General features: G+C 42.4%; 1 protein-coding gene and 1 pseudogene across 2 annotated transcripts in view; one reads left to right on the top strand and one right to left on the bottom strand.

Annotated features, from left to right (window-relative positions):
* The window catches only part of LOC109869421 (fibulin-2), a 46,642-nt gene extending 43,448 nt beyond the window's left edge, over positions 1-3,194 (bottom strand). The window contains exon 1 of one of the 2 annotated variants that reach the window (XM_020459558.2): positions 3,062-3,194. The gene's annotated coding sequence lies outside the window, so the exon portion shown is untranslated. The remainder of the gene's footprint in view (positions 1-3,061) is intronic. The other variant, XM_031803741.1, reaches the window with a different exon arrangement.
* A 17,050-nt stretch (positions 3,195-20,244) lies between these two features.
* On the top strand, positions 20,245-69,985 carry LOC109869767 (nuclear pore membrane glycoprotein 210-like; annotated as a pseudogene).
* The last annotated feature ends 2,104 nt before the right edge of the window (positions 69,986-72,089 follow it).

Genomic DNA, 72,089 nt, shown 5'->3' with positions numbered 1-72,089 from the left:
CGATATAGCGAAGCACCTGAGTGAGTTGGGTGCGCAATTACGCAGGTACTTTCCCGAAACGGATGACACAAACAACTGGATTCGCTATCTCTTTCATGCCCTGCCTCCAGTCGACTTACCAATATCTGAACAAGAGAGCCTCATCGAAATTGTAACAAGCGGTTCTGTGAAAATGTCATTTAAATCAGAAACCTCTGCCAGATTTCTGGATTGGGCTGCGCTGTTAAGACACTGATGCCCTTTGCAACCACATACCTATGTGAGAGTGGATTCTCCGCCCTCACTAGAATGAAAATATTAAAAAAATACAGGCACAGACTGTGTGTGGAAAATGATTTAAGACAACCCAATACAAGCTAACATTGCAGTTGCTGTACATGCATCCTTTCAAGCACACCCTTATCATTAACCTGTGGTGAGTTATTCACAATTTTCAATTAACAAATAAGGTTTTATATGTAAGATGGTTAAATAAAGAGAAAAATGATTGATTATTATATTATTATTTGTGCCCTGGTCCTATAAGAGCTCTTTGTCACTTCCCACGAGCCAGGTTGGACAAAAACTCACACTCATTCTTACGTTTAATAAATGTATCATATAGTGTGTGTGTGGCAGGCTTACAACGATGGCAAAAAAACTACATTTAAGAGTGCGCTGACCCTGGTGCTAAAGGGAGTACACAGCTGGAGGTTGAATGTTTGAAGGGGTATGGGACTATAAAAAGTTTGGGAACCACTGGTCTAGCACAATTCAGTAGTAGGCTTGTAATGTGGTTGATAGTGCCCGATCGCTTCCAAATCTGCAATTCAGAATGTGGGAAGTGTGTAAGTTCTTGATAAGATGAATTTCTTACACTATTGTACTGAACAAACTTTGCAGTGATCCATATTCAGACTGGTTATTCAGACAATTCTATACTCGTGTGTCATCCAAGTCAGTGATGTGGCTTCAAATCAGAGAACATATTATTGAAAACTAAGTGTTTTCTATTTCACTTTTCCTGTTTTCCTCCACTGCTCGTGTGCTTGGTCCAGTTATAAGAGACACTGCGACATTTCAAGCAAAGAAATCTGTTTTATGATTCCACAAGTTATTTTCCAAAATACATTCCTGTTGTAAGTGAAACATTCTGTGCATAAAAGACGATATTCGATCTACTCCTGACATTTTAGTCACCTTTAACACTGAGCTTAACACTCAGTTGAGGAATATTAACAGTGTTAGTTAGACTCAAAAGACACACATAGTGCCCCCTTAGTGCTAAGAAACAGCTTGCTGGTGCATGGATTCCAACATATGGTGGAGCAGTTTGGGAGGGCAAAAATCACCCCGTGTTGACATGGTATATTTTACTCAATAGACACCCTCCACGCTCGTGTGTACATTGGTTGTATGGAGAAACCTGCACTGACACATCTTTAAACTCTCAAAGCAACTCATAACTGCATAAAGTCAATGTTTTCTATATCAACATATTCTAAAATACTATGCTCCTGACATGTTATCTTACTATGTTTAAATATATTTTAATAAGAATGTTGATGTTTATCAACCTATATAGTGACTGTAAGTATGTCAAAGTGTGCTGCTCTGTGTTGAGGCATCCTATTATCTAGGAGCAAATTCCTCCTTCATTGCTGATTATATAAGGGACCATGCACGGCCTTCCCTTCAGTGAGGATTCTATCATCATACACTAACACAGCCCCTCAGTGTCAAACTCAACCAAGCGCACAGTTAACAGGTCATAGCAGTCACAGCCAAGTGCAGAGGTTTTCAAAATGAAATATTACAATCTCCTTTTCCAAATTCAACGTTTTTTCAAATTCAAACCTTTTGAGAGCCATCAGACATCCAATTGAAAGTAAAACATTGGTTCTGGCTACCTCTCTCACATCTGGGTCTACGTTTCTCTCTTCATCATACCAGACCACAGAATGAGAAGGACTGCAGCACAGACTAATGCACCACTTAGACAATCAATGATGGCTTTGCATGCAGCGGGTAAGGAATCATTTCAGGTCTGTTTTAATTGTGTTGAATTCAGCACATTGCATGTGAAGACAATTGGCATGATTGTTCCTATGTCTGCCACATCTTAGAGTGAGATTCAAAAAAGAAATGGAAAGTCTGTCTGGGAAAATAAAACTGATTGTATAAATATGTGTCACGCACAACCACTATCAGAATCTGTGTTAAGAAGCTAAAGTGAATGGAAGATACATCTGGCCACTGTATCTTTGCTTACATAGATAATACTCATTTGTTTCAATGAAAGAAAGTACATTGTACGTTTTTCAGTCTGTTAACACAATGTCCAAAGCTTCTGAAAACAATGGTTGCGGGCTTGGCTTGCTCATCCCACTCTCCACCTTTGTCAACCACAGCTCTTGCCAGGACACAGAAAACATTTAACATGATAATGAACATCAGGAAAAGTTCTCAATAGTACTGTTTGTGGTTAGTCTTAAGGTTTTGAAATACTGTATTTTCTGACTGTTGTAAAGATTTAAAGATAGACTGAAGTTATCTGGCATACTTTGCATAAGAATGTCTTGAATGTGATTAAGTCAGTAGCCTGAGGGGTGATAAGGTGCACAAATTCACATAAATCCAAATCACTGTTAACAAATATTACTGTTTACACGTTGTCATTACATACACGTTGATATAAGCATTAGGGATAACTTCAGGGATAATTGAAGAGAATACTGCATATTTTTATATTGGAAACATGATTTAATTAAACCCATTTTCTCTGTGTTTTAACAAAGAAGTGTGAAATAGGCATAATTTAACATATTATTAAAATGCTGATATCTTAGTTATTTGGAGAAAGGAACGAAAATATAGCCTGACAAATCTGTTCAAGTCAGTGACATGCTGCCATACCAAGCCATGCACACAACTGATGGGTAGAAGTTTAGGAAAACACCATACTTCTTACATGTTTTACATCATGGAAAGAATCTCAAGCAGTCTCTTATATAAGGTTAGCACATAAACACATTTTCACAATGATGTGTACAAAGGCAGTGATTGAAAAGTTTATATTTACCTTTCGTCTTAGTTCTGTCACTGTGCGACGGGTAGACTATCCTGTATTATCTACTGGCCAACGGTTGTGCCCAAAGTTAGTTGTGTGCGTTCTAAAGAGAAGGGGGATGTGCAAGCTCTCTCTGCGAAGGGAGAGAGGAAAGGGCGGATCAAAAACGTTCTTTGCTCTCCTAATACTTTGGAAAAGTAGAAGTCTGGAATAATTTCGCGCCTCTATTTTATTACGCTGCTGATTCACGCTTGAACGAATTCCAATCCCCTACTCCTTGCATCTCGTTGCTCTTTTACTTTACTGAAATAGGCTGCTTGCTGTCACATTCCAATATTAGCCATTGCACTTGTGTTTACTGCTGAATGCAGTCATTTTCCCTGGCGCAATTTACATTTTAATTATTGAGACATGTTTGTGTAGATCTTATAACTCTAGCTGAATCAACCAAAAATAGATTGTGCAGCTTAAGAACTATTATGCCCATTCGATCACCTTGAAAATGACAACGGACAGGCTAAAAAGGCTACAAGTCACACACAATAATCAAAATCTCCTGCAAATCTTCTCACTCAATAAGAAAATATCACATGATCCATGCGGTGTTTCATGTTTTAGGCCCAGAGATTAAGAAACCCGTCTGTGTGTATCTGTTTAAAGACAATCAAGTACTGTAATTCAATGGAGTGGGTAAACTGCTCTCCCGCTAAAAGGCAGACATGTGACTGAAGCGTTGATTAGATTTTGCCCAATCTCTGTCTACCTGAGAGGACAGCCTGGTCTCATAGACTAGACCTAATCATGAACATAAATCCGGGACACTCAAAATAGTATAAATATTAGACTTGGTATAGTTACATAAAATACAGAATAATACTTAAAGGGATACTTTGGGATTTTGGCAAAAAAGCCCTTAATCTACTTCCCCAAAGTGAGATGAACTTGTGGAGACCATTTTTATCTATCTGTGTGCAGTTTGAAGGAAGTTGATAACTAGCGTTAGTGTAGTTGCTAAACGCTAGTAGATACCATAAACTTCCACTCTAGGCAAGTACATGGTATCCACAAAAATCCACAAGTTTCCCTTTATGGCAAAAACTAAAGTAGGGTGGTTGGTCAGGTTGGATGGGTAGGTGCATAACGTTAACGTCTAGCAGCCCAAAGGTTGCGCATTCAAATATCATCATGGACAACTACTATTTAGCTACTTTGTTACCAAACCCTTTCCTTAACCTAACTTTAACCCTTTAACCTAACTCCTAACCTTAACCACTAGCCTAGCTAACGTTAGCCACCTAGCTAACAGTAGCATTAGCAATCTAGTCACCTGGCTAACGTTAGTCTAAACAGATTGAAATTCAAATTGGGAACATATCATACTAATCGAAAGTCACGGATTTACTTTTACTATGTTACGTCTAGGTTGCAGCAGAGAGGAAACCCCTGTGATGTTGACTAACCTCTGAAACCTCTGGAGTTTTTCCTAGCCACCGTGCTTCTACATCTGCATTGCTTGCTGTTTGGGGTTTTAGGCTGGATTTCTGTACAGCACTTTGTGACATCTGCAGATGTAAAAAGGACTTTATAAATAAATACATTTTATTGATTGATTTATTGATTGAAATAACCCTCAAGTAGAGGTCAGGAACCACCAACTCCACCACTGTCTGACACACACCTCGAGCCAGTCTGTTTTATCTTATTTAGGGGTCATGGGGGCCATCAGTGAGAATGATCCTAGAGACAAAAGTCCCCTTAGTGAATGGATAGATTGATCAGACAAACACAAGGGGATATCTGGTGCCATTGGTGGCTTTATTTTAGGGACACCCCCACTATAAATCAATGACATGGATGAGTCAATGGTTCCAGCATTTGTTTTTGTGTGCACATTGTTGAAAAGGGAAAACAATATGGAGATCATATGTCTTCTTCTGAACTATTGATCTGATGTAGTAGGGAAAGGGAAACAATGTACCTAGTCAGTTGCACAACTGAAGTGTCTTCTTCATTTAACCCGACCCCTCTGAATCAGAGAGGTGCTGCCTTAATCAACGATATCAGCGCTCGGGTAGCAGTTGTTGTGGAGGTTAACTGCCTTGCTCAAGGGCAGAATGGCAGATTGTTCCACCTTGCCGGCTTGGGAATTAAAACAAGCAACCTTTCGGATACTGTTCCAATGCTCTAATCGCTAGGCTACCTGCCACGAGTATAGTGCTAGTATTGTACTAGTATAGTACAAAGTATAGTATAGTGCTAGTATTGTACAGAAAATCTCAGCAGATTGCCCTTGTATAGAGACAATGAAGATGGCAAGCTTTTTCATTTTGAGAAATCACCTGTCAGTCTTCACTGGTTTAACAAACTCGTTATAAACAAATTCGTACAAGTGTAATCCATGACCCAAAGTGTTGTTCAGTGCTATCCTGTAATTGGGTAAAACATTTGCCCCATAGTCTATCTTGCCAGCATCCACTGATGTTGTCCAGTACAGGTTAAGTCCATCCACCCACATTGTGTCCACTTGTATTGTGACTGACTACATACCATTGTCGTGACTGCCCAGGGAACAAACACAGATTTTCTTCTGGTCCAGAGCTCAGAGCTGGACTGTGATCTCAGCCTGGGGTGTGCCTGGCAGCCATGCCGTCTCTGGTGTTTTAATGACCTGAGCCCATGAGCTAACTGGCTGTGGAGCTCAGCTCACTAATGCTGGGGGAGCCTGCACGGTGTCACTCTACTCCTTGCTCCAGACCCCTAGCCGCAATTAAAACCAACACCAAATGCCTCTCAACTACCCTGCTACTTCCTAAATAGTGCACTACTTTTGACCAGGGCCCCAAATGTGGCTGTGGTCAAAAGCAGTGCACTACTGTATGGAGAACAGAGTCCGTTGTGATTTGAGACACAACGGGAGGGATTTGAGAAGTAGGAACTGTTTAGCCGCATAATGACACAAATGAAAAGGCACACCAGGGGAGGAAATTGAGTTTAAGTCTGCTTTTGCTCTGCAGCCATGGTACATTCGATACAGATTGTATAACACAACGACCACCTACTATTTGTGTAATGAAGTCTAACTTAACTTTTGTAGTGCAAACAGACTTCAAGCAATATGTAGCCTAACCCCCTAAAGACTTCATGCTTGATCATGTTGTCTTTTCATCATGATTATTAATGCTAGGAGTGAACGTGGACGGAAATGCGATTTTATGAGAAACTCCTTCTCCGCTTGCGCTTCATCGGTCAAATTACGTTTTCAGTGGTGGATCCCTAAATAAATGTGTAAAGTTATAAAAACGAATTTAGATAGTTGTGCAAGACATTTTATAGATAAAAGGATAAGTAGCATATGGATTTTAAACATGTGCATGCTTTTCTCCTCCGACAATACAACAGCTGATTTAAAGGGGTGTGTCAGATATCAAAACTCTTCCGAGGTAGGATACACTTGTGCTTCCTTGCTAAATGGAGGATATCGAGAAGAACGGAGAAGAAAGGACAAAGGAGAGACTTTTCTCCAAAAAAAAGGCCAAATGTCTTTGTTGTAAATGTTTTGGTGCCAAACTGGTGGCAGCTGTGAAAAAAGTAAAAAGTTGGAAGACTTAATTGAAAATAATACCATTGTTGATTAGATGCTTTTTTCATGAATTAGGCTATTTTCTCTTGAACCATATGGTATATCCAGCAGAAACTCATGGACAAAATCGACACAGATATACAAAATGTATACTATATACTATATATATCACATTTTTAAAAGTTACTTGAGTATAAATAACTAAAGTTTTTTTTTATTTTTTTATTTTATTTTACCTTTATTTAACCAGGTAGGTTACCAGGTAAGTTACCATAGATTGATTACCTGTTAATTACCAAAATGACTGAAGATTCCGGACGTTTAACCAAATTCTCAAAATAACCTTGACATCATCATAATTCAGATTTATCTAAGCAAGTTTGCGACCTTTGGCACATGTGACTTATGAAAGACGTCATCATGTAACAAGCCTTGGCAAGAGAGGCAGGATGCTCCACTGTAGTTGACCTTTGAATGCTCGTCTGAGGCTCCCAGTGGGCGACCTGGCTGCCGTAAAGCCTCTCAGCGCAGGGTAACCTGATCTGACACAGGGCTGATTTGGGAAAGGTAATTGCACCCCGCTCTGTTGTTATTACCCAGTCATGCATGTCTGAATGGTGACTTCTGCCAATACTAATTCACCCACCCTACCGCCTTCAGTCCCTGCCTCTTAATAATCCACCTAATTGGGCCAGTTTACTCAGGAATCCCTCCGGAAACTCTCCAGCACTTTCCACCATTACACATTTTCTCAAAGAACTTTGGGAGTGGTTTATCACCTGTTTATAACAACTTTCTTCTGACCCGAATTAGGTCATTCTCACCAGGGAAGAACTGAGCTGTGTTGTGTAGTATCTGTATATTTACATTATTTTAATTGAAGTAGACATCATTGACTGTGACATCATTGTCTGCTAGGGGCCCCCTGAGTGCAGCAGGTGTTAATGTTATCTGCCCGTTGCGACACAATGTGCTGACCTCTCATCTCTGTTTGAACAGGTGGAGAGGGGATCCCCAGCTGCAAGTCCACAATAGTCACATATACTGTTGGGTTGTAAGATGTCTATTGCCTCATCCTTTTAGTGTTGTCTATTATCACCTGATTGCATGTCTAACGTCACTAGGCCCTATTGAGTGTGCAGAATCTGACTCATGCATACACATTGTTTCCACTGTACTATTTTTGAAAAACACCCACGAAACAGTACAAATCATGAATATTAACATAAGTAAATGAGATAGGTACATAACAATCCTAATACCAGAGGGTAACTTTACAGTCGCATTCAGGTCTGGCACATTGCCACACACAGCTGTAGGCTATTGGTCAATAAAATGTCCCTCATTCTATTCTAACAGTGAGCCCCCTTGCCTTTCAGAGAGAGAGCAGTACTGTAGGTCAATGATGAAGTGAGGGGAGGAAGTCTTCAAAGCAGCCCAGTAAAGACAGCGTAATGTGGCACTGCAGGGGGCTACACAAAGGGAAATTAAGAGTGAATATAATTTACAGGATGTTACAGTTTTACAAAATGTTAATTTTTTTTACTTTGCCCATATTAGTCCATTTATTTCTATCGAAAGTGACAGAAATAAAAAGGGTGATATTTCATCCAGTCTTAATAGTAACAATGAATATATTTTACTGAATGGGATGAACAGAATGAAAACAGATAGAGGCATAGGCCTGTATTCTACACCGCATATAACATGAACCACAATAGTTTTCCAGTGTTTACCACTGATACGCCTATGTGAACTCCTATATCGATGAAGATGAAGAAATACATCTCCTGGGTTTTTACATTTGTTAAATAAACAAAAGTCTGAATATATCACACCGGGAACACATGGAAATGTTTTAGTGAGATTATCCGTTATTGTCTATGATTACGAGTGCAAGGAGCTGCAAAATACAAACGCTTTTCAGCTATTTCCACTTAATGCCTGCACCATGGAAATAGCAAGGGAATTCAAAGCACGGAACTAAGTACATGTAAAGGGTTTTAACACCTTGAATACAGCTCTCTAAATCTATTTATACACCATGAATGTAGCTCTCTAAATCCACCTTTCTGTCCCAGAGAATACAGCTACACATTACAACAGCGTGTTCACGGTTTTGAGCCTTGCAGTATTTGGTTTGAAGTGTATGTGACAATCAAGATGTAAACTCTTTGTTGTCACAATCAGCATTTTGATGGATGTGAAATCATCTTTTATTGGCTAAAATCTATGGCATATCTCAAATCAAATCAAATGTAATTATTCTCGTATTTATTTACTTATTTTTTAAACTTATTTTTCAGATGTTATCGCAGGTGTAGCAAAATGCTTATGTTTCTAGCTCCAACAGTGTAGTAATACCTAACAATACAAACAAATTCCAAAAATAAAACTAAAGAAATGAAGCAATATCAGAACCTCTTCATTGACCATTGCCATTGGTTTATTGGTGATCACCTATGCTACTGTAGTCCCACCTCTTTACCTTGTTTAGCTTTTCTTGGAACACATATAATGTCTCCCTGAGGCAACACCTGATTTCACAGCATTTTAACACCTTTAATGAGGTCAACCTACAGCACACTCTTTATTGCGCCTCACAGTGAGATGACACCAAAACGAGACTCCACAAAACTATTCGTTTTTGCAACCAATCTAAAGCTTTTTTTTTGGGGGGGGGGGACCTCTCATAACCTGGGAGCTCCTTCTGAAAGTAAACAAAGCATGGTAACCAATGACAACTACCTGTTAACACCAAGAAGGTGGGTGGCCTTTGGTTTGAGGCTGTATTAGAGAACATTTGATTTCTGCGGTGCATTGAAACAAATCAAAATACTTCTCCAAAATATAGACTACCTGTTAACACCAAGAAGTGCAAGGCAGCTGTTGTGATGGGGGACGCATTTCTTTTAATCATCAATTGCACACAAGATCCAACCAAAACTTGACTCTCACTTTTAACCCAACCCCTCTGAAGAGGAGAGGTGCAGGTGGCTGCCATATTGGGCACCCAGGGGGTTTAACTGCTTTGCTCAAGTGCAGAACAACAGAGTGTTCACGTGTAAGCTCAGGAATTCAAACGGGCACCTTTTCCATTACTATCCCAAAGCTCTAACCACTAGGACACCTGCCCTCCCTAGACTAACACTCTCCACAGTGCCCGGTTGATATTTTCTCTCATGGACTGACAAAGTCCTATAGGCACTCATGTAATAATCATGTAGTTACAGTATCAGAAGGTCCCGTATGGGGGTGGGTGGCCTGTGGTTTGAGGCTGTATTAGACACATCTACCAAGATGGCATAGAAGTTCAGACGTCTTTTGTCCTCGTCTTGTCGTGTCCTGTATATATATATATATATTTACAACTTTTTTCACATACATTTTATTTTTATTTTCCATCAACTCATCTTCAAAACACTCTCCTGCAACCCGCCTCACCAACTTATATTTATAAAAAAGTATTATTTACCTCAAATCTGTAACCCTCCAAGAAGCTAGCCAGAAACTCCAAGAAGCTAGCCTGAAACTAGCCAGAAGCTAGCCAGAAGCTAGCCTGAAACTAGCCAGAAGCTAGCCTGAAACTAGCCAGAACTAGCCAGAAGCTAGCCCAGAAGCTAATCCAGAAGCTAGTTCAGAAGCTAGTTAGCTTCTTTACTGGCAAATCGTTAGTATTCAGCTAACCACGGTGCGTGGTCATCAGCTATCCTTTAGCTCGAAAATCTATCGCCAGTTTTGTACGGCGCAGCGCGGCTCGGAACGGAACATACCGGATCAATTTTTCTCTCCATGTCCCTGGATTTCAACTGCTCTCTGGACATTCATACCCGGATCTCACAGCTAGCTAGCTGCTATCCGTGTGACTATCGGCTTTCGTCGATTCCGGAGCAAACATCAATTATTCCGGAGCTAGCCAGCTCCGTCAATCACTCCTGAGTTCCATCAATCACTCCTGGGCTGCAGTCACCTATCCGGACCTGTTTTACTGCCTACGCGGAGCACCACCGGGCCTTCACAACTGGACTGCCGACGTTATCTACCCGAAGGAGTTATCCGGCTGGCTCCTCCGTCGCGACGTTACCTGAACACCCATCTGCGGCCTGCTAACCGTTAGCTGTCTTACCGGCTGCTATCTGAATAGACAATCGGACAATTTATTTATTTTTATTATTATTATGTTTTCTTCTTGGGCCTCTATAACTATATCTATTGTTTTTATTTTGTTGTTGTTGTGTGATTTGGATTAATCCCCTCTACCACACGGAACCCCACTAATCTACTGACGGAACGCAAGAGGTGGCTAACAACAGACCTCCATCCTATGCTAGCTTGCTACCGATGGCCTGGCTAGCTGTCTAAATCGCCATGACCCCCAACCAACCTCTCCACTCACTGGACCCTTTTGATCACTCGACTAAGCATGCCTCTCCTTAATGTCAATATGTCTTGTCCATTGCTGTTCTGGTTAGTGTTTATTGGCTTATTTCACTGTAGAGCCTCTAGTCCTGCTCACTATACCTTATCCAACCTATTAGTTCCACCACCCACACATGCAATGACATCTCCTGGTTTCAATGATGTTTCTAGAGACAATATCTCTCTCTTCATCACTCAATACCTAGGTTTACCTCCACTGTATTCACATCCTACCGTACCGTTGTCTGTACATTATACCTTGATGCTATTTTATCGCCCCCAGAAACCTCATTTTACTCTCTGTTCCAGACGTTCTAGACGACCAATTCTTATTGCTTTTAGCCGCACCCTTATTCTACTCCTCCTATGTCCCTCTGGCGATGTAGAGGTGAATCCAGGCCCTGCAGTGCCTAGCTCCACTCCTATTCCCCAGGCGCTCTCTTTTGACGACTTCTGTAACCGTAATAGCCTTGGTTTCATGCATGTTAACATTAGAAGCCTCCTCCCTAAGTTTATTCTATTCACTGCTTTAGCACACTCTGCCAACCCGGATGTTCTAGCTGTGTCTGAATCCTGGCTTAGGAAGACCACCAAAAATTCAGAAATTTGAATTCCAAACTACAACATTTTCAGACAAGATAGAACTGCCAAAGGGGGCGGTGTTGCAATCTACTGCAAATATAGCCTGCAGAGTTCTGTCCTACTATCCAGGTCTGTACCCAAACAATTTGAACTTCTACTTTTAAAAATCCACCTCTCTAAAAACAAGTCTCTCACCGTTTCCGCCTGCTATAGACCACCCTCTGCCCCAGCTGTGCTCTGGACACCATATGGGAACTGATTGCCCCCCATCTATCTTCAGAGCTCGTGCTGCTAGGCGACCTAAACTGGAACATGCTTAACACCCCAGCCATCCTACAATCTAAACTTGATGCCCTCAATCTCACACAAATTATCAATGAACCTACCAGGTACCTCCCCAAAGCCTTAAACACGGGCACCCTCATAGATATCATCCTAACCAACTTCCCCTCTAAATACACCTCTGCTGTCTTCAACCAAGATCTCAGCGATCACTGCCTCATTGCCTGCATCCGTAATGGGTCAGCGGTCAAACGACCTCCACTCATCACTGTAAAACGCTCCCTGAAACACTTCAGCGAGCAGGCCTTTCTAATCGACCTGGCCGGGGTATCCTGGAAGGATATTGATCTCATCCCGTCAGTAGAGGATGCCTGGATATTTTTTTTTATGCCTTCCTTCCCCTAAACATGCCCCATTCAAGAAATTTAGAACCAGGAACAGATATAGCCCCTGGTTCTCCCCAGACCTGACTGCCCTTAACCAACACAAAAACATCCTATGGCGTTCTGCATTAGCATCGAACAGCCCCCGTGATATGCAGCTGTTCAGGGAAGCTAGAAACCATTATACACAGGCAGTTAGAAAAGCCAAGGCTAGCTTTTTCAAGCAGAAATTTGCTTCCTGCAACACTAACTCAAAAAAGTTCTGGGACACTGTAAAGTCCATGGAGAACAAGAACACCTCCTCCCAGCTGCCCACTGCACTGAAGATAGGAAACACTGTCACCACTGATAAATCCACCATAATTGAGAATTTCAATAAGCATTTTTCTACGGCTGGCCATGCTTTCCACCTGGCTACTCCTACCCCGGTCAACAGCACTGCACCCCCAACAGCAACTCGCCCAAGCCTTCCCCATTTCTCCTTCTCCCAAATCCATTCAGCTGATGTTCTGAAAGAGCTGCAAAATCTGGACCCCTACAAATCAGCCGGGCTAGACAATCTGGACCCTTTCTTTCTAAATGATCTGCCGAAATTGTTGAGACCCCTATTACTAGCCTGTTCAACCTCTCTTTCGTGTCGTCTGAGATTCCCAAAGATTGGAAAGCAGCTGCGGTCATCCCCCTCTTCAAAGGGGGGGACACTCTTGACCCAAACTGCTACAGACCTATATCTATCCTACCATGCCTTTCTAAGGTCTTCGAAAGCCAAGTCAACAAACAGATTACCGACCATTTCGAATCTCACCATACCTTCTCTGCTATGCAATCTGGTTTCAGAGCTGGTCATGGGTGCACCTCAGCCACGCTCAAGGTCCTAAACGATATCTTAACCGCCATCGATAAGAAACATTACTGTGCAGCCGTATTCATTGATCTGGCCAAGGCTTTCGACTCTGTCAATCACCACATCCTCATCGGCAGACTCAACAGCCTTGGTTTCTCAAATGATTGCCTCGTCTGGTTCACCAACTACTTCTCTGATAGAGTTCAGTGTGTCAAATCGGAGGGTCTGCTGTCCGGACCTCTGGCAGTCTCTATGGGGGTGCCACAGGGTTCAATTCTTGGACCGACTCTTCTCTGTATACATCAATGATGCTCTTGCTGCTGGTGAGTCTCTGATCCACCTCTACGCAGACGACACCATTCTGTATACTTCCGGCCCTTCTTTGGACACTGTGTTAACAACCCTCCAGACAAGCTTCAATGCCATACAACTCTCCTTCCGTGGCCTCCAATTGCTCTTAAATACAAGTAAAACTAAATGCATGCTCTTCAACCGATCGCTACCTGCACCTAACCGCCTGTCCAACATCACTACTCTGGATGGCTCTGACTTAGAATACGTGGACGACTACAAATACTTAGGTGTCTGGTTAGACTGTAAACTCTCCTTCCAGACCCATATCAAACATCTCCAATCGAAAGTTAAATCTAGAATTGGCTTCCTATTTCGCAACAAAGCATCCTTCACTCATGCTGCCAAACATACCCTTGTAAAACTGACCATCCTACCAATCCTCGACTTTGGCGATGTCATTTACAAAATAGCCTCCAATACCCTACTCAACAAATTGGATGCAGTCTATCACAGTGCAATTCGTTTTGTCACCAAAGCCCCATATACTACCCACCATTGCGACCTGTACGCTCTCGTTGGCTGGCCCTCGCTTCATACTCGTCGCCAAACCCACTGGCTCCATGTCATCTACAAGACCCTGCTAGGTAAAGTCCCCCCTTATCTCAGCTCGCTGGTCACCATAGCATCTCCCACCTGTAGCACACGCTCCAGCAGGTATATCTCTCTAGTCACCCCCAAAACCAACTCTTTCTTTGGCCGCCTCTCCTTCCAGTTCTCTGCTGCCAATGACTGGAATGAACTACAAAAATCTCTGAAACTGGAAACACTTATCTCCCTCACTAGCTTTAAGCACCAACTGTCAGAGCAGCTCAGAGATTACTGCACCTGTACACAGCCCACCTATAATTTAGCCCAAACAACTACCTCTTTCCCGACTGTATTTAATTAATTTATTTATTTTGCTCCTTTGCACCCCATTATTTTTATTTCTACTTCTTCCATTGCAAAACTACCATTCCAGTGTTTTACTTGCTATATTGTATTTACTTTGCCACCATAGCCTTTTTTTGCCTTTACCTCCCTTCTCACCTCATTTGCTCACATTGTATATAGACTTGTTTATACTGTATTATTGACTGTATGTTTGTTTTACTCCATGTGTAACTCTCTGTCGTTGTATGTGTCGAACTGCTTTGCTTTATCTTGGCCAGGTCGCAATTGTAAATGAGAACCTGTTCTCAACTTGCCTACCTGGTTAAATAAAGGTGTTCTCAACTTGCCTACCTGGTTAAATAAAGGTGTTCTCAACTTGCCTACCTGGTTAAATAAAGGTGAAATAAAAAATACATAAAAAAGAGAACATGTGATTTCTGCGGTGCATGTAATTGAAACAAATACAAATATTTGTCCAAAATATATTATTTCAATCACAGTGCTCCCAACCAAATCCACATTTGCCTCTGTGACAGACAACCTCTTACAGTTTAAAACCAGCCTACATATATTTTCAGAAACTTTGTTGAAGTTATACCCCCAATTCCCCTCCGAAAACATGATCAAAAACACAGGAAACTCATTGCTAAAAAGGTTTTAGTGTTTTTTTCTCCTGCCATTTGAGACCTCACCCTTTTTTTGTCCTTGGATCTTGTTCATGGCAGCTTGGTTGCAAACACTGCGAAGCAGAATGGGACTGAGGAGATCACAGGCCAATCTCTCCAAGGCAAAGAACCAGCCCCACATCACAGGCCCTATGAGTTTTTTCATGAGGTCAGTCTGGTACTCAGCTCTATTGTTGTCTAGACGTAGGGGCAGTCCCGCTGAGGAATTGCTTACAGATACACTGCATGACTTTTAGATATTGTTTTCCTGTTGCTAAGATGTTACATCACACTGTACCAGACCTCTGCACCAACACTGCCCACACACACCCCTCGGAATTACATCTTCACAAAGATGCTAAGTCAAACAAGTAAAAGACGTTTCACCATCTTCTAAGGTGTCACCATACCTCGATCAAATCTTGTCATGCTGTCTAGAGACCATTCAAACCCATTCCAACCCCAATATGTTTTCCCTTTTCAGTCAGACTATACAAATATTTAGAAGCAATAAAGTCTGGTCATGATCAAAGTTATGTGCCCAAGGATACAGTACCACAACTGTGTTGTAAATTGTTTACAGTAAACACTGTATAGCATGAAAACATAGTTAAAACTAAAAATGTTATATCTTAGTCAGTCCTTGTATCCATACCTCTATGAGTTTGAGAGTGGTTAGATTTCTCCAGCCCTATGCCTCAGCTGTTCACCAAATCAATGGCGGGGTTACACTTTGATTAAGTCCGAACTGCAGATGGCCCCTTTAAGCATGTATTGGACTGGAGGATTGCAATCTCACCAACCATTTTGACTGGAACTCAACGATGCCAGCAGTCAGCGATGTGATCTCATTGTTAATGTTCTCTGACTAATACAATATGTCATCTCTGGCACGGCACGGCATTATGTAAAACACATCAAGTCAACTGTTGCTGTTAATCACGCGGTGCATCTGTCAGTGTCCAAGAAACCAGCACACAATCTGGGCTGAACGTTGTGGTAACAGGATGAAAGAGAAAGAGGATACACTGTGGAATTAGAGGAGACATAGAGAGATGAATTCAGACTGTATGATAAAAATCTGGTATCAGTCCATGAGCATTAACTCATGAAGTCATAAGCTGCAATGCCAACAAATGAGTTCACATACAATGAACACATGTAGTATTGTGACCTTGTGATTAAGGTTAAAGACAAGAACAGTGGTCTCATCTTGGTGTATTGAGGTAACATCTGGCTCATTGTTCATTCCCTGAGTCAAGACAGTGTCTAACATGATGTCATTTTACTAAACCAGTTCTGTTTTCATACTCAAGGGTTAATTGATGTGATACGATACAGTCCCCTCATTTGAATTGTGCCATCATCTCTTCCAGTGTCTTGTCATGTGACTGATATTCCTTGGAGAGAGCACGTGCTGTGCATGTATGATGGACCTTTCTTGTAAAATAACTCTGACTTGAATATAGCTCTCACTGCTTGACTGCAAATTCTTGTCTCCCTCTTTGGCACAGGTGGCAATTAGACACTGTGATCATGTGTCTGTTTTGGACCGTACCGCATTGCATTATCCACCACTGCTTATCGTTAGTATTGTTTCTATTATTTCTCTTTCTTTCTCTCTGAATTGTTGGGAAGGGTCAATAAGTAAGCAATTCACTGTTAGTCTACACCTGTTGTTTACGAAGCATGTGACAAATACATGTTTTATTCCTAGAATTGCTAATCTCTTGCCTCTCCTCCGATGTATAGCCCTTGGCCAGATTTGCATAAAAAATTAGATCCCTTAATTGCAACCCTCTAGTAAAATATAAATAAGTAAACAAACACATAATTACTGCTGCCATACAGATGAATGTTCCCCATGATTAGTGAGTCTGTTTTTCTCCTGAGAATTAGTATTTTCTCCTTTAGGGGCTGTGGAAATTAACTATCTATTAGATATATAGAATATAATTGAATAGAATAGAATAGAATTGAATGGAATAGAAGAACAACAATGTTTCAAAGCACCCAACTTCAGACAAAATAGTTTATAATATAATGGTGTATCTCTAGATAGTATATCGACATAAAAATGTTACTCCCAGAGAGTGCTGAATGACCCATTCCTGCACATTTGGAGGCTCTGAAGAACACAATTAAAATAACTGTCAGTGACATCTAGGGGTGGTAAGGGTTGCACTGCATGTAGTTGAATACATCACCTGGTAAATACATGGCAAGGTTAGTGATAATAGTCTACACAACAGTGGAGGCTGCTGAGGGGAGGACGGCTCATAATAATGGCTGGAATGGAGTTAATGGAATGGCATCAACCACATGGAAACACATCCTTCTTGTGCTCCTGAGTGATGCAGTGTTCTAAGGCACTGCATCTTGGTGCTAGAGCCATCACTACAGACCCTGGTTCTGTTCCCTGGGCGCCAATGTGGATGTTGATTATGGCAGCCCCCGGCACCTCTCTGATTCAGAGGGCCATGTGGAAGAACATTTCAGTTGTACAACTGACTAGGTATCCCCCTTTTGTCTGGGTAAGGATTTGGTCAGGGTAGGCTGTCATTGTAAATAAGAATTTGTTCTTGACTGACTTGCCTAGTTAAATAAAGGATAAATAAAAAAATTAACTGACTCCATTCAAGCCATTATTATGAGCCGTCCTCCACTCAGCAGCCTCCACTGATGTGTAAGCAACTATCCCTAACCTTGCCATGTATCTCACCAGGTGGTGTCCAACTGCATGCAGTGCACATGTTTTCACCCCTAGATGTCACTGACAGCTATTTTAATTGTGTTTAATTCCATTATTATACCCCTCAGCAGCATCCAATGGTACACAAGGTACTTTGACTTGAAACATTTGCTTCACCTTTGCCTAGTAATGAAAGGAAAATAATGACTTTTTGCAATACCTTTATCCTATAATAATGACCATGCAGAGCCAAAAGTTGATTCAGATAGTTCAGTGACTGTACAAAAGGACATTTTTGTACTGTGTTTATCAGATCGCCTTGTCATGTTGCATTATTAAGAGTGTGGACACATTCTCTTAGTAGAGGATCTAAGAAGATCAAATTTGACTTCCCTATGGGGCCATCAATGGGAATTATCTTTCTTGGCCGTGATTCAGTTAAATCAAATCAAATGTTATTTGTCACATGCTCCGAATACAACAGGTGTAGACCTTACAGTGCAATGCTTTCTTACAAGGCCTTAACCAAAAACGCAGTTTTAAGAATGAAAAAATAAAAATAGATCAGTTTAAAAAATAATTTAGGTAAAATGTACACTACCGTTCCAAAGTTTGGGGTCACTTAGAAATGTCAATGTTTTTGAAAGAAAAGCAAATTTTTTGTCCATTAAAATAACATCAAATTGATCAGTAATACAGTGTAGATATTGTTATTGTTGTAAATGACTATTGTACCTGGAAACAGCAGATTTTTTATGGAATATCAAATCAAATCGTATTAGTCACATGCGCCGGATACAACAGGCAGTGAAATGCTGAATACAACAGGTGTAGTAGACCTTACAGTGAAATGCTTATTTTCCAGCCCCTAACCGACAGCGCAGTTTTAAAAAATACGGATAAGAATAAGAGACAAAAGTAACAAGTAATTAAAAGGAGCACTAAAAAAATAACAATACATACAGGGGGGTGCCGAGTCAATGTGCTGGGGCACCAGTTAGTTTAGGTAGTATGTACATGTAGGTAGAGTTAATTAAAGTGACTATGCATAGATGACAACAGAGAGTGGCAGTGGTGTGGAGAGGGGAGCGGGGTGGGGGGGAGCAATGTGAATAGTCTGGGTAGCCATTTGACTAGATGTTCAGGAGTCTCATGGCTTGGGTGTAGAAGCTGTTTAGAGCCTCTTGGACCTAGACTTGGCCCTCCGGTACCGCTTGCCGTGTGGTAGCAGAGAGAACAGTCTTCTTCCACTAGGGTGGCTGGAGTCTTTGACAGTTTGCAGGGCCTTCCTCTGACACCGCCTGGTCTAGAGGTCCTGGATGGCAGGAATCTTGGCCCCAGTGATGTACTGGGCCATTCGCACTACCCTCTGTAGTGCCTTGCAGTCGGAGGCCGAGCAGTTGCCATACCAGGCAGTGATGTAGCCAGTCAGGATTCTCTCGATGGTGCATCTGTAGAACCTTTTGAGGATCTGAGGACCCATGCCAAATCTTTTCATTCTCCTGAGGGGGAATAGGTTTTGTCGTGCTCTCTTCACGACTGTCATGGTGTGCTTGGACCATGTTAGTTTGTTGGTGATGTGGACACCAAGGAACTTGAAGCTCTCACCCTGCTCTACTGCAGCCCTGTCGATGAGAATGGGGGTGTGCTCGGTCCTCTTTTTCCTGTAGTCCACAATCATCTCCTTTGTCTTGACCACGTTGATAGAGAGGTTGTTGTCCTGGCACCACAAGGCCAGGTATCTGACCTCCTCCCTATAGGCTGTCCCTATAGGCTGTCTCGTTGTTATCGGTGATCAGGACTACCACTGTTGTGTCATCAGCTAATTTAATGATGGTTTGGAGTCGTGCCTGGCCGTGCAGTCATGAGTGAAGAGGTAATACAGGAGGGGGCTGAGCACGCACCCCTAAGGGGCCCCCGTGTTGAGGATCAGCGTGGCGGATGTGTTGTTACCTACCCTTACCACCTGGGGGGCGGCCCGTCAGGAAGTCCAAGATCCAGTTGCAGAGGGAGGTGTTGAGTCCCCGGGTCCTTAGCTTATTGATTAGCTTTGAGGGCACTGTGGTGTTGAACGCTGTAGTCAATGAACAGCATTCTCACATAGGTGTTCCTTTTGTCCAGGTGTGAAAGGGCAGTGTGGAGTGCAATAGAGACTGCATCATCGGTGGATCTGTTGGGGCGGTATGCAAATTGGAGTGGGTCTAGGGTTTCTTAGATGATGGTATTGATGTGAGCCATGACCAGCCTTTCAAAGCACTTAATGGTTACAGATGTGAGTGCTAAGAGTCAATACCGTAGGGGCAGTCAAAAGCATGCTTCCAGACCGGAACCCTGTCCCGGAATTGATGGACGGTCAGCTGACTGACTAGGGAGATGGAGTTAAGTCGGCATGCCACAGGGCCGCTAGCAAATATGGAAGAAGAGGAATATTGGGACAGTAACAAGGAAAGATGGATTTTGGAGGAGGAATGGAAGAGGAAGAAGAGAATTGAAGAAGAGACGTAATCTTAATTTGATGAAGATGGCGATTAAAAGTGGAGATGGTGTGTCGAAGAAGACTGGGATCAAGTACAAACAGAGTGAGATGTCCACCAGACCGAGCTCTGGAGGTGAAATGGAAGTGAATGAGGGAGATTTAAGTGAGGTGGAAGGTGTAGCGAGGAGCTCAAAGCACGAGCCTTGCATCAATGGACATGGAAGGTAACCCTAAGGTAACCTGAAGTGGACTTGTGATGTTTGTTTCCATGCCACGCAACTCGGTCAAGATCTGTTTCTTACCTTGCTCTTAGGAATAAGGCACCATTGAAAGGAGTGATTTCTCAGGTTGCGTTAAGTGTGAAGGTCGAGCAATTGAAACGAAAGATTCCTGGTGTTTGTGACTCCCATCGTTTGGTGTGACACAGGCCAGGTGGGGAGTGTGGTGAAACAGAGGTGTCACAGTCTGTCCTTTTAAGTGCTGTATCAGTCTTTACCCAACAAAGTCATGTTAGGATACATCAGTTATCCTGTTAGAGCTTTTGTGCCGAATCTACTGCTGTGTTTTTGGTGCCAAGTTTATGGTCATGTCACGGAAGTGTGTTTGGAGGGAGATTCCAAGATGTAGAAAGTGTGCAGTAGGGCATGGGACAGAGGATTGTGTAGTTTCGGTGGGAAAAGTTGTGTGTGTCAACTGTAGGGGTGCCCATGTTGCTGGAGACTGGAAGTGTCCGGTGCGAGAGAGGCAGGCTGATGTGGCAAACCAACAGGTAACTGCAGAGCTGCGTTCATTGATAATGATTAACATATGAATGCAGTGTGGCGGCCAAGGCAAAGTTATCCTTTTCTATCGTTTCTCCTTACCTCCTGACTTAATAGTGCTAATTTAACCTTTATACCTTGATGTTAAGTGATTGTTTCTTCTGTTTGTTCCTAGACAAACCATCATTCATCAGCGGTGACATTTCTCATCATTTCAAGCCTACAAAAGACCAACAAACCTGTTTCAATAAAAGGTCAAAAGACTACACTCTCCTTGTATTCTTGCAGACATAGAGTGCCTTGCGAAAGTATTCGGCCCCCTTGAACTTTGCGACCTTTTGCCACATTTCAGGCTTCAAACATAAAGATATAAAACTGTATTTTTTTGTGAAGAATCAACAACAAGTGGGACACAATCATGAAGTGGAACGACATTTATTGGATATTTCAAACTTTTTTAACAAAACAAAAACTGAAAAATTGGGCGTGCAAAATTATTCAGCCCCTTTACTTTCAGTGCAGCAAACTCTCTCCAGAAGTTCAGTGAGGATCTCTGAATGATCCAATGTTGACCTAAATGACTAATGATGATAAATACAATCCACCTGTGTGTAATCAAGTCTCCGTATAAATGCACCTGCGCTGTGATAGTCTCAGAGGTCCGTTAAAAGCGCAGAGAGCATCATGAAGAACAAGGAACACACCAGGCAGGTCCGAGATACTGTTGTGAAGAAGTTTAAAGCCGTATTTGGATACAAATAAACAAATAAACATCCCAAGGAGCACTGTGCAAGCGATAATATTGAAATGGAAGGAGTATCAGACCTCTGCAAATCTACCAAGACCTGGCCGTCCCTCTAAACTTTCAGCTCATACAAGGAGAAGACTGATCAGAGATGCAGCCAAGAGGCCCATGATCACTCTGGATGAACTGCAGAGATCTACAGCTGAGGTGGGAGATTCTGTCCATAGGACAACAATCAGTCGTATATTGCACAAATCTGGCCTTTATGGAAGAGTGGCAAGAAGAAAGCCATTTCTTAAAGATATCCATAAAAAGTGTCGTTTAAAGTTTGCCACAAGCCACCTGGGAGACACACCAAACATGTGGAAGAAGGTGCTCTGGTCAGATGAAACCAAAATTGAACTTTTTGGCAACAATGCAAAACGTTATGTTTGGCGTAAAAGCAGCACAGCTCATCACCCTGAACACACCATCCCCACTGTCAAACATGGTGGTGGCAGCATCATGGTTTGGGCCTGCTTTTCTTCAGCAGGGACAGGGAAGATGGTTAAAATTGATGGGAAGATGGATGGAGCCAAATACAGGACCATTCTGGAAGAAAACCTGATGGAGTCTGCAAAAGATCTGAGACTGGGACGGAGATTTGTCTTCCAACAAGACAATGATCCAAAACATAAAGCAAAATCTACAATGGAATGGTTCAAAAATAAACATATCCAGGTGTTAGAATAGCCAAGTCAAAGTCCAGACCTGAATCCAATCGAGAATCTGTGGAAAGAACTGAAAACTGCTGTTCACAAATGCTCTCCATCCAACCTCACTGAGCTCGAGCTGTTTTGCAAGGAGGAATGGGAAAAAAATTCAGTCTCTCGATGTGCAAAACTGATAGAGACATACCCCAAGCGACTTACAGCTGTAATCGCAGCAAAAGGTGGCGCTACAAAGTATTAACTTAAGGGGGCTGAATAATTTTGCACGCCCAATTTTTCAGTTTTTGTTTTGTTAAAAAAGTTTGAAATATCCAATAAATGTCGTTCCACTTCATGATTGTGTCCCACTTGTTGTTGATTCTTCACAAAAAAATACAGTTTTATATCTTTATGTTTGAAGCCTGAAATGTGGCAAAAGGTCGCAAAGTTCAAGGGGGCCGAATACTTTCGCAGGGCACTGTACCTATTGTGTTACCTCCCACCCATCCTACCCGGACTTTAAGCTATTTTACAAATGTTTAGTGTGCCCGAACAGCCGAAAAAACGCTTACCGAAGTCCAAAACGAACAAAATGTCATTGTAATATATGCACAAACTGTTCTGTTCTGAAATGTTTTGGCTGGGAAGCATGGCGGAGGTCACATGATCTTCCTGAAGTATTTGCTCCAGTGGTGGCTGGTGGCACCTTAATTGGGGAGTATGGGCTCATACTAATGGCTGGAACGGTCTCCAGTCCATTCACTTCCCTCTCCCGTCCTGCCTCTCCGTCATCAACTCAAGCTTCATCCATAAGCTCCAAATGGATCAAAACTCTGCAGTCTGACTCCTCACCCACACTAAGTCCTGGTAGCACATCACCCCTGTCCTCTGTGAACTCCACTGGCTACCTGTCTTCCAACACATTGATTACAAGATCCTCCTTCTGACCTACAAAGCTGGCCCCTACCTGTCAGACCTTCTTCTCCCCTACCAATCCACATGCCCACTCTGTTCCACCCCAGCAGGCCACCTTAAATCAGGTTTGTATTCTGAACCCAATCTGCCCCTTATCCTAAACCGGGTTCGCATCCAAACCCTCCCCATACACCTTCCTTGAGCCCACCCCTCTCTTTATTCAGTCTGTTTTGGGTCCTTGAAAAGTGCTATTTTAGTCCTTGTTTTTTAAATCTTTATTTAACTAGGCAAGTCAGTTAAGAACAAATTCTTATTTTAAATGGCAGCCTAGGAACAGTGGGTTAACTGCCTGTTCAGGGGCAGAACAACAGATTTGTACTTCATCAGCTCGGGGATTTGAACTTGCAACGTTTCAGTTACTAGTCCAACGCTCTAACCAGTAGGCTACCCTGCCACCCCAATTAAGGTGCCACCAGCCACCACTGGAGCAAATACTTCAGGAAGATCAAACACAGACCTCTTAAAGGCCTCCGCATGCTTCCCAGCCGAAACAGTTCGTCTTATGTATTATTATTATTGTGAGCCGTCCTCTCTTGCTCCCAGCTAATTTACTTAACTCGTCTAGTCGTAAGTGGTTGGGGCCAGCTATATTATGTTCCCATTTCAGTGTCAACTAACGCCATGGTTTAGATTGGCACTAATTAATATAAATGGGTAATCCATAGGACATGCATGTACTTAACTCTGCTGGTGGTGACTGGTGAGAAATAGAGACAGAGAGGCTGGTAGTTAGAGGAAGAATTGGGTTACTGAAAGTCGTTTAGACCTGCGGACCTCATGAACAACATATACAATGAATGATTCACTACTCACTAACTAATGCTGTACGTTGATCCTCAGAAGTCTGGGGTCAAAGAGAAACAGACATGAGTACAATCTGTGTTTTGAAACCACACTATAATTGCTTGTATCAGTAGAACTCTATGTATCAGACTACCAGTAGTTGAATATCTTGAGATTGGCTACACTAGGGATATGGTAACCCATCCCAGTCACACCTGTACATAATAGCCCTGCTGTTATAACAAACATTCATAATTCACCTGATGATCAAACTGATTGAGCTCTCCCTCAATAGGTGGCTCAGCTGTATAGTCAAATCCAATTTTATTTGACACTTGCTTCCTGGATAACAGGTGTAGACTAACAGGAAAATGCTTACTTACAGGTCAATTTCCAACAATGCTGAGTTAAAGATAAGGTCAATAATAAAACATGTACTAAAACAATTGTGACACGAGGAATAAATATACAGTGAATAACGAATTAAAAGAACGAGTGAAAATAACATGGCTATATATAGGGAGTAGGAAATTACAAAATATATGAAGTATGTGTCAGTTGTGGTGGTAATGATACATACTGTAGGTCGCTGCATGTTGCTGGTGGGCTAAAAGCTGAGCACTACTGCATCTTTAACAAAGCGTCATCCTCGCATCACATCCACTACTTTACTTTGTAAATGACGTCAACTGACACCCAGCCAGCATGCACGCTGCAGCTCTAATTATTTGTAATGGCGGGTATTTCTACATAATTTTTGTTGAAATTACTTTTTATCCTAAACTTAGATAGTAGGGGAAGGTCTGCTGTATACTCTATCCATGAGATTTGAAGGGTATTTGAATTGAAGGCGGACACTTTTAGGAACCGGCGAAAGTATCAAAGTTATGAGGCTGCCGCTCTCCGTTATTGTCAGAAATTGAATCTAAGGTAACTATCAATGGTTCGAATGTTTGATGAAGGAAATGGTTACAGTAGTCATGTTAGTTCATTGTAACGATTAGGTTACCCGGTGTTGATCACTGTGTCGGAAACGTTAGGATAATTGAGGATGGAAGAAATATTCAATTATTGCACTGTAGGCTAGTTGGCTATAACCTCTAACATATTTTATTTGGTATTTTTTTAAATATTGATAATAGCAGTACCTGCAATCTATCTGGCTGTCGGAAATCGCGATTTCTGCGCTAAGTACGCTATCAGTTTTTTTGTTAATATCAAGTTCAATTCACACCACAAGTGCCTCGTCAAAGTTGAATATCCCCAAAGTGTTATTACCACTTGCCCGAAGCACCAGAATAAACTTCACATTGGAAGCAACTGAAGGCTGTTACAGATGGTAAGTGAATATCTTTAAAAAAAGAAAAGATTATCGCCAGGAAACAGACAACTGTATTGCTTGGTCCACGCAGGTATCGTCTTTCATATCTTACTCATAGGTCGTGTGGGACGCGTTGCAACATGAACTGTTACACTGTGGCGTATAGTCAAGTAAATCTGAAATCAGAAAGATTTAGTTTCATGGAAAGTGAAGTTCTCTATTAACGCTATAACCTGTCCGGTATCCGCTAGAGCAGGGGTTCCCAAACCTTTTCACTCAGGCCCCCCTTCCTACATTGGAGAACACCACTTCTATTTTTATGAGCACAAGCACTGTACCACTCTTGTTTGCTGAGAGAATTTTGCAGGTTTAAAGCTTATTTCCTGCAATTCTACACATTTTGCTATGTGGTGCAGAGAACATTTTGCGGGTTAAAGCTAATGTTCTTTAAATTCTATTCTTTTTTTCCATATCTAATGTTTATTTGTGTAATATTTGAGTGACTTAAATCTGACGGTACAAGAGCTGATGGTACAAGTTTATAAATAATCAATCAACTTTATGCCTTTCATTTTAGAATCTGTGCCTAATCAATCATATACATTTCCTGTCAAAACAGATTTTTATTCTTTCCTGTCATTAGATAACAGCTTCCAACATGTCCTTGGGCAAAATCTGATTTATTAGACCGATTTACGCTCACCAGGTTTTGCTGAAGAGGACAGAAATTTTGTCCCCAGAGTGTCTGAATACAGTACCTTTCGTACCTCCAGGTCTTCCACCAGACCAGAGGTGGCCAGCATCGAGGCTGTAGAGGCTGACCTCAGTAGACAGTGTTCCCAGAGAGCTGTTCTCCAGGCCTGCTCCACACATTCCTCCAGACTCACCAGCATCATACTGTCTGAGGATGTCGGTGAGTAGAGCAGGGGTTTCTAACCAGGTGTAGTAGGACCCCTGGGGGTACTTGGCCTATCCACAGGGGATACTTGAAGACTCATGAAACCACAGACTTACTGGTAAAATTCACATGAGGGGGTACATCAGGGGTACTCTGTGCAGAGCAACAAAAAAAAGTTGGGAACCACTGGAGTAGAGTACCTGCTTGGATGAAGAGAGAACATCTGCTTACTTGGTGTCAATGCAAATGTCAGTTTATTTGTGGCCTTTTTGAAGCAGCATGATATGAGGCTAACATGAAAGGGTAAAGTGCCACTACTTGCTCATCAACTAGTTCATGATGGTTGAGATAAGAGCTGTATAGATTCTCTAAACTCTTAATGATAAGGACTTGTTATGCTTCGGTCAATGGAAGTTGAGGTGATTTAGCCTAAAGGCTTCAGCAGACAATCTACTCAGTGTAGTGCACAAGTCAGCCCTATTAACTATATGTTGAAACATTTCCCTTGATTAGCTGAATCAGGATTGGTAGTGCTGGGTTAGAACAAAAAAGTACATCCCTGTGGGCCCAGTAAAATGAATGAAGAACACTGGTATACAGCATTGTGTAATAGTGTAAATCAGCGGTTTACTCCAATGCTATAGACGGGTTGGGTGTTTAGCAACAAAACAGACACATACGCAACTATGGGGCAAAACAGACAGGGTTGGCTTAGATTGTTGACAACGTGAATTATATTTAATCTCCAATGTTTACTGAGAACATTAATACATTTGCTCGTCGAACATCTCATTCCAAAATCATGGGCATTAATATGGAGTTGGTCATCCCTTTGCATTAAATTACAGCCTTCACTTTTCTGGGAAGGCTTTCCACTAGATATTGGAACATTGCTGCGGGGACTTGCTTCCATTCAGCCACGAGCATTACTGAGGTCTGGCACTGATGTTGGGCGATTAGGCCTTGCTCGCAGTCAGTGTTCCAATTCATCCAAAAGGGGTTCGATGGAGTTTAGGTCAGGGCTCTGTGAAGGCCAGTCAAGTTCTTCCACACCAATCTCGATAAACCATTTCTGTATGGACCTCGCGTTGTGCAGCATTGTCATGCTGAAACAGGAAAGAGCCTTCCCCAAACTGTTGCCACAAAGTTGGAAGCACACAATCGTCTAGAATGTCATTGTATGCTGTAGTGTTAAGATTTCCCTTCACTGGAACTAAGGGGCCTAGCCCGAACCATGAAAAATAGCCCCAGACCATTATTCCTCTAACATCAAATGTTACAGTTGGCACTATGCTTTTAGGCAGGTAGCGTTCTTCTGGCATCCTCCAAACACAGATTCTTCTGTCGGACTGCCAGATGGTAAAAAGGTGATTCATCACTCCAGAGAACGCGTTTCTGCTCTAGAGTTCAATGGTGGCAAGCTTTTCACCACTCAAGCTGATACTTTGCATTCCAGATGGTGATCTTAGGCTTGTGTGTGGCTGCTTGGCCATGGAAACTCATTTCATGAAGCTCCTGACAAACTGTTCTTGTGCTGACTTTGCTTTAAGAGGTAGTTTGGAAATTGGTTGTGAGTGTTGTAACAGAGGACAGACTATTTTTACGCGCTTCAGCACTTGGCGGGCCCATCCTGTAAGCTTGTGTGGCCTACCACTTTGCGGTTGAGCCGTTGTTGCTCCTAGACATTTACACTTCACAATAAAAGCACTTACAGTTGACCAGGGCAGCTCTAGCAAGGCAGAGATTTGACAAACTGACTTGTTGGAAAGGTGGCATCCTATGACAGCACCACGTTGAGTCACTGAGCTCTTCAATAAGGTCATTCTACTGCCAATGTTTGTTTGTCTATGGAGATTGCATGGCGGTGTGCTCAATTTTATACACCTGTCAGCAACAAGTGTGGCTGAAATAGCCAAATACATTAATTTGAAGGGGTGTTCACATACAGTCGTGGCCAAAAGTTTTCAGAATGACACAAATATTAATTTCCACCAAGTTTGCGGCTTCAGTGTCTTTAGATATTTTTGTCAGATGTTACTATGGAATACTGAAGTATAATTACAAGCATTTCATAAGTGTCAAAGGCTTTTATTGACAATTACATGATTTGATGCAAAGAGTCAATATTTGCAGTGTTGACCCTTCTTTTTCAAGACCTCTGCAATCCGCCCTGGCATGCTGTCAATTAACTTCTGGGCTACATCCTGAATGATGGCAGCCCATTCTTGCATCCATCATTCCTTGGGCATCCACCATTCCTTCAATTCTGACAAGTTTCACAGTCCCTGCCGATGGAAAAACATACCCACAGCATGATACTGCCACCACCATGCTTCACTGTTGGGATGGTGTTCTTGGGGTGATGCGAGGTGTTGGGTTTGTGCTAGACATAGCCTTTTCCTTGATGGTGAAAAAACTCAATTTTAGTCTCATCTGACCAGAGTACCTTCCTCCATATGTTTGGAGAGTCTCCCAGATGCCTTTTGGTGAACACCAAATGTGTTTGCTTATTCTACAGCAATGCCTTTTTTTCTGGCCACTCTTTTGTAAAGCCCAGCTCTGTGTAGTGTATGGCTTAAAGTGGTCCTATGGACAGATACTCCAATCGCCGCTGTGGCGCTTTGCAGCTCCTTCAGAGCTATCTTTGGTGTCTTTGTTGCCTCTCTGATTCATTCCCTCCTTGCCTGGTACGTGAGTTTTGGTGGGCGGCCCTCTCTTGGCCGGTTTGTTGTGGTGTCATATTCTTTAAAAATTTTTATAATGGATTTAATGGTGCTCCGTGGGATGTTCAAAGTTTTGGATATTTTTTAAAACCCAACCCTGATCTGTACTTCTCCACAACTTTGTGCATGACCTGTTTGGAGAGCTCCTTGGTCTTCATGGTGCCGCTTGCTTGGTGGTGCCTCTTGCTTAGTGGTGTTGCAGATTCTGGGGCCTTTCAGAACAGATGTATGTATACTGAGATTATGTGACTGATCATGTGACACTTAGATTGCACACAAGTGGACTTTATTTATCTAATTATGTGACTTCTGAAGGTAATTGGTTGCACCAGATCTTATTTAGGGGCTTCATAGCAAAGGGGGTGAATACATATCCACGCACCAATCTCCGTTTTTAAAATTTTGTATACTATTTTGAAACAAGTATTTTTTTTTCACTTCACTAATTTGAACTATTTTATGTATGTCTAGTACATGAAATCCAAATAAAAATCAATTTAATCTACAGGTTGTAATGAAACAAAATAAGAATAACGCCAAGGGGGATGAATACTTTTGCAAGGCACTGTATGTACAGCACAGGTTGAATAGGATGGCCTTGACTAGAATACAGTATATACAGTGCCTTGCGAAAGTATTCGGCCCCCTTGAACTTTGCGACCTTTTGCCACATTTCAGGCTTCAAACATAAAGATATAAAACTGTATTTTTTTGTGAAGAATCAACAACAAGTGGGACACAATCATGAAGTGGAACGACATTTATTGGATATTTCAAACTTTTTTAACAAATCAAAAACTGAAAAATTGGGCGTGCAAAATTATTCAGCCCCCTTAAGTTAATACTTTGTAGCGCCACCTTTTTCTGCGATTACAGCTGTAAGTCGCTTGGGGTATGTCTCTATCAGTTTTGCACATCGAGAGACTGACATTTTTTCCATTCCTCCTTGCAAAACAGCTCGAGCTCAGTGAGGTTGGATGGAGAGCATTTGTGAACATCAGTTTTCAGTTCTTTCCACAGATTCTCGATTGGATTCAGGTCTGGACTTTGACTTGGCCATTCTAACACCTGGATATGTTTATTTTTGAACCATTCCATTGTAGATTTTGCTTTATGTTTTGGATCATTGTCTTGTTGGAAGACAAATCTCCGTCCCAGTCTCAGGTCTTTTGCAGACTCCATCAGGTTTTCTTCCAGAATGGTCCTGTATTTGGCTCCATCCATCTTCCCATCAATTTTAACCATCTTCCCTGTCCCTGCTGAAGAAAAGCAGGCCCAAACCATGATGCTGCCACCACCATGTTTGACAGTGGGGATGGTGTGTTCAGGGTGATGAGCTGTGCTGCTTTTACGCCAAACATAACGTTTTGCATTGTTGCCAAAAAGTTCAATTTTGGTTTCATCTGACCAGAGCACCTTCTTCCACATGTTTGGTGTGTCTCCCAGGTGGCTTGTGGCAAACTTTAAACAACACTTTTTATGGATATCTTTAAGAAATGGCTTTCTTCTTGCCACTCTTCCATAAAGGCCAGATTTGTGCAATACACGACTGATTGTTGTCCTATGGACAGAATCTCCCACCTCAGCTGTAGATCTCTGCAGTTCATCCAGAGTGATCATGGGCCTCTTGGCTGCATCTCTGATCAGTCTTCTCCTTGTATGAGCTGAAAGTTTAGAGGGACGGCCAGGTCTTGGTAGATTTGCAGTGGTCTGATACTCCTTCCATTTCAATATTATCGCTTGCACAGTGCTCCTTGGGATGTTTAAAGCTTGGGAAATATTTTTGTATCCAAATCCGGCTTTAAACTTCTTCACAACAGTATCTCGGACCTGCCTGGTGTGTTCCTTGTTCTTCATGATGCTCTCTGCGCTTTTAAGGACCTCTGAGACTATCACAGTGCAGGTGCATTTATACGGAGACTTGATTACACACAGGTGGATTGTATTTATCATCATTAGTCATTTAGGTCAACATTGGATCATTCAGAGATCCTCACTGAACTTCTGGAGAGAGTTTGCTGCACTGAAAGTAAAGGGGCTGAATAATTTTGCACGCCCAATTTTTCAGTTTTTGTTTTGTTAAAAAAGTTTGAAATATCCAATAAATGTCGTTCCACTTCATGATTGTGTCCCACTTGTTGTTGATTCTTCACAAAAAAATACAGTTTTATATCTTTATGTTTGAAGCCTGAAATGTGGCAAAAGGTCGCAAAGTTCAAGGGGGCCGAATACTTTCGCAAGGCACTGTACATATGAAATTGGTAAAACATTATGTAAACATTATTAACGTGACTAGTTTTTCATGTCTATTTACAGCTGAAGTCAGAAGTTTACATACACTTAGGTTGAAGTCATTAACTCGTTTTTCAACCACTCCACAAATTTCTTGTTAACAAACAATAGTTTTGGCAAGTCGGTTAGGACATCTACTTTGTGCATGACACAAGTCATTTTTCCAACTATTGTTTACAGACAGATTATTTCACTTATAATTCACTGTATCAAAATTCCAGTGGGTCAGAAGTTTACATACACTAAGTTGACTGTGCCTTTAAACAGCTTGGAAAATTCCCCAAAATGATGTCATGGCTTTAGAAGCTTCTGATAGGCTAATTTAGAACATCTGAGTCAATTGGAGGTGTACCTGTGGATGTATTTCAAGGCCTACCTTCAAACTCAGTGCCTCTTTGCTTGACATCATGGGAAAATCAAAAGAAATCAGCCAAGACCTCAGTTAAAACATTGTAGACCTCCACAAGTCTGGTTCATCCTTGGGAGCAATTTCCAAACGCCTGAAGATACCACGTTCATCTGTACAAACAATATAGTACGCAAGTATAAACACCATGGGACCACGCATCCGTCATACCGCTCAGGAAGGAGACGCGTTCTGTCTCCTAGAGATGAACGTACTTTGGTGAGAAAAGTGCAAATCAATCTCAGAACAACAGCAAAGGACCTTGTGAAGATGCTGGCGGATACAGGTACAAAAATATCTATATCCACAGTAAAACGAGTCCTATATCGACATAACCTGAAAGGCCGCTCCTGCACTGACCTCTCCTGGACGATAGCGGGTGAACAGGCCGTGGCTGAGGTCCTTGATCTTTTCGGCCTTCCTGTGACACCGGGTGTCCTGATGGGCAGGCAGTGTGCTCCCTGTGATGCGTTGGGCTGACCGCACCACCCTCTGGAGAGCCCTACGGTTGTGGGCGGTGCAGTTGCCGTAGCAGGCGGTGATACAGCCCTACAGGATGCTCTCAATTGTGCATCTGTAAACGTTTGAGGGTCTTAGTGGCCAAGCCAAATTTATACACCATCCCCTGTGTGGGTAGACCATTTCAGTTTGTCAGTGACACTGAGGAACTTGAAGCTTTTCACCTTCTCCACTGCAGCCCTGTGGATGGGGGTGTGCGATGATTCCTGACTTTAATATACACTTCTGGTTCTGTAGATGTCTCAAATGTTGATACAGTACCTGTTAATGTGACTCGTTTCCCCTCACCGCAGTAACGGGACAGGTGCTGTGCTGTGATGCCATCGTGGACTTAATCAGTGAGATCCAGATAGTGTCCACCACCAGCGAGCTGCACCTGGAGGAGTCACCATTGGAACTGAAGATCTACTCACTGGACTCTGAAGGTGAGTGTTCAAGGATACACTCTTATGTTTTACTTGACAGTTTGTGTCATTGGTTCTCTTTTGGTCAACAAAGACCTTTTACATCGGCATGTGCTGTCATCATAACAACTACCTATGTAGTAACACTAATTACTCATAACATTGAATCAACATTGTATCATAAATTCCTGATTCCACTTGTGCATTTTTTTGACAATATAATTGCTCAATTGCTATGTGTCATCATGTTAATAAAATGTTACTAGAGTAATTGCAGTGTTTCTACAGAGACATAAGAACAACTGAAAGTGCTACCCGCTTCAGTATAATGCGTAGAGATCCACATTGTTGTGTGCACTAGAAGGGTTTAACGACTTTTCCAGTAGTGATGATTGTGATGTCGTGAGGCAGAAGTTAATGTCCCTGTTTGTTCTGTCTCACTGGTTTCATTATGGCCAGGCACAGACACTCTTTTACATGAGCTGGCGCCACAACCTGATTCTCTTTGATGACATCCCCAAAGGCGCATTGCATTTTGGTGTTTGTTTTGGCCTTGATGTGTACTACGCTCAGATCTGTCAAATAGAATAGCTAAAATATCGTGTTGAGAGGATTGCTGGTTTTGTTTGGGCTTATGTGACTGCAACCTTTAGGGACTTGTCAAACTAGTGTGCTCTATTTTCAGTCTTGTCCACAGTGATTTATCCTTTATATGCGTAAACAACAACAGTAATTGTGTGATGTTGGGGATGCAGGGTTGTGTTCCAAACAAAATAATTACAATTGTGCTTGGTTGAGTTCTGCAACGGCACAGCTAGGATAGCTCATGAAAGCTGTTGAAGACAACTTATGGAGTCATAAGTGCATTTAAAGGACTTTACTGCACACGTTGTCATTGATTTAATCTTATGTTGCACCTACCCCACATTTTCCAGGATTTTCATTATCACCAAATGCTGCGAACAGTACAGTAAATGCACATGAATTCAACAGTATAATGTTTGGATTCTTTCTTGTCAGGTGAACTGTTGTCCTCACCTTTTGGTCTAATAATTTCACCATAGTATCCAAACGGTTCCCTTTCAATGGCTACCATTGTTGTGCATATGCTTTTCATATTTCTTCTGTAAGAAACATTTCAATTTGTGCGTCACCTGAGTGGGTTGATTCACTGATGTGGTCATCCTGGGTTGGCGCCCCCCCTTGAGTTGTGCCATGGCGGAGATCTTTGTGGGCTATACTCAGCCTTGTCTCAGGATGGTAAGTCGGTGGTTGAAGATATCCCTCTAGTGATGTGGGGGCTGTGCTTTGGCAAAGTGGGGGGGGGGTTATATCCTTCCTGTTTGGCCCTGTCCGGGGGTGTCCTCGGATGGGGCCACAGTGTCTCCTGACCCCTCCTGTCTCAGCCTCCAGTATTTATGCTGCAGTAGTTTGTGTCGGGGGGCTAGGGTCAGTTTGTTATATCTAGAGTACTTCTCCTGTCCTATTCGGTGTCCTGTGTGAATCTGTGTGCGTTCTCTAATTATCTCCTTCTCTCTTTCTTTCTCTCTCTCGGAGGACCTGAGCCCTAGGACCATGCCCCAGGACTACCTGACATGACTCCTTGCTGTCCCCAGTCCACCTGACCGTGCTGCTGCTCCAGTTTCAACTGTTCTGCCTTATTATCAAATCAAATCAAATGTATTTATATAGCCCTTCGTACATCAGCTGATATCTCAAAGTGCTGTACAGAAACCCAGCCTAAAACCCCAAACAGCAAGCAATGCAGGTGTAGAAGCACGGTGGCTAGGAAAAACTCCCTAGAAAGGCCAAAACCTAGGAAGAAACCTAGAGGAACCAGGCTATGTGGGGTGGCCAGTCCTCTTCTGGCTGTGCCGGGTGGAGATTATAACAGAACATGGCCAAGATGTTCAAATGTTCATAGAGCTCTGAGACAGGATTATGTCGAGGCACAGATCTTGCGGAAGGGTAACAAAAGATTTCTGCAGCATTGAAGGTCCCCAAGAACACAGTGGCCTTCATCATTCTTAAATGGAAGAAGTTTGGAACCACCAACACTCTTCCTAGAGCTTGTCGCCCGGCCAAACTGAGCAATCGGGGGAGAAGGGCCTTAGTCAGGTATGTGACCAAAAACCTGATGGTCACTCTGACAGAGCTCCAGAAATCCTCTGTGGAGATGGGAGAACCTTCCAGAATGACAACCATCTTTGCAGCACTCCACCAATTAGGCCTTTATGGTAGAGTGGCCAGACAGAAGCCACTCCTCAGTAAAATGCACATGACAACCCACTTGGAGTTTGCCAAAGGCACCTAAAGGACTCTCAGACCATGTGAAACAAGATTCTCTGGTTTGATGAAACCAAGATTGAACTCTTTGGCCTGAATGCCAAGCGTCACGTCTGGAGGAAACCTGGCACCATTCCTACAGTGAAGCATGGTGGTGGCAGCATAATGATGTGGGGATGTTTTCAGCGGCAGGGACTGGGAGAGTAGTGAGGATCGAGGGAAAGATGAACAGAGCAAAGTACAGAGATCCTTGATGAAAACCTGCTCCAGAGCATTTGGGACCTCAGACTGGGGCAAAGGTTAACCTTCCAACAGGACAACGACCCTCAGTACACAGCTAAGACAACGCAGGAGGGGATTCAGGTCTCTGAACGTCCTTGAGTGGGTCAGCTAGAGCCCGGACTTGGACATCTCTAGAGAGACCTGAAAAAAGCTGTGCAGCTCCCCTCCAACCTGACGGAGCATGAGAGGATCTGCAGAAAAGAATTGGAGAAACTCCCCAAATACAAGTGTGCCAAGCTTGTTGCGTCATATCCAAGAAGACTCGAGGCTGTAATTGCTGCCAAAGGTTCTTCAGTAAAGGTGATATTTAATTAGATTTTTTTCCTAAATTTGCAAAGATTTCTACAAACTTCTTTTTGCTTTGTCATTATGGGGTATTGTGTGTAGATTATAACTTTTTTTTATTCTCAATTGACTCCATTTTAGAATAAGGCTGTAATGTAACAAAATGTGGACAAAGGGGTCTGAATACTTTCTGAATGCACTGTATAGATAGGAGATATCTTGTGAATCGCCCATACATTTTTTAAATCAAGCTGATTTTTAGGCCATATTGCCCAGCCTTAGGATGATGGTGGTCTGCTTGAAACATGTAGGTATTACAGACTGGGTCAGGGAGAGGTTGAAAATGTCAGCGAAGACACTTGCTAGCTGGTCACGCATGCTCCGAGTACGCTTCCTGGCGATCTATCTGGCCCTGTGGCCTTGTGAATGTTAACCTGTTTAAAGGTCTTACTCACACCGGCTTTCTTATCAGCGTCCGGATTAGTGTCCCGCTCCTTAAAAGTGGCAGCTCTACCCTTTAGCTTAGTCCGGATGTTGCCTGTAATCCATGGCTTCCGGTTGGGATATGTATGTACAGTGACTGTGGGGACGTTGTCATCGATGCAGTTATTAATGAAGCCGGTAACTGATGGGGTAAACTGCGTAATGCCATCGGATGAATCCCAGAACATATTCCAGTCTGTGCTAGTAAAACAGTCCTGTAGCTTAGCATTCGCTTCATTGGACCACTTCCGAATTGAGCGTGTCACTGGTTGTTCCTGTTATAGTTTTTGCTTGTAAGCCAGAATCAGGAAGATTAAGTTATGGTTATATTTTTCAAATGGAGGGAGAGCTTTGTATGCGTTTCTGTGTGTGGAGTAAATGTGACCTAGAGTTTAGATGAACCATTTGATTATAGGCGTGCCTTTGAGGGTTGGTAGCTATTGATGGCGTGTGAATCATACTGCAACGGAGTTGGTCTGGTTTCTCGATGTAGAAAATGGCATGTGCCGTTCGTACGCCGTGCTTTAACTATGAAATCTAACCTTCACAAAGAATGTAGGTGCAGCAGAGGTGAAACTGCTGATCCTGGAGAACATCCTGCTGAGCCCTGCATGTGATGTCTACCTGCTGGTGGGCACATCCATCCAATACAAGGTCCAGAAGAACAGACAGGGAAAGATCACAGGTGGGTCTGAACTTACACGATACAGTCAAGCATATCATTCTATGCAATTACAAATCCAATAATGTAACGACAATAGTCACAAAAAAGGGTGTCTAGAAAAGTATTGAATTGTGTCATTGGATACAGTAATGTAGTATCAAGAATGATTTAGATGCTATTCATATCACAGTTCAGGGTGTATACTGTCCATCCCATCTATGTAGGAAATAGTTAATGAAGACAAATCATGAAGCGCTGACCCAGGGTAATGTGTTCCAGAGTTCTCCATGCCCTGTGATCAATATGAGCTGCACCTCCAGGACAGTGTGGCTGGTGCTGATGGAAACACTGACCTGGCTGTGGCTAGTCTGGACCACAGCACCTCCACTGTTAACGCCCTGCAGCTGGGACACATCAACGTGCTGCTTTATCACAAGTGTCCTTTTTAAGACAACAAACACTTCATATGATCTTGATTAGTTTAGGTCTGAGACTCCTCTACACTGCTATAACATTAGTTGGTAATTAGCAGCAACAAATATAAAATAAAATAAATTGCATCAGCAGGTTTCCTCTGGTCATGGCAGACCTTGCTTGGAGAGCTATTTATAAGAAATGTTCCGATCAACTAGTCCATGTCAGCTAATGTTTTTAAGCTAGGTTTTTTAGCCCATTGATTTTGTTATAATGTTTGATTCACTCGTGGCAAAAGGTGTAAAATTGCAGGAAGTTAGCTTTAAAACTTAACAAAAATATATACAGTGGGGCAAAAAAGTATTTAGTCAGCCACCAATTGTGCAAGTTCTCCCACTTAAAAAGATGAGAGGCCTGTAATGTTCATCATAGGTACACTTCAACTATGACAGACAAAAAGAGAAGCAAAAAAATCCAGAAAATCACATTGTATGATATTTTATTTATTTATTTGCAAATTATGGTGGAAAATAAGTATTTGGTCACCTACAAACAAGCAAGATTTCTGGCTCTCACAGACCTGTAACTTTTTACCTGTATTAATGGCACCTGTTTGAACTTGTTATCAGTATAAAAGACACCTGTCCACAACCTCAAACAGTCACACTCCAAACTCCACTATGGCCAAGACCAAAGAGCTGTCAAAGGACACCAGAAACTAAATTGTAGACCTGCACCAGGCTGGGAAGACTGAATCTGCAATAGGTAAGCAGCTTGGTTTGAAGAAATCAACGGTGGGAGCAATTATTAGGAAATGGAAGACATACAAGACCACTGATAATCTCCCTCGATCTGGGGCTCCACGCAAGATCTCACCCCTTGGGGTCGAAATGATCACAAGAACGGTGAGCAAAAATCCCAGAACCACACAGGGGGACCTAGTGAATGACCTGCAGAGAGCTGGGACCAAAGTAACAAAGCCTACCATCAGTAACACACTACCCCGCCAGGGACTCAAATCCTGCAGTGCCAGACGTGTCCCCCTGCTTAACCCAGTACATGTTCAGGCCCGTCTGAAGTATGCTAGAGAGCATTTGGATGATCCAGAAGAAGATTGGGAGAATGTCATATGGTCAGATGAAACCAAAATATAACTTTTTGGTAAAAACTCAACGTGTCGTGTTTGGAGGACAAAGAATGCGGAGTTGCATCCAAAGAACACCATACCTACTGTGAAGCATGGGGGTGGAAACATCATGCTTTGGGGCTGTTTTTCTGCAAAGGGACCAGGACGACTGATTCGTGTAAAGGAAAGAATGAATGGGGCCATGTATCGTGAGATTTTGAGTGAAAACCTCCTTCCATCAGCAAGGGCATTGAAGATGAAACGTGGGTGGGTCTTTCAGCATGACAATGATCCCAAACACACCGCCCGGGCAACGAAGGAGTGGCTTCGTAAGAAGCATTTTAAGGTCCTGGAGTGGCCTAGCCAGTCTCCAGATCTCAACCCCATAGAAAATCTTTGGAGGGAGTTGAAAGTCTGTGTTGCCCAGCAACAGCCCCAAAACATCACTGCTCTAGAGGAGATCTGCATGGAGGAATGGGCCAAAATACCAGCAACCGTGTGTGAAAACCTTGAAGACTTAAAGAAAACATTTGACCTCTGTCATTGCCAACAAAGGGTATATAACAAAGTATTGAGATTAACTTTTGTTATTGACCAAATACTTATTTTCCCCCATAATTTGCAAATAAATTAATAAAAAATCCTACAATGTGATTTTCTGGATTTTTTTTCATAGGTACACTTCAACTGTGAGAGACGGAATCTAAAACAAAATTCCAGAAAATCACATTGTATGATTTTTAAGTAATTAATATGCATTTTATTGCATGACATAAGTATTTGATACATCAGAAAAGCAGAACTTAATATTTGGTACAGAAACCTTTTACAGAGATCATACATTTCCTGTAGTTCTTGACCAGGTTTGCACACACTGCAGCAGGGATTTTGGCCCACTCTTCCATACAGACCTTCTCCAGATCCTTCAGGTTTCGGTGCTGTCGCTGGGAAATACAGACTTTCAGCTCCCTCCAAAGATTTTCTATTGGGTTCAGGTCTGGAGACTGGCTAGGCCACTCCAGGACCTTGAGATGCTTCTTACGGAGCCACTCCTTAGTTGCCTTGGCTGTGTGTATCGGGTCGTTGTCATGCTGGAAGACCCAGCCACGACCCATGTTCAATGCTCTTACTGAGGGAAGGAGGTTGTTGGCCAAGATCTCACAATACATGGCCCCATCCATCCTCCCCTCAATACGGTGCAGTCGTCCTGTCCCCTTTGCATAAAAGCATCCCCAAAGAATGATGTTTCCACCTCCATGCTTCACGGTTGGGATGGTGTTCTTGGGGTTGTACTCATCCTTCTTCTTCCTCCAAACACGGAGAGTGGAGTATAGACCAAAAAGCTCTATTTTTGTCTCATCAGACCACATGACCTTCTCCCATTCCTCCTCTGGATCATCCAGATGGTTATTGGCAAACTTCAGACGGGCCTGGACATGCGCTGGCTTGAGCAGGGGGACTTTGCGTGCGCTGCAGGATTTTAATCCATGACGGCGTAGTGTGTTACTAATGGTTTTCTTTGAGACTGTGGTCCCAGCTCTCTTCAGGTCATTGACCAGGTCCTGCCATGTAGCTCTGGGCTGATCCCTCACCTTCTTCATGATCATTGATGCCCCACGAGGTGAGATCTTGCATGGAGCCCCAGACTGATTGACCGTCATCTTGAACGGTGATTGACCATCTTCTTCCATTTTCTAATAATTGCGCCAACAGTTGTTGCCTTCTCACCAAGCTGCTTGCCTATTGTCCTGTAGCCCATCCCAGCCTTGTGCAGGTCTACAATTTACCCCTGATGTCCTTACACAGCTCTCTGGTCTTGGCCATTGTGGAGAGGTTGGAGTCTGTTTGATTCAGTGTGTGGTCTTTTATACAGGTAACGAGTTCAAACAGGTGCAGTTAATACAGGTAATGAGTGGAGAACAGGAGGGATTCTTAAAGAAAAACTAACAGGTCTGTGAGGTGGAATTCTTACTGGTTGGTAGGTGATCAAATACTTATGTCATGCAATAAAATGCAAATTAATTACTTAATCATACAATGTGATTTTCTGGATTTTTTTTAGATTCCGTCTCTCACAGTTGAAGTGTACCTATGATAAAAAATTACAGACCTCTACATGCTTTGTAAGTAGGGAACACTGCTGATTTTGCAGGTTATCAAATACTTGTTCTCCCCACTGTAATTTGAGTGTTCCATTCTCTCATGTAATTCTCAGTGGATTGCAGAGACAGGCAGTAATATAACAGGACTTGACAGTCTGGGGGGGAACATGTCTAGCTAAAGCTCACTACTTAAGACTTATCCCAGAAGGTTGTATTGTGCATTTGACAAACACAATATTTAAAATGGTCCCTGTATGCCTCTTTGTATAACCTAACTTTATTGTCCTTAACAATTGCTCAGGCCTTCGCATGCAAGGGGTGTCTCGCATGCCCAACGGGGTATGTTGTGGAACCGGGATACTTGGGTATGGTTGCATGCATTTTGTTCATCCTTGTGCATTAGTGAAGCATTTAAAGTAAACCATTGTCAGTTATTGAGTGATTTCTGAACTACATATCCTGTTTCAGTTCCAATGATCACTTGTTTTGCTTTTCTCTTTTACTACCAGGATTTAAGATGAATCCTGTAGAGAGCTGGGTTCTAGAAACAGGATGAGTGTATGATATCCTTATCGAAGTCTTTGACAAGTCAAGCAGTAGGATTTACTTATCTGATGTAAGCTCAGCCTAAGTTGTCTTAATTCTACACCATTGTCTGTTATATTTGTCAAAACACAGTCACGCTCCCTGGTCTTCTCCCTCTTCTAAAATGGAAACTAGATTTTTTGTTTGGCATATCCCTCTTGATGTCTAATCAACTGTAGACTGAACTATAGCTGGGAGACATTCCAATACTGGGAAGGACGATTTTGAATATGTTTGATGGATTTTCTATGTTATCATCTTAGCCAGATTGTATGCCCTGTCCTCTCTTTAATGGTTAGGTTTTTTCCACACTTTAAAAGGTCCAATGCAGCTGTTTTAAAAAATCTCGATATCAACGGATTTCTGGGTAACAATTAGATACCGTACTGTAAATGTTTTCAATTAAAATAGTCAAAAATATACAAAAATGGCTTCATAGCAATGAGCAATTTGTCAAGCAAGAATTTTGCTAGGACTGTCTGGGAGTGGTCTGAGTGTGGAGGGGGGAAAAGGAAAATGTCCTGTTGTTGGCAGAGAGCTTTCTTAATGGTCTATTAACTAATTTACCGCCTGGTGATGTTCCCAGGCGGGCCAAAACTCCAGAAATGAAGGCGCTCTTTTCAAACAGCTCTTACATTTTAAAAGGTAGTTATCATAATTTTCACAATTTCAGTATTATTCCAACCTAATAGTGTGGAAATATATATAAATCGTAGGAAAATCACACTTTTAGACTGCACTGGGCCTTTAAAACAGATCGTCACTCTCATTCCCCTCTGTATTTTTGAATGCTACTATCTTGATGGTTTGTGCTTGCAGAACATCCGGATCGAAGCTGTGTTTCCAGATGAGTACTCTGAGAGTCCTCCCTGAATGGGTCCTACCACCGTGTCAAGGCTTTGAACAACGGGATAACACTAATTGATGCTACACTCAAATCTGTAGTGGATCAAGTGAGTTTTGTAGAAACCTTGGATTAGTTTATTTGCCGTTTTTTTTTTTCTTACTTTAATACTTTATGCTATCTTATTGAATTGTGAGAGATCATGATCATTAGTTAGAAACAGCCTGGCTATGTCGTAACAAGGTTGTGTTTGTGTTCTAGGATGGAGGAATCTGAGCTGGCAAACTCAGTCCTCAGTCTCAGTATCCTCACATTTCCATGGCAGCCCAAGGTTGGAGCCTACCAGTACACAATACAGGTATCTGTCCCTATTAAATACAACATATGTTTACTGTTATTTCTGTTGGAACTCATGCTGAAGAATCTCACATCAGCCACAATGAATTACACTTCACTTCTGTCAAGTTCTGTGTTTGTGTATCATTTTATATTTAAACATTTTGTGAATCTTCTTTCGTTACTTCTTATAATTACCTACTAATTTGTACAAGGCCAGACACTGGCTTAGAGTGACAGATACAAGTTGGAGTGTCTCTCGAAATTTGATGTATTACAGACTCTGTGTCAATATTTACCCATGTTGCATTGTGTCCCAGGCAGCTGGAGGCAGTGGAATTTCAGCTGGTTCTCCTCTAACCTAGCTGTTGCCACGGTGACAGTGAAAGGAGTGATGACGACCGTCAGTGACATTGGCGTCAGTGTGGTATACGCCCGTGTTGTCCTCAACCCAATGCACTATGGAACGATGAAGGTGAGACTGTATAGCCCTCCCCTAACTAATTTTACAGGATGCGAAGGATCACTGGTCAATGCAGTGAATTGTATAGTTACATATCTTACATCAATTGTACTAGTTAGTCGATGTTAACATGTTTCCAAACATTAACCGTAAAAAGTTACAAGGTGAAAAATCGGTCCTTGGGCCCTTGAGCAAGGCACTTAACCCTAATTGCTCCTGTAAGTCGCTCTGGGTAAGAGCTTCTGCTAAATTAAATTTTTTATTTATTTTTTAAATGTACCTAGCTGAGGGGCAGAGCCTTCACAAAGACCCTCTGTAGTGTTCAGTTTATCCTTCTCATATTGGCAATATGGTTTTAATTTCCCTCAAAGCTCTCTTGATCCACGGCGGAACATAAGATCTACCACTTCAATTGCCTTCCTTGATACATTTTATTGCTTGCCTGGGACATATTGTTGTCTGTTGTGTGTCTGTGTTGGATAAGAGATGTGTATGAAAGATGGCAGAATTTGGTCCTCTAGGACTGGGATTGCAGCCATATTGACTCTCTTCCTCCCCCTCCCTCCTTCCTTCCCTACAGGTAGACTGGCTCCAGGGCAGAACCACTGCAGTGGGGTAAGGGCCTAGGCTCTAGCCACAGGATACACAGCCCTAACGGTCAGCTACACCCACGGCGATGTCTACCTCAGTGCCAAGATCACCATCGCTGCCTACCCACCACTTAAAGTGAGTCTATGCCCCCCAACCTGTACCTGAGAGCATGGCCTATTCACACACATGGATTTCATATTGGTTTACTTAAATCTTTTCCCCTCTCGAAGACACTTCAAAGAAACTTAAAGTTAAAGGGCGTATCCATTCCCAGATATAAACAAATCATGAAACTCCTGTCAATTTGGTGAAAGCCTATGTTCTGTCAGTGGGTAAAATAAAACATTTCCCCATGATTTAACTTCTAAGTGGTCCATCTGTGAAAATCTGGACACCGTGTAGGAACGCGTCATCGCTGGGGGGGGGGGGGGGGGGGATAGGAGGAGATAGGAATCTCATTGGGCAAAGAATGGAGAAACTTCCCACCCAACTGACTGTCGACCCATCACATTCATGTTGTCATTCTTCGTCACACGGTTGCTAAGATAATCTTCACGCAATCCCTTCTCAAAGTCAGGGTATGAGTTGAGAAACCTGATTATTTTCCTCGAAAGTACCTAATGTCACGATTCCAAGGCTATACAATATTACAGAGAACAAGTTAATTATCTCACATCTTGGAAAATATTTGCAATGTTGTACAACTTGTTCCCAGAATTCATGCTATTGTTCGGTTTTTGAGTTAGTGTCTGACTCGTTGAAGGAGAGCTCTCCTTGTCCAAGAATCACCCAGAATGCACTGTGTGGCCCATTCATGACTCATGGGTAACATACATTTCCCATCTCCTCAAAAGTATCTCTGTCGGAAAGCAGCATTACTGTGCTCTTGCACTGGGCAGAGACGCTGTTTATAGCTCAGTAAACAGAGATAAACTGCAAGTTGAACTCTGAGTAAGACTCTTAAATTGATAGTGCAGTTTTAGACGATTTTTACAGCTAAGCTAGCTACTTCACATGCTTATATTGACTTTGGTATTATTGTGTGTAGCCATCTTTTTCTAGCTAGCTAGCAGCCAGCCCAGAGAGAGAGTATTGTATTGTGGGTTATGTAGTAGACTTGAGCTGCACCAGATTTCCCAAAAACGATTTTCACGTTTCTACTTGCATTGCTATAATGATAAAATATGCATCATACGGAGGAAGATTTCTGTGTTTCCTACTTTTGTATTGATAAAACATGTTTAACCACTGCACCTACACACCCTGATGAGTGGTCATTTACCTGTGCTCTGTGTTGTGAATGATCCTGTCTAAAGTCTGCCCAATGATCTCCAGTCACTCCCCTCGCCAACTCTCCCCGGAGCAGCAATTAGCCTTTCTCTTAATCAGCAAGATTGGGACACACACACACACACACACACACACACACACACAAACACACATCTTTTCACACTTACACACTTTCACAATAAAACACACACACTTTCTTTCTCTCTCTGCAATCAGTACAGAAGAGCAAGGATGAGCTTGTGTTAAATAACCTATTTCTGGGTTTCCTCTGTTCTGTGCATTTGTAATTATGCCCTCATGTACTGGATACACCCATTTAGTTCTTCCTGCTGCTTTGTCTCAAGTATTGCACTGTAATGGAATTGATGTCAACTCTGCCATAGAATAGACCATTTATGTCAAGCTAAGAGTCATTATGGAGAGCGCCATCTCCATTCCCATGCATGCTCTATTCCATGGCCATGGGTTTTCATCCCATTAACCTGTGTGCATGCTAAGACAGAGCTCAGGACACTAACAGGAAGTTGTTTTATTTTGGGATGTAAAGAAAAACTAGTTGGGCAGACTTGTCCTTACTCTTACTCCGAGAACTACGGCTCGGCTCTGGCAGTTCACGCTCCCCTCATAAATATTGTAGCATTTACCGACCTTTCACCATGTTGTCTGTCTACCTCCTTGACCCAGTTTGGCTGTCTGACTTTAACACATTCATCCAGTCTCCCCAGGGAGGGTTGAAAAACCTCCTGGAGTTGAATCATTTAGGATTGGCAGTGACCTCAGGGCTTTATCTGAAAGACATCTAACAAATGTGGAGGCAGACCAGCAATAAATGTGTTTCATGAAATATAATTTGAATCTACAAAATATACCACTTCTCCATTCACTAACTTGTGCTTTACCTGTTGTCATGTCCAGGCTGTGAAGCCTGCCTCTGTTGCCTTGGTGACCATAGGCTCCTCTAAGGTCATGCTGTTTGAGGGCGGTCCCAAGCCATGGATTCTAGAGCCCTCCAAGTTCTTCCAGAACCTGAAGGCTGAGGATGACAACGGTGTTAGGCTGGCTCTGACCGGGTCCACCTACCGTAGCTACGTCCGGAACTGGGTCAGAGCCATCTGTCGAGCCATAGGAGAACAGGTGAGGGAATGGGCTTTTCCTTGTTCGGTACCTACTTGTTCAGTACCCTGGGATTTAAACAGACTTTCTAGCTCTTTAAGATGCACTGTAGATGAAATTGTGACAAACAAGTAATATGTGTGTTATGAACAGGTAATAAACGTGTTATAACCATCTTTCTAGGTATTGGCAGTAACCGTGGGGAACCAGCCCAGTCTGACCAATCCCTATCCTGCGGTTTGTGTGCGCCCCTCCCTCTCACCTCACCTTGGTGCCAGTGTACACCAGTCCCCAGCTGGACCTCACCTGCCCTCTGCTGAAACAGAAAAAACAACTGGTGAGGAAAAGAGAGTGAAGCAGGCAGTGTTGACACAGCACACATACAAACACATTTGCCATAGGAGCTAGCGAGACAAAAAAAAACTAAAGACCCAAGGTCATGTCAAGTTTGTCCTTAATTTCTCATGAGGGGATAAATAAAGTGTATTAAATTGAATGTCTGCCTCACTGACTGTACATTTTACACAGTGATTCTATGTTTACTGTAACACAGAAAGAGAACTACATTGGAACATTATTTGTTGCAGGTGCCTGTCTCAAACTACCGCAACCCTGTGCTTGACCTGGCTGCATTTGACCAGCAAGGCAGGAAGTTTGACAACTTCAGCTCTCTGAGTATCATCTGGGAGTCGACCAAGGTGCTCCCTGGCCAGCCTGGAGCCCACCATGCCTATGGATCTGGAACTACTAGAGGACAGCAACAAACAGAAGAGACGGTGGTACGGCTTTGATCATGCTCATGATGGTATCCTTGTTTTCTTTTGTCGTTATTCTTTCATCTAAAATACCAGGTTTTTGCAGGCTATTTTAATAGCTTTGGCCAACAGAAATGTAATCTTGTCTGTCAGGTCATCAGGCGGTCCTTGTCCACCACCAGTCTGAGATTGCTGCTATAACAGTAACAGTAACAGCCACCTTGAGGCTGCTAAGGTTCTCAGTCCGGTAAGACAGAAACACAACCTATAGCAGAGAAACAACACCTTTTTATCTTATGTGGTTAGACAAGCAACTCATTTGTTCATTTTTAGTCTTTTTCACATCCTCCTGTGACTGGCTATCTGAGATATCTACTGCAGCCCTCATCCTCCACATGCAACACCCATTCTGCCAGTCACATTCTGTTAAAGGTCCCCAAAGCGCACACATCCCTGGGTCGCTCCTCTTCAGTTCGCTGCAGCTAGCGACTGGAACGAGCTGCAACAAACACTCAAACTGGACAATTTTATGTCCATCTCTTCATTCAGAGACTCAATCATGGACACTCTTACTGACATTTGTGGCTGCTTTTTGTGATGTATTGTTGTCCCTACCTTCTTGCTCTTTGTGCTGTTGACTTGCCCAATAATGTTTGTACCATGTTGTGCTACCATGCTATGTTGTCATGTCTTGCTGCCATGCTATGTTGTCTTAGGTCTCTCTTTATGTAGGGTTGTGGTGTCTCTCTTGTCGTGATGTGTGTTTTGTCCTACATTTAAACATTTTTTTTATCCCAGCCTCCGCAGCAGACCTTTTTGTTTGCCGTCATTGTAAATAAGAATTTGTTCTTAATTGACTTGCCTAGTTAAATAAAGGTTCAAATAAATTAAAGGAAGAATGCCATTGGCTGAATAAGTCTCTGTGACCACAGAAAATAAACCTTTTAATCAGTTTAGAGGGTGCGATTACTACACAAGACACAATAGGCAAAAGCCAGATCTTCAAACTGTACAAATATTATATATAATATTAATTTAGCCGTTTACACTAACACTATGATTTCACTTCACTTTCACAACAGAACTCAACTTTGTAAGAACACCGTCATGTAGGGTAATCTCATCTTGTTACTCTGTTGGCATGACATTTACACCTGTAACCATGGCACCCGTCCTGTTTTATCTCCCTCTTTCTGTCAGTTTGACCCTCTGACCCCTGTCTCAGCCACTCTGGAGCTCCTATTGGTGGAGGACTTGACAGTCAGTCCTGAAGCCGTCACCATATACAACCACCCTAACGTGCGGGTAAGAACTGGGGCCTGTGTGAAATGTTCAGAAGAAATAGATAGAAATGTAAGTTATAGAGCTGACAGAACAATGTGACCCATCCCATCCGTCACTGTCAAAAGTGATATCTGCTCCATGTATCCCATTTCTATGGGCCTCCACTCTTCCCTCACTGGCCACTACTATCTTAATCCTGTCTGACTTTTGACCCGTCTCACGCTCCGTAATCCTCTTACTGAGGTCACTACCTGCCATGTAAACCCCTCATTCAGTCTCCCTCCGTATTACTGACGGCTCACAGATACCATCTAGCTGATAGCACTGGATTATGATGCCTTGAAATATTACACACAGCGGCCCTTCATCACAAGGTTTTATCAGCATGGATTATCTCACTATTATTACTTTACTTGTGGCCTATGATGTGAAAAGCATGTGAACCACAATGTATTGATGTTACACTTCGTGGGCTACAGTACATTTCAGCTGATACTGTGATGGGCCTTGGGCATCTTGTCCATTGTGGTATCACATTTTCATCTATGGCTTCTCCTGCTGTGTCCTCCAGGCTGACCTGGCCCTGTGGGAGGGATCTGGGTATTTCTTTGTCAACGCCAGTATTGGAGGATTAGCATACGTGGTGCACCAAGAGGGCCAGGGATCTGCTGAGGTGAGGAGAAACATGGAACGCTCAGAATGACAATGCTGCTGAACATATCACTCTGTTTTTGAATGTACTTCTATAGGATCAGCATACCATGGTTACATATTTGTCTGATGTGATGTTGTATAACTGCCTTCCTAGGTCTTACACCTCTTTTGGTCCCTTAACATTTTACTTTCTAATGCTATTGTAAATGACGTGATACTCTGAATGAATGAAGCATTGATGAAAGCACCAGGACATCCTTGTGCCTTTTTTTTTGTTTTAACACAAAGACAAGTTCAGTGAAAACATGTCATATAAAACATTTAATCACTGTGGTCTCTCCAGGTGCTTCCAGTCCAGCCGGGGACGGTGCAGGTGATGGTTCATGACCTCTGCCTGGCCTTCCCAGCCCCTGCTACGCCTACGGTCCACATCTCAGACATCCTGGAGGTTTATGTCCGAGTGGTTGACAAGGTCATTGGCCAGCCTCAATACTTTATCCTGCAGGGCAGACACCCGGCTTGACTGTAATCCCTGTTATCTCTCTCACATTTCTCTGGTATGACTAGCCCTTATAAATAAATGGTGTCATGCTGAAATTCCAAAGGTTGTGTATCACTGGTTTGCCATGGAACAGGACAGCCTTGTTTTCTGTGAAGTGTGTATTCAGGAAATAGCATTAAGATGCTGTGAATGTTGGTTGATCCTTTCATGCCAATTAAACTAATTTGAATGAGTGTAGCTGCTTATATACTTTTGTTTTATGTAAGTTACTAATTAAATTAGATCCCCCCCCAAATAGTGCTTTTCCTAGTAACACAACATTGACTTGTTTCTTGCAGGTGGAGATTGGTTAATCTGTGAGAGCCCATGTCAGGGTTTTGGATGACAACAAGAAGCCCTTCCTGTCCAAATATTTCCACTTTATGAATTTGAAACTCAGTGTAACTTCTGCCATCGTCTCTCTGCAATAAGTTATGGTTACATGATTGAATCATATACAGTGCCTTGCGAAAGTATTCGGCCCCCTTGAACTTTGCGACCTTTTGCCACATTTCAGGCTTCAAACATAAAGATATAAAACTGTATTTTTTTGTGAAGAATCAACAACAAGTGGGACACAATCATGAAGTGGAACGACATTTATTGGATATTTCAAACTTTTTTAACAAATCAAAAACTGAAAAATTGGGCGTGCAAAATTATTCAGCCCCCTTAAGTTAATACTTTGTAGCGCCACCTTCTGCTGCGATTACAGCTGTAAGTCGCTTGGGGTATGTCTCTATCAGTTTTGCACATCGAGAGACTGAAATTTTTTCCCATTCCTCCTTGCAAAACAGCTCAAGCTCAGTGAGGTTGGATGGAGAGCATTTGTGAACAGCAGTTTTCAGTTCTTTCCACAGATTCTCGATTGGATTCAGGTCTGGACTTTGACTTGGCCATTCTAACACCTGGATATGTTTATTTTTGAACCATTCCATTGTAGATTTTGCTTTATGTTTTGGATCATTGTCTTGTTGGAAGACAAATCTCCGTCCCAGTCTCAGGTCTTTTGCAGACTCCATCAGGTTTTCTTCCAGAATGGTCCTGTATTTGGCTCCGTCCATCTTCCCATCAATTTTAACCATCTTCCCTGTCCCTGCTGAAGAAAAGCAGGCCCAAACCATGATGCTGCCACCACCATGTTTGACAGTGAGGATGGTGTGTTCAGGGTGATGAGCTGTGTTGCTTTTACACCAAACATAACCTTTTGCATTGTTGCCAAAAAGTTCAATTTTGGTTTCATCTGACCAGAGCACCTTCTTCCACATGTTTGGTGTGTCTCCCAGGTGGCTTGTGGCAAACTTTAAACGACACTTTTTATGGATATCTTTAAGAAATGGCTTTCTTCTTGCCACTCTTCCATAAAGGCCAGATTTGTGCAATATACGACTGATTGTTGTACTCCCACCTCAGCTGTAGATCTCTGCAGTTCATCCAGAGTGATCATGGGCCTCTTGGCTGCATCTCTGATCAGTCTTCTCAAATCAAATCTAATTTATTTGTCACATACACATGGTTAGCAGATGTTAATGCGAGTGTAGCGAAATGCTTGTGCTTCTAGCTCCGACAATGCAGTAATAACGAACAAGTAATCTAACTAACAATTCCAAAAAAAACTGTCTTATACACAGTGTAAGGGGAAATCTGCTTGTATGAGCTGAAAGTTTAGAGGGACGGCCAGGTCTTGGTAGATTTGCAGTGGTCTGATACTCCTTCCATTTCAATATTATCGCTTGCACAGTGCTCCTTGGGATGTTTAAAGCTTGGGAAATATTTTTGTATCCAAATACGGCTTTAAACTTCTTCACAACAGTATCTCGGACCTGCCTGGTGTGTTCCTTGTTCTTCATGATGCTCTCTGCGCTTTTAACGGACCTCTGAGACTATCACAGTGCAGGTGCATTTATACGGAGACTTGATTACACACAGGTGGATTGTATTTATCATCATTAGTCATTTAGGTCAACATTGGATCATTTAGAGATCCTCACTGAACTTCTGGAGAGAGTTTGCTGCACTGAAAGTAAAGGGGCTGAATAATTTTGCACGCCCAATTTTTCCGTTTTTGATTTGAAAAGTTTGAAATATCCAATAAATGTCGTTCCACTTCATGATTGTGTCCCACTTGTTGTTGATTCTTCACAAAAAAATACAGTTTTATATCTTTGTTTGAAGCCTGAAATGTGGCAAAAGGTCGCAAAGTTCAAGGGGGCCGAATACTTTCGCAAGGCACTGTAAGTATAAAGTTATATTCTCTTCTTAGAGCAAATAAACACACACCGTCACATTGCCTCTGTCTGTGCAACTGGTCATGGAAAAACAGATTTAGAATTACTCCTGCCCGCACTGCGGCACGTATATTATGCCTGCATTTCAGTGAAGTTGACATCGAGTTCACCATTCATGTTGTGTTTACCCCAGAGCATTGTCAGATCTCTCAGAGAAGGACCCCGCTATATTCTTGGTCAAAGGCTTAGCTATTGGACAGACCAGTGTTTCTGCTATGCTAGTAGACAGAACTGAAAGGAAGATTGTATCTGCTCCTCAGAAAATAGAGGTAGGAGGGTTTCATAAGAACATAACTCAACATTGTTGTCCAATCATGTGGATGACGTCGTTGACAGTCATTTGTTTTGGTCTTTCCACTATTCAAACTGATCCCCAGGAAAATTACTGATAACCGGAGCAATGATCCAGGTAAATTGGATTCTACAGTTATATGGACTAATGTGATAAAACCCTGGCCTCTGCAAAACCCTTATCATGTCTGGATCATTTCCAGTTGTGAAGATGATTTGAATCTCTATATGCTTTCAAATAGGTCTTTCCAGCTTACCTGTTGGAACAAATGCTAATTTGTCTTCCTGTCATTTGTGAAGCTCTCCAAATGCCAGTTAATTGCTGAACATTAAGTCATTGTAAATATACACTGAGTATACAAAACATTAGGAACTGCTCTTTCCATTAGACTGACCTAGTGAATCCAGGTGAAAGCTATGATCTCTTATTGATTCACTGGTTAAATCCACAGTGTAGATGAAGGGGACGAGACAGGTTAAAGAAGGATTTTTAAGCCTTCAGACAATTGAGTTGTGGATAGGTGTCATTCAGGGTGAATGGGCAAGACAAAATATTTAAGTGCCTTTGAACAGGGTATTGTGGTAGATGCTAGGTTTGTGTCAAGAACTGTAACTCTGCTGGGTTTTTCATGCTCAACAGTTTCCCATGTGTATAAAGAATGGCCAACTACCCAAAGGACATCCAATAAGCTTGACACAACTGTGGGAAGCATTGGAGTCAACATGGGCCAGCATCCCTGTGGAATGCTTTCAGCACCTTGTAGAGTCCATACCCCGACGAATTGAGGCAAAACTCAATATTAGGAAGGTGTTCCTAATGTTTGGTATACTCAAACCCTGTGAGTGACATGTTGATTTAATCTCCAATTCTCCAGTGTTGATTATTCTAACAGACCATGGAGGATTTGATTGACTTGAGCAATTTAAAGACCTCACATTGACTAGAGTTAATGAACACGCTGTCTGTATTCAAGGCCAGTCATGTGAAACGGATAGTCTGCATATTTATGGCACACACACAGCCACACACACCACCTCATCTCTCCATGTTGTAGATCACATCCGAGGGTGGCCCCCAGCCCCAGTCCAACATCCTCTTCTCCATGGCCAATGAGGAGATTGCGTCTGTTAACGGCATAGGTCACGTCAGGGGCGTCGCTATTGGCAACGTCACCGTGACAGGACTGGTTCAAGCTGTCGACGCCGAGACTGGGAAACTTGGTGTCTCTCATGTAAAATACCTGTTCATCATCAGCTGAAACACAATGTATGTTTAATCCTGTTTTTCACGAATTGAAAGTGATGTAATTCTATGCTGGTGTTATCTATGAACAGGATTAAGTAGAGGTTGAAGTTGTGCAGTTGAGGGCCATTCGCATCCAAGCCCCTATCACCAGAATGAAGACTGGGACACAGGTAACGCATGATAAATTAACTGTAATCTTAAATTGTCTCTGACCGTGTCCACAGGACATTCTTCAATCCAAGAAAGATGCATGACATTGTGACTATTAAGACTTGTGACCTGCTCTGAGTTGACTCATCCTATCCCTTAACCCAGATGCCTGTATATGTCATAGGGCTCAGCAGCAGCCAGACCCCCTTCTCATTTGGGAATGCCCTGCCTGGCCTCACCTTCCATTGGACCACCACCAAGAGAGACATCCTTGAACTTCAATCGCGACACGCTGAGGTGGGAACCACCTTTTCATCTAGAGTTTTTCTCCTTGATGAGTGGCGAAGGGCCGCTGAAATTACATTTGGGGTCCACAAGCACCATCGTTTTCAACTGAATCCACAAGAAGCCATGAATGGTATAATGGGAAATTATTACAATTATACTGGTATGATTACAAATATGAGTCAGATAAGACGTCTTTGTTTTGAGCTCCTCTCATTCTTTTGTATCAGAGTGACTGACTTAGGACAAAATGTTGCTCCACCTTCACTAGAGAAACAACATCTGATATTTCTAACTCTATTTCTGCTTTCATTCACTGATAAAACCCCCGTCTCTGTTCAGGCCTCCGTCCAGCTCCAACCGGAGCATAACTTCGTGATGAGTGTGACAGGGAAGACTAAAGGAAGGACCGGCCTCAAGGTGGTCCTAAAGGTCACTGACACCAAGGCTGGACAACTAGAGGGATGAACTCCAGATCCAGGTACTATACTTATTCAGATACATATAATATGCCAGAGGAAGGCAGATACCAAGTCCGACATACTGCTGGTTTTCTTTTCTCCCTGGTACTTATTTGACTGATTTGGCCAGAGATCCCAATCTCGTGTTGGCCTAGGTCAGGGGATGAATTCAAGTCAGCAGTACTGCTAGCTAAGCAGTCCGGATTTAGGGTTCAGCCCAGGACACCGCATTGTGATGGATCACTCTGTGTGGCTGGATCACACCGTTTCAGAAATATATGACACGGCTCATATATTTCTGGTTTGGTTTATAGTGCTTGTTTATGGACCTCCGCTTGTCCTTGCGTTCCCTCCCACCTAAAAACAAACTGAAAGTGAACAACATGCTGAGAAGTCTGAATCATTGAAGTTTTCTGTGGTAGTTAACTTTGTAAAGTGATAAGGACAGATGAGTCGTGCATCCTGCTTCAAACTGCATTATACTATGTCGTGTCACAAAACCCCACACATCAAAGGATGGGTAAAAACCTCTACTCATTGCTCTTAACTCTTCCCTTTGATCAAGGTTTATGACAAGCTGCACATGCTTAACCCAGCGATGGAGGCTAAGGAGATACTGATGGCTCCCAACTCTGGGCTCAAACTCCAGACTAGCAGATAATGTTAGAGGGGCCTCCCAACATCCCTTTGTCTTAACCTAAGACACTTTGAACACAACATTTTCCATTGAACACTACACATGAACACTTAGATTCCATCTCAAATGACACCATATCCTCTACTCTTGACTATTAAAACAACCATTAGAGTTGTCTCCAGAAGATACAAGTCTACTAACGCTGGTGTCTTCTCCCATGGTGTGTGTAAACAGGGACGGTGTAGGTTCTCTGTACCTGGTACTGGATTGTCTCAACCAGGCTACCATCGTCCAAGTGGATGAGAAGGGCCTCCTGTCCTCTGGCTCTCTCACTGGCTCCTCCTCCCTGCTGGTGACCTCACAGGAGACCTTCGGTGTCAATCAAACACTGGTCCTCGCAGTGAAAGTGAGACCCAGTGGCCCCTTACTTCAATTCTATGAATCTTTGTTGTCCCTACGGCAAATAAACACAGTGCAAGGAATGAGAAATAACATAGTACACTACAATCCATGAATAGATCAATGGAAAAGGATACCTAGTCAGTTGTACAACTGAATGCATTCAACTGACATTCGTACATGTAACGTTTTTGTCTTTCACAATTTCTGGATTAAGTTTGCTTTATTTAGTTTAAAGAACTTCAAGTTCTATCCATATCATAAGTTTACCGTATCTCATAAACTCAGCAAAAAAAGAAATGTCCCTTTTTCAGGACCCTGTCTTTCAAAGATAATTTGTCAAAGGTTTAAACACTGTTTCCCATGCTTGTTCAATGAACCATAAACAATGAATGAACATGCACCTGTGGAACAGTCGTTCAAACACTAACAGTTTACAAACGGTAGGCAATTAAGGTCAAAGTTATGAAAACTTAGAACACTAAAGAGGCCTTTCTACTGACTCTGAAAAACACCAAAAGAAAGATGCCCAGGGTCCCTGCTCATCTGCGTGAACGTGCCTTAGGCATGCAGGACTGCAGATGTGTCCAAGGCAATAAATTGCAATGTCCGTACTGTGAGACACCTAAGATAGAGCTACAGGGAGACAGGCCGGACAGCTGATTGTCCTCGCAGTGGCAGACCACGTAGCAGCACCTGCACAGGGTTGGAACATCCGAACATCACACCTGCGGGACAGGTCCAGGATGGCAACAGCAACTGCCCGAGTTACACCAGGAATGCACAATCCCTCCACTAGTGCTCAGACTGTCAGCAATAGGCTGAGGGAGGTTGGACTGAGGGCTTGTAGGCCTGTTGTAAGGCAGGTCCTCACCAGGCATCACAATTCCCGACATTTAATCCTAGTTAAAAATCCCTGTTTTAGGTCAGTTAGGATCAACACTTCACTTTAAGAATGTGAAATGTCAGAAAGAGTGGAATGATTTATTTCATCACATTCCCAGTGGGTCAGAGGTTTACATGCTACTAAATACTAATTGAGTGTATTTCCTTTAAAAAAATTACTTGGGTCAAACGTTTTGGGTAGCCTTCCACAAGCTTCCCACAATAAGGAGAATTTTGACCTATTCCTCCTGACAGAACTGTAACTGAGTCAGGTTTGTAGGCCTCCTTGCTCGCACAAGCTTTTTCAGTTCTGCCCACACATTTTCTAGAGGATTGAGGTCAGGGCGTGTGATGGCCACTCCAATAGCTTGACTTGGTTGTCCTTAAGCCATTTTGGACATTTCTCCAAAAAGTATGATCCTTGTCCCCATGTGCAGTTGCAAACTTTAGTCTGGCTTTATGGCGATTTTGGAGCAGTGGCTTCTTCCTTGCTGAGCGGCCTTTCAGATTATGTGGATATAGATATGTTTGTACCCGTTTCCTCCAGCATCTTCACAAGGTTCTTTGCTGTTGTTCTGGGATTGATTTGCACTTGTCGCACCAAAGTACGTTCATCTCTAGGAGATGGAATGTGTCAACTTCCTGAGCAGTATGACAGCTGCGTTGTCCCATGGTGTTTATACATGTTACGCATGTCTCTTGGAGGGAACGCAACACCCTGCTACACTCAACTCCCCGTGGAGTGAACGAGGTATGGGATTGTAGGTGCGAGTAAGAATGACAGAAAATATTACCGTTTACTGGGAATTTATTTCCTTAACACGGTGAAAAGGGGCTGGATGGAACCAAAGAAAGGAAAAGTTAGTCCTTCTACCTTATCTCCCTACCTACTACTTACCTAATCTTAACGTCACCTGGCGCGCTAACCAAACTACACGGAGTGGTCCGCTCAAGTCTTACCTAGTGTGCATAGACAGAGTACATACTACGGGTATAAGTATGCCCGCAGGCCTCTTGCCTAAGCACTCCCAAGGTGCCTTACAGGAACAGAATAATTACTAAAGTAAAGTGAACAATTTCAGTCATCAAAAACGCAGTCCTTTTGACAAACATACCTCAGCAGGACTGGCTACAAAATACTTTACAAAACCTGTCTCTGAGCAACAACCAACACAGGACATCAAAGAAGCTCTCCCTCAAAGGAACACAGGCTTTTATCTAGCTGGAGAAGGAGTTTGTAATTGCAGACAGCTGTATCTGATGAGAGGGCGGGGTCAGCTCAAATTGTTGATGGGGCCGACCAATCAGTTGTTTGGGGGATCCAGGAAGCCATCCTGAAATGTATACATACAAACCCACAACACAGAAACTGTGGAACGTAACAGTACAGATGAACATGGTACCTTCAGGCGTTTGGAAATTGCTCCCAAGGATGAACCAGACTTGTGGAGGTCTACCATTTTTTTCTTGGCTGATTTCTTTGGATTTTACCATAATGTCAATAAAAGAGGCACTGAGTTTGAAGGTAGTCCTTGAAATACATCCACAGGTACACCTCCAATTGACTCAAATGTTGTCAATTAGCCTATCAGAAGCTTAGTGTATGTAAACTTCTGACCCACTGGAGTTGTGATACAGTGAAATAATCTGTCTGTAAGCAACTGTTGGAAAAATGACTTGTGTCATGCACAAAGTAGATGTCCTAACTGACTTGCAAAAAATATAGTTTTTTAACAAGAAATTTGTGGGGTGGTTGAAAAATGAGTTTTAATGACTCCAACATAAGTGTATGTTAACTTCTGACTTCAACTGTATATTCAAAAATGTGCATATAGTTTTTATGCAGATTTTCCCATGAGAGATGTTTCCATCAAATTGACTGGTTCAAATGGCATTTTATTGGTCACATACACATGGTTAGCAGATGTTATTGCAAGTGTCGCAATATGTTGCAGATAAAAGGCTGAGTATGATGATGTAGTGTACAGAAAAATACCTTTTGCGGTTAAATTCCCATGTACCGAATAAAACAAGTTAAAATATTGCGTTATATAGCAAGTGTGCGCTCTAACCAACACCGCTATCTGTGCACTGTTGGCTAGAGTGCACATATAGCCTACATGATAAGATTATTAATATGGACAAACTGCAGCCAAGCATCGATTATCATGTCACCAGAATAAGACCATCGATATTTATTGGAAAGGAGCATCAAGCTCATCACCTTGCACTGTCACCACTCTGAAGTTTATAACTTATTTCGTCTGTAGCCTAATAAACTGCATGGTTTCCTGAGTCGTAGTGGGAGAGGACTACACTATACATGCCACTGTGTGACTCCAAATTTACTTCGATATAATGGTTATTCTATCATTATTTGCCCCCAAAAAGCGTTTCTACCGACATTTATCGCATAATTAATTTTACCAACTAAAAAATATCCCAACCATTTTTCTAGCGTGTTTTGTCGACATTTGGAAAGTTTGCCGAAAGGTTTGCTCCTTTCTGTGGTTTTCCAGGTGGTCCCAGTGTCGTACCTGTGTTTCAGCACCAGTCCAATTCTACACAGAGACAGCCTGTCTGCTATTCCTCTGGGCATGGTCCTTCCTTTCACTGTTCACCTCCATGCTAACACCGGAGAGGTCCTTCAATCACATCTCCCTGCTCTAGTTCACCACCAACCCGTAAGTTCACACTTGTTAGTTCTGGTTAATTATGGTTGCTTTCTGTCTATTTCCCTAAAGGTATTCATTTTCAGGTTACTAAGGACCTTACAATAATACTATTTTGTGCAGATTTGAAAGTCAAATGAATTGATCACTTTTGGGATAATAAAGTTAACTTGTACTTGAGATATGAAGGTACAGGATTCAGAATGTGTACTTATTGGGGAAGAAAATGCAAACAGGAAGGGGAAAAGCAGCAAGGCAGACAATTTAAGATGGGATGGTAGGGTTCGAGGGCTGTTACCTGTGTGGACCAAGGCTGTGGAGCCATCATTTTTTCATCATGAGCTGGAAAAGTAGTGCCAAAGCTGCTCTCGGAGTGATTTGTTGGCGCGAACTCTTCCATCTTTCCTCAAACTAATGTCTCTCCATTGCCTTTACCAGTGGAACAGAACATTTGAATTTAATACATAAATCTCTCAGAATGCATTTATTCAATCAGTTCTTGTAGCCCCTCAGCAAAGTAAACATTGTAAATAGTGACTCCCTGCCTAGTATTGATTTTCTGAATTACATTCTAATGCTCTGTATACCTTTTTATGATATTGACCCGTACAGGGCATTGAGATATGTAGAAGTGGAAACACTGGGATTCGTCTGTGTTTTGCTGTTTGAGTACAACAAAAAGAGTGTCTGTGTGATTGTGACTGCACGTTGCACAGCCACAGTCTGTTTATCTGAATGCTGCAACAGTACAACTACAGTAAACGAGTACACCATGGCACCCACAAGATTCTAAGCCTGGGGAGGGGGGAGATACTACTAAGCTATATGGAAGTGTTTTAAAGTCATACCAAGGATTATTTTGCTATTAGATTTAGAATTTTAAGACCCCTTGAAGTATCAAAAGAAGATATACAAAAATTATTTGATATCGTTTTGGGCCTTGCTGCTCTTAGCCAATAAAAATGCATTGAATAACAGATTCACTACATGGACAAACAGGTAGTCGTACCCCCCCCCCCCCCCCCCCCAACAAACAAACCCATAGAAGGTTGTTCTGAAGAGTCTGTCCTATATCTGAGAGGTAGAAGACAGATCAGGAAACATTTGATTTTTTTCTGCAAGTATTTAACCCCTTATTTTTGGCACTAAACAGTCTCCATATATTCAGACGAGTCTTGTGAGGCCTGTTGATGTCCTAGAGCAAAACAACTGATGTGTTTGTGAGAGTCTCTCCTTTCCATAGAGGGGTTATTTTAGTGTGTAGTCCAAACTGTTTGGATGCTACAGAAAGAAGTTGGCAGATTGGCTGCACCGACTTCAGACGAGTCCTAAGACACTTGGAGGTCATAGAGCATCTTTCCATAGAGGGGTTATAATAGTTTGTATGCCAAACAGTTGGGACGCTACAGACGATTTTGTGAGAAGTCACCTTTCACCACAGATGCAGAAGCATTACATAGGTGGATGAAGTCAATTGAGATGCAGATATCTTTAGCTTAAAGTGACAGATTTTTATGGGGTTGTTTTTGTGCTAATTAGATTTCCGCGGCGGCATGGACATCGACCATAGTTTTCTTTTTTTAAAGCCAGCACCTCTCTCCCAAGGTTCACAACATTAATTTAGCTGGCTGTTCCTTAGTAAGATGGAGCAGACAGACATGGCAGCTCTGCTTCTAGCTCCTAAGCAACTTTGAAGTATTTTGTTTTTTTGTGTGTTATTTCTTACATTATTAGCCCAGAACACTTTTTTTGTTATTACATACAACCGGAAGTAACTTTTGGATATCAGAGGAGCGGTAACTCACCAGCATTAGGACCAGGAATACTACTTTCCTGAATTGGATCCTTTGTTCACACACTCCCCAGGGAAATTGAACTTATCCCAGAGGCTGCTCCAAGACGCCGGCGGAGAAGAGGTATTTGGAGTGGACTTCTGGTCTGACTCAGGAGGCGTGCACACCATCCACCGCTTCAGAGTATATTACTCGCTATGTTCAATCTCAGGACAATAAAGTAGACGAGCTCAGGGCGAGGATCTCCTTCCAGAGAGACATTAGGGACAGTAACATACTCTGTTTCACAGAATCATGGCTCTCTCCAGATATACTGTCCCCATCCATACAGCCAGCTGGGTTCTCAGTACATTGCATACAAGAATAAAGAACTCTCCGGGAAGAAGAGCGGTGGTGTATGTTTCATGATTAAGTAAACATGGTGTGATTATGATAACGTACAGAAACTCAAGTCCTTTTGTTCACCCGACCTAGAATACCTTGCAATCAAATGCCGACCGTATTACCTCCCAAGAGTATTCTCTTTGGTTATAGTCACAGCCGTGGATATTCCCCCTCAAGCTGATACCACGATGGCCATCAAACAATTGCACTGGTCTATTCAATGCTGGTCTGACAAATTGGAATCCTTGCTTCAAGATTGTTTTGATCACACGGACTGGGATATGTTCTTGTATAATAACATTGATGTATACATGGACACGGTGACTGAGTTCATCAGGAAGTGTATAGGGGATGTTGTTCCCACTGTGACTATTAAAACCTACCCAGACCAGAAATTGGCGATCTGAAATGGTCCACCCACACAGAACGGTGTAGTGAACAAAGGCACAACAGCGCCTCTTCAACCTCAGGAGGCTGAATACATTTGGCTTGGCCTCTAAGACCCTCACAAACTTTAACAGATGCACAATTGAGAGAATCCTGTCGGGCTGTATCACCGCCTGGTACGGCAACTGCACCGTCCGCAACAACAGGACTCTCCAGAAGGTGGTGCGGTCTGCCCACCGCAAGCTGGGACCGAGAGACTGAAAAACAGCTTCTATCTCAAGGCCATCAGACTGTTAAATAGCCATCACTAGCTGGCTACCACCAAGTTACTCAACCCTGCACCTCAGAGGCTGCTGCCCTATATACATATACATGGAATTACTGGTCACTTTAATAATGTTTACCTACTGCTTTACTAATTTCATATTATTTACTGTATTCTATTCTACTGTATTTTAGTCAATGCCACTCTGACATTGCTCGCCCTAATATTAAAAATGTTCTTAATTCCATTGTTATACTTTTAGATTTGTGTATTGTTGTGAATTGTTAGATATTACTGCGCTATTGGAGCTAGGAACACAACCATTTCGCTACACCCGCAATAACATCTGCTAAATATGTGTAGATGTTGATCATAGTGGTGTAATGTGTGTGATGCCCCTCCCCTTATGTGGCGATTCTCCGCAGAGCGACATGACGCAGGCAGCATGGTAAGGATTCATTACTAGCCCAGCCTTCCTCTGATATTGAGCTCTCTCTCTCACACAAACACACAGTCTGTCTGTCTTTTCCAGGCAGCTCCCTCCTTCTGGCTACTACAGGCCTTTTGTGCATTTACATATGAATCTTTCCCAATTAGCAGGGAGTGAATGGCTGAGGCGGATCCGTATGGATTAGATGGATGCTATCTGGTTCAGTAGATAACTCAGTAATGACATTTTAAAGGAGAATGACTCTGAATGGAGATGTTAACAGATACCATGTTGCTGTACTGAACACTGAACACAGCTGTGCATATTCATAAATGCACAGCTGTTCACTTGCGTTGTGGGAATTGGCCTATAGGGATAGGGCTAAATTGAAATGTTTCTTACAAACAATATGAAAAGCATGGTAGGAATTAAAAGGGAACAGTTTGGAGATTATGGAAAAATGATTAGACAGTAGACAACCAAAGTGTGCACCAGTTCCTAAGTAATTTCAATGCACTTTTATGACTCAAAGAAGTCTAAGGTGCCTTTTTTGAGGTCCTATCTCTGCCATTGGGGAACTCCAGCCAGTGTACTTCTAGTTGGTTTTGTTTGGAATACAACCCCTGCTTCCCTGCCATCACAGTTTTTTTTTTATTACTCAATTTAAAAACAGCCCATTTATAAATCACAATCTGGGTCAGGTGGGCATCATTTGAAAGCCTATTCATGACTAGCTAAGTTATAAAATACAATCTTAGTGTTGGGCTTTTACAAGGCAATTCAGAGAAACAGATCGTCATTTTGGTGCACATAGCAGCCATGACTCCATTCAGGTGCGTGTTCCACTGCAAATTTAGTTCACAGTGGACAAATAGGCTCATTCTGTTCAGAACAACCCAGGGTGTGTCATCTTGTAACTGTACATCAAACATAGTGATCATAGGCGTTGACACATTTGGACTTGCGGGTGTTTGGCTTTTGAATGACATCAAAGTGTTTTATTTACTGTATTACAATCTTCCACGTCTCGTCTTTCAAAATACATCAAGTCCTCTTCATTTACAGCAACCCTCACTCAGACAACAACAAATGTGCAGAAGTTGCCCAACTAGCTTGAGGGATGGGAGCAACTTGTCGTGCTCGGTGGTCAAGTTCAGAACAGCTGTCAGTCAAAAACCCATACAGTGCTGTGAAGTGCAGAGCCTGAGCTCTGACGTCATGTATCGCATGATACTGTACAGTCATTGCGTTCCAATTTAGCCATTTATCAGTGTTCAAATCTGCCATTTTCCACCTGTATACTGGTACGAGTGTAAAGGGCCACATCACAGGATAGGTGAGGCAACCGGAATCACTTTTACCAGCCCTGTTCCTTTGTCATTGCATTGAGATGCACCCCAAGAGATGCCAGTGTTGTGCCTCCCTGCATGTGTTTGTGCCAGGTAGTGGTGGAGGGGGCCACCAGGACAGAGGTGGTGAGGGGGGACAAGGACAGCAGGGTGCTGCTCACCACCAGAGAGAATGGAAACAAGCTCATAGGCTCCTGGTCCTCGACCCAGACTGAGTCCATCGCCCTGCTGCACCCAGAGAGCTCCGTCAGCTGCCTTCTGAGCTTCACCAGTGACGCTGTCGAGTTCTCCGCACACGGCGTCTACCTCACAAACACCAGCCTTGATCCCAGTACCGGTAGGACCTGTTAGGCCTCAAGAATGATGTGGTGAATGTTGGCCAATATGTTCACTGTATGGTCTTTGCTCTAAGTTTCAGTTTACTTATGTATAATGGAAATGACCTCCACATCATTAACCGCCCATTAGATCCAATGAAAATGCATGCAGGGATTTACTAAACCCACAGTGGGCCAGCTGGTGTGTGTGTGTGTGGAGTGGCAAAGAGGGCAAGGAAGTAGTGTTTACGAGGGAATAATCAATACCAGTGAATTCATTTCATGAGAGTTACAGAAGGCCATAAACAGTGTAGGGATAAAATGGGCTCCTTTTCTCCAAACAACTGATAGTAGAGGACAAGCATACTCTTTAAAAAAGTAAGCATCCATGAACATTATAGTCTTGAAATGAGACTGTTGACGTCACTTGCTCTTTAGGCCCTTAGACTTGTGCACAAGACTGGTTGTAATTCTATATCTCCTCCTTCCAGGCTTCTACTCCTGCTCTCTGACATTGCAGCCTCTGAGTGACCAGCAGACCCGGTTGCTGAGCCTGTCCATGACCAGCCTGTTGGTGATGGCTGGGGTGAAGGGCAGTGCTTTCTCTGGGGAGCAGGTCTGTGCCAGGCTGCCTGAGACAGGCCTGTATTCTGACCAGACAGAGCTGCTGCTCAGAAACCTGCAGCCCAGCGGAGAGCTCACCGTCTACGGCCCCGCCGCAGCACTCGACAGCCTGAAGGTCTGGATGTCAATCAACTTTCATATAAAGTACCTTTGACATGGGTCTCATCACACTTTAGAGAAGGAGATAAAAATGGAGAAAGGAAATTAATGATGGACAATGAGGGATGTAAAACATTTGGCACTGGATGTTAATTCTCTATAACCCCGCTGATTCACCCACCATATCCTCCTGTCCGTTAGGTATCGTCCAGTTCTCTGTCCATCTCATTTCAGGAGAGAGAGGTGTCCCACAGCTTCCCCAGTTTCTTGAAGTACATGTGCCATGGACCCCCAGGCTGCAGCCTCAGTCTCCATAACCAGCTCATCCACTGGCCACACCCTCGTCATCCCAGTCACTCTCATCCACGTGGCTGACCCCAGCACCAACATGCAAGGTCATCTCTTGAGTGGAACAGGGCTGAATATATATTAATGGATTAATGCTGTGATGGTGCAGGGTAGCAAGATGCGGTGTAGAAGGGGAAAAGTATCTACACACTACACTTCCCAAACGTTTGAGACTTGGGAAACTTTTCTTTAAAATGTTTAGGTCCGTCATCTCATCTTAGAGCTGTATTATTACTGCATCAGTAGGAATGCAGGAGACTGCAGTGTGAACCCTGCATCTTCTGACCAGCCATCCATAAAGCCATTAGGTGTTAATTGGCTGGAGAAATGGAGCACTTTGGGATTTCTCTGCAGCTCCAACTAGCACCATACCATTGTGTAGTTGTTGTATCAAAACATTCAAAAGGGATTCTGCTTTACAAAGACCAAGTTCATAATGGCTAGAAGGGAGCATTGAGCAGTGTCAGGTCTTAGTCTCACCCACCCCTCTGTCCTCCTTCACTCTCCAGCTGCTGCTCCCGTGGTTACCATGGAGGGAGCCCATTTCCTGCAGCGCTTCATAGACCCCTACCAGATGATGTTCTTCACCATTTTCGCTCTACTGGCTGGCACGGCCATCATCATCAATGGTGAGTTGCCACTTCCTTCCAGGATTCCCCAGCCAGGTCGATTAGAAAGGCCTGCTCGCTGAAGTGTTTCAGGGAGCGTTTGACAGTGATGAGTGGGGGTCGTTTGACCGCTGACCCATTACGGATGCAGGCAATGAGGCAGTGATCGCTGAAAACAGCAGAGGTGTATTTAGAGGGCAAGTTGGTTAGGATGATATCTATGAGGGTGCCCGTGTTTACGGCTTTGGGGTGGTACCTGGTAGGTTCATTCATAATTTGTGTGAGATTGAGGGCATCAAGCTTAGATTGTAGGATGGCTGGGGTGTTAAGCATGTTCCAGTTTAGGTCGCCTAGCAGCACGAGCTCTGAAGATAGATGGGGGGCAATCAGTTCACATATGGTGTCCAGAGCACAGCTGGGGGCAGAGGGTGGTCTATAGCAGGCGGCAACGGTGAGAGACTTGTTTTTAGAGGTGGATTTTTAAAAGTAGAAGTTCAAATTGTTTGGGTACAGACCTGGATAGAACTCTGCAGGCTATCTTTGCAGTAGATTGCAACACTCTACCCTTCAGGTAGAAAAAGGTAATTTTTTACAATATGTCTTAAATTGTTTTTGTTTTACCAATGTACAAATACAATAAGGCATAATTTTAATTAACTAGGCAAGTCAGTTAGGAACACATTCTTTCAATGATGGCCTAGGAACAGTGGGTTAACTGCCTTGTTCAGGGGCAGAATGACAGATTTTTACCTTGTCAGCTCGGGGATTTGATCTTGCAGCCGTTCGGTTACTCGTCCAATGCTCTAACCACTAGCCTACCTGCCGCTCCTAACATGCATTCAAATAGAACCAGTGGGAAACCGAGCACACAAGGGGTACAACATAACTCATTCATTCATCAATTTCAGGAGTCTTTTTGCCAACTTTTTTCTCCTTATACATTCCAATGAATCAAAGTAATTAAACATTTATTTCTGAAAAGCAAAGCAAAGGCTGTATTTTTATGAATATAAAATTTACCCCAAATAAGTAGAACTTTCAATAGAAATGTAATATTCTTATTTTCCATTATTATACCGAAAGTTACATTATCTTTAGTAAAGTGGGATATGGGAAAGTTACATTATCTTTAGTAAAGTGGGATATGGGAAAGTTACATTATCTTTAGTAAAGTGGGATATGGGAAAGTTACATTATCTTTAGTAAAGTGGGATATGGGAAAGTTACATTATCTTTAGTAAAGTGGGATATGGGAAAGTTACATTATCTTTAGTAAAGTGGGATAAGGGAAGTTACATTATCTTTAGTAAAGTGGGATATGGGAAAGTTACATTATCTTTAGTAAAGTGGGATATGGGAAAGTTACATTATCTTTAGTAAAGTGGGATATGGGAAAGTTACATTATCTTTAGTAAAGTGGGATATGGGAAAGTTACATTATCTTTAGTAAAGTGGGATATGGGAAAGTTACATTATCTTTAGTAAAGTGGGATATGGGAAAGTTACATTATCTTTAGTAAAGTGGGATATGGGAAAGTTACATTATCTTTAGTAAAGTGGGATATGGGAAAGATTTTTTTCTAACCAGTGATACATGTCACTCCAGAATTTGTTTCTATAAGCACAAAGGAAAAACAAATGGTGGTTCAATTTCTGTGGCACAAAATAGTTATTGTGATCAAACTTGAATCTATGCCAAAGGAATTCTCCCAAAGAACATATTTTTATTTGACCTTTATTTAACCAGGTGGGCTAGTTGAGAACAAGTTCTCATTTACAACTGCGACCTGGCCAAGATAAAGCGAAGCAGTGCGACACAAACAACAACACAGAGTTACACATGGAATAAACAAACATACAGTCAATAACACAATAGAAAAAAAGAACGTCTATATACAGTGTGTCCAAATGGCATGAGGAGGTAGGCAATAAACAGGCCATAGTAGTGAAGTAATTACAATTTAGCAGACCTGGCTGCTCTTGACAGCACACAAACATCCTGTGGCGGACTGCAATAGCAGTGAATAGTCCCCGCGATACGCAACTGTTCAGGGAAGTCAGGAACCATTAAATATTTTGAAATGCAATTCCTTTGCTTTATGCTGTACAGGAAAAAACAAGTAATTAGTACCACATTTCTTAATGGGCTTAGTATAAATTTGAGATGGAATTTCTTCTGAATTGTATAGGAAATAACTTGTTAAAGAGATGACGGATTACTTTGTTTGGCAACTTATCCGCTTTTAAATAGTGTTTGCTTCAATTGACCATTTTCTAATAGGCAACACAATTTAATGGAGAGAGCTGCAGTACATTTACATTTGATTTTGTCTGTGTTTGGCAATCTTGTTTTGCTCATTTGGTTAATAGCTGCTTGGAGACATTGATTACAGCTGTTCATTGCTCTCATATACTCTCTGCTCCACTGAAAATACTTGAGTTTCAGTACTGTTCAACATTTTTTTTTGGCCAGCTGTGCTTCACTCACACCTCTGTTTCAGGTTTCACCTCAAACTCCTTCGTCCACAAGATGACCTCCCCGGACCCAATGAGCAGCCACAACTCTTCTCCCCAGACTATTATTCCCGGTAGATATCCCATTAGTACCCACGCCAGCCTCTGACATCATCTCTGGCTTTAACTCTACATGGGATTGGGAAGTGGTGCTTTTGTCACTCAGGAGAATGTCAGAGGATCTTACTGTTTAGTTCTGTCAGATGTATGGTGTGCAAAAGTATGTGTGGTTTGTTTAAATAGGGGCAAAGTCAAATTTTCACTTAGTCATGTGACTGACAATTCTTCTTAAATGCAAGTAGGGATTTTCCAGAGTGAGTAGGGCTGTGTGTGTCCGTCCTCCTCTCAGACGTGACCCCGAAACCGGGAAAGTGGTCGCTATATTTGTTAAAGGTGAACGGAGGAGTTTGCTCCTCTTTGTTACGCAACTCCTCTATAAAATGTCTGGCACAACAGGCAAAATGTATTTTTAACACATATTTAGGGATTCCTCTCCTGTAAATGGAGTCTCATTTCATACAAGCCCATTTTTTGTTTCCTCCCCTCGATTACCTCTGACCTGTTTAAAAAGGAGGCGAGGAGAGGACACAGCCAGACTGTGTGTGCGAAGCATGGTACATTATACATGGTCTGATTTTTTTTTTTAAATCAGACTAATACTTCATTTTGAGAGGCTGCAAAGGTGAACTGATTTATACTGCCATTTCGCTTTGCACATGTAGTTTTGCTTTTTAAATACAGTGTGTATTTCTGCCGTGAAGATTTGTATTGTTAATCAACGATATGTTTTTTAACTCAGGAATTTGACAAACTACACTCCTGGATGGCCTAGTTGTCAGCTACTGTTAACACGAAGATGTCTATTTCAATCAAGGGTATGTCTAAATATTGATTTTGTGGAGTATGACCACTGAATCCATTTTTTGTTAAGAGAGTGCGCTATCTACAGTGTACCTATGATGAAAATTACAGGCCTCATCTTTTTAAGTGGGAGAACTTGCACAATTGGTGGCTGACTAAATCGTTTTTTTGCCCCACTGTATGTGTATATATGTGTGTGTGTGTTCAAAATCAGGATATGGTCAGCCAGAGCATTCACGTTGATGCCGTTCTTGCGAACCATCTTTCAGTTTTTCACTATACAATCCTTTCAGTACCTCAGCAACCAAAGTTAACTGGCAATGTTATTGTAAATGACCTGTGTATCAAGAGGTATGTTTGTATGCGCTGAAGGACTTGACGCTTCAAGCTCTGACTGCACTTCATTGTTTGGCAGAATAATCACTATTATATTTAGAGAAAAAAAGATGTGGATCTTTTAAGGAGATTTATGTTGAATGCTTTCGGTTTTAATGTGCAGACAGAGTATAATATTCCCCTGCTTGATGGTTCCAACATTCCTTTGTGTTTTGGAATTTGAAGCATCCTGTCTTACTCTTATCTCCGTTGCACTGGCAGCCTATAAATACCAGAATTACCATCCGCCTTGAGTGATTGTGAGATCAAATATCATTGCTGAATAATATAAAGTTTACTTTTCGAATGTCTCGGATTCTGTTGCAAAACATTTAGCAACAAACCGTTTACACCAGACACTTGAGTTTTGTTCTTAAACGGAAGTTGTAGTTCAGTTGTCTCTTTTCAAAGAAAATAAGAGGCTGGAAGGAACCCCATGGACTTCATTCCACTTTAGAGCACGAAATAATTGATCGTTTATAGATGTGCAGCATGTGCCAAACTATTTGTAGACAATTCAGATTGGAATGGCAATGTGTGGAAACAATACAATTACAATGAACTACAACTTCTGTTTAAGAACCCAACTGCTTTTACGTCATGTTGAAGAGAGTTTGGAATAAACGGTTGGGTGCAAAACATTTTGTAACACCATTGGCATAATGAATACACCCCTGTAGTTATGGCTTGTCTCTCTTGATTGGAATTAATTTCACCCCGCTGGGAGAACAGAACATGTGTACATTGGAATGGAAGGGGGTGTCTAGCTAGAATCACATCGATTGGAACAGAGGCTGTATGCTTAAGGCATTCAACAATTGCAGCACATTCCATAAGCCCATTCCTCTGTGGTGGTGTTTGGGAATGAATAAATACCATATCCCTTCTGATACACAAGATTGTTTCCCCATTAATTTCCTTCCTATGTTTGCGCTGTAGGAGCAGGTCCTATGTGCATCACAGCTAACTGCTTTCCCATCTGTCCCTAAGCCGAGTGATACTTTCACACACCACGCTCCCTCCGCCGCTCCGCCACAGACAGGGGATTAGGGGAGTGTCATCCTCTCAGGGTCTCTGGAGACATGTTAAAGGTCTGGGACTGCTGATTAAACACCTCTTGTCCTCCCGCTTGCCTGCGTCAGTGGTGTGGCCTGGGCTAGTGAGGCTCAGTCAGTCGCACACAGCTCATCTGTATGCCTGCTCTGGCACAGTGGATGCCAATAACTGCTTGGCATCCATAAGTGAGTGTAGAGAAGTGCATGATGGGGTGCTGGATGCTGTGATACAAATTGGCCAACTGTGGGGCCCATTAATGACTCCTCCAATCTGGGAGACGCTAATGTTTATAGTTTTGTTTAATGTTGTGTTAGTGTATGTAAGTTGTTTTGTCTGAAACGTTGTTCCCCCTGCTGCTATTGGACCAGGTCTCTCTTGGAAAAGATGTTATCTCAATGAGGAAAAACCTGTTATAAATAAAGGTTAATAAATAAATCACTTTTGTTGAGCACTTGAATGTCAATCTTTTTCTGCAATCTGTTTTAGCTGTAAAGTACACAAAAACATGAGATATGTAAACACATGCATATACTTGCTCCAGTGACTGGGATGTGCATTACAGGTCTTTGATATTTGGCAATGTATTTCACACGCTAGTAAAGAGACGCTCTAAAGACTGAGCAAGCGCTTAAACGTTGTGTGGCTGTTTGATTAGAGAGCCAGCTGCTTAGCTCAGGCCTAGGCCAACAGCGGTTCAAGGGGCACATTTTAGAGCCAGGACTAGGCCTGCTTACAAAGAGAGAAAGAGATGAGAGGCCTAGTGTTGTGTGAAGACAGAAATCTCATTGATGGGTTATCCATAGCAACGGAAGATTCTATAATGAGAAAATGGTAAAATATGGCTTCTCTTTGAGAGGACATATTTAGACAGAAATCCACTGCTTTCGTACCAGGGTGATCTTAGTCAAAATGACAATTTATTTTATTACACAATGGTCATTTCATGCAGAATAGGACATGCACTGTGCATACAGGCAGGACTATAAGGTCAATCATGCATGCTAAACTAAAGTAGCCTAGACAGTCCATCCCCCCCCCCCCCCCCCCCCCCCTGTTAGTGTGTGACAGTTGTGAAAACCCACCTGCGAACTTGTCTACCAAGGAGATGTCTTGGTTCCTCCCGGCTTGGGTAAAGGGGGAAGAGCGGAAGAGCGGCGTGGGTTGCCAGTGACCAGTGTTCCTGATAGGTTACTGTACTGACGGGAGGAAAACACTGAGACCAGGGTTTGTGAAGGAGACCTGACAGGAATAACAAGACTGGCTATCCACTCTTCCTGAATGATCAGGACCAGAGTACAGATTTCCTATTGACCACCGTGAGGATGATGAGCCAAATGGAAGCCGTTAACCTCGACAGGATTGGTGCCCCCCCCCCCATGATTAGCATGAGGTTGTAAGTAACAAGAACATGTCCAAGGACATAGACATATCTGATATGGGCAGAAAGCTTAAATGATTGGTAATCTAACTGCACTGTCCAATTTACAGCAGCTATTATACTGAAAGAATACCATGGTAGAGGAGAGTGCACAGTTATGAACTTAAATGTATTAATAAGCCAATTAAGCACATTTGGGCAGTCTGCATACAACATTTTGAACAGAAATGCAATGGTTCATTGGATTTTTCTTCTTCTTTGTATTATCTTTTCCCAGATCTAATGTGTTATTTTCTCCTACATTAATTTCACATTTCCAGAAACGTCAGTGTTTCCTTTCAAATGGTATCAAGAATATACATATTCCTGCTTCAGGTTCTGAGCTACAGGCAGTTAGATTTGGTTATGTTATTTTAGGTGAGAATTTAAAAAAAGTGTCCAATCCTTTGGAGCCCATTCATCTGCCATGGCTTCTCCAAATCAACACAATCTCAGGTGTAATATACCGTACGATAGCTATTACTACAGTAACTGAGCTATGTGGAAAATGTCACATCTTAATAGTTGAAAGCTATAAATAAAATCTGTCTTATGTTCCTCTTAAATTGTTACAGCTTTGAATTGTATTGATTTGTGATGAAATACCTGACATACATTACATCATTGAAGAGGCTAGAATTTTAAGAAAGACTGTCCTATAGCCCACCACAGTTCTGCTCGTGCAATATTCTCTTCACATGTTTGCCCACAGCCCATTCACATCCATCACACAAGTATGCTGCATGAATTCATTTTCATGAGGAATTGGGCTTTGTAGGGCTGAGGACAGGGTACTGGGCTATTGGATTTCTAGGCATTCTCTGCCAAAACTTTTTCCACATTGCTGGCTAAATGATAGGGTCTCCTTTTCCATCACAGAGTGGACCAATGCTTTGTGAAGCTGAACGAAGAGAATCTCGGAATGGATTTGCCTCAGCTGAAATACTGTAAATCTACAAAGTTGGCACTCCACCACTACCACCAACCACTGCACTGACTGGTCACCCTGAGGAAGGAAGGAGAGTGCAGAGAGGACCGTAACAATGGCAATGTCTTTCAGACTGCTTTTCATCTTGTGGTTGGTGACTTCTCTCATCTACCACCACTTCTGTGTTGTGTCCGGCAGGGTGACGCA

Source organism: Oncorhynchus kisutch, linkage group LG24 (assembly GCF_002021735.2).
Source record: "Oncorhynchus kisutch isolate 150728-3 linkage group LG24, Okis_V2, whole genome shotgun sequence".
Taxonomy (NCBI): domain Eukaryota; kingdom Metazoa; phylum Chordata; class Actinopteri; order Salmoniformes; family Salmonidae; genus Oncorhynchus; species Oncorhynchus kisutch.
Note: the sequence above shows the minus strand (reverse complement) of the source record. Positions and strands in the feature narration are given on the sequence as shown.